This window comes from Mustela erminea, chromosome 1, assembly GCF_009829155.1.
Source record: "Mustela erminea isolate mMusErm1 chromosome 1, mMusErm1.Pri, whole genome shotgun sequence".
NCBI classification, from domain to species: Eukaryota; Metazoa; Chordata; class Mammalia; order Carnivora; family Mustelidae; genus Mustela; species Mustela erminea.
The window spans coordinates 206,472,552-206,529,754 of NC_045614.1; the positions used below are offsets into that span (position 1 = coordinate 206,472,552).

General features: G+C 35.5%; 3 protein-coding genes across 3 annotated transcripts; all 3 read left to right on the forward strand.

Moving 5' to 3' along the window:
* Positions 1 to 15,390: 15,390 nt before the first annotated feature.
* LOC116592346 (keratin-associated protein 6-3-like) lies at positions 15,391 to 28,037 on the forward strand. The gene is made up of 2 exons (XM_032345596.1): positions 15,391 to 15,596; positions 27,442 to 28,037. The coding sequence occupies exons 1-2, from the start codon at positions 15,391 to 15,393 to the stop codon at positions 27,788 to 27,790; spliced, it is 555 nt and encodes a 184-aa protein (XP_032201487.1). The 3' UTR covers positions 27,791 to 28,037.
* LOC116592359 (keratin-associated protein 6-1) lies at positions 27,975 to 43,610 on the forward strand. Its single transcript, XM_032345602.1, has 2 exons — positions 27,975 to 28,033; positions 43,010 to 43,610. The coding sequence occupies exons 1-2, from the start codon at positions 27,975 to 27,977 to the stop codon at positions 43,338 to 43,340; spliced, it is 390 nt and encodes a 129-aa protein (XP_032201493.1). The 3' UTR covers positions 43,341 to 43,610.
* Positions 43,611 to 51,150: 7,540 nt separating this feature from the next.
* On the forward strand, positions 51,151 to 51,683 carry LOC116592371 (keratin-associated protein 6-1-like). Its single transcript, XM_032345611.1, has one exon. The coding sequence runs from the start codon at positions 51,151 to 51,153 to the stop codon at positions 51,520 to 51,522; it is 372 nt and encodes a 123-aa protein (XP_032201502.1). The 3' UTR covers positions 51,523 to 51,683.
* Positions 51,684 to 57,203: the final 5,520 nt, after the last annotated feature.

Here is a 57,203-nt window from a genome sequence, read left to right on the forward strand (position 1 = left end):
AGGTAGAGCTTTGATAACTAGTTGATTGGTTATGAGGGTAATATGTTTCATTTTTGCTTCTGCTCATAATCCAAGGTCAAAAAACAAAAGCAACCTCGTTTACCATTGATGGCACCATTGGAAGTTTCATAGAAGAAACAGTCATTGGTGACCTCTAACATTACTGCTACCTAAATCCTCTCCTATACTCCTCCTGTATTCCAGAAGCTGAGATATTACACAAATAGATAAATAATATGAAAGACAAAATCAACATCCGTTACATAGAAAATACAAAGAAACAAAAATGCTTTCTTACAAGCTCCCAGGTAATAAAATACCTTAACACCAGAAAATCTTAAAATGACTTCAACTTTCTTTGTCTAAGCTACCAAGAACTTGATATATTCTATGGCTATGTTTTCTATAACCAATCTCATAGTCAGATGTCATAGAAGGTCCCAAGCAACAATGATCTACACATCTAAAAAGAGGTCAAGCTCTTCATGAAATAGAAGTGTCATAAAAGAAAAAAATACATTCCATTTATAGTTTGCAGAAAACAAGTGTCTAAAAACAATATGTGGCCATTAGCTTGGAATATGGAGCTAGTATTAACTACAAATGCTAATATATCTTGAGCACTTACTGCATTCCAGGCACTGCTAGGTCTTTTAGACACATAATTGCATTTAATTCTCAAAACAAAACTCAGGATGTGTATCTTTTTTATTTTATGGAAGATAATATTGATAGTAATTTTCCCCAATGTGCACAAGTAGTTGTATTAGAGCATATGAAGCTTAACATCCTGGTTCTGGATTGCCTCTCCATCACTCCACTCTCTCACCTACTAGGACAGAGAGAAATCAATCCAAGAAAGAGGCACTGACTCCAACAATGACATACCATTATTATAATCTTTATACCTTTACCCTGTTAAACTGTGTTGCTTGACATTCCAGTAGTTTTAATTTTGTAAATCTCCTGTGACTGAATTTCATTCTACTAAAACTCATATGTGTATGATTAAATCAGTAAATTCTATGACAGAAACAGGAGGAGATGAGGCTGGAAAAATCAAGCAAAAGGAAAAGGATGGGTGAGTTTGTATGCCCTGCTGGGGCATTTAAGCAATGTCCTACCAGTAAATCTTTCTTGTCCACACTGAAAAGTTTATTGATTGTGTCTGGATTACCCTAGATACAGAACAAAAAAGGAGCAAAAAGAGTATCTACCTGAACACAACTTTTACTCAGATCTTTGAATGAAATTTTAAAATCCTAAGTAATTCAAGATATTTATGTATTTTTAGACTGTACATTGTTGTATACAAATATAAGACAAAAATATGAAACATAAAAAGATGAATATAAAATCTCAAAAATAACTCTAAATATCATGCCTGGCATGAGTTGCTTAAAAGAGGATCCCTGGCACTGCTGTTGTGATTTCAAACCCAATTCAAGTAATTCACTCAAAAATTACTTGTTGAGCCCCCATTATACTGAAACAGTATTATTTTAGAGTTGGTGATATAGCAAAAAGTAAACAAATACCGTGTTATCATGAATCTTACATACTCTGTCCTTAGAAACTCCCTTGTGAAAAAGTTTGAAAAGCTATGGGTGAGGGCAAGACGGGCTTTAGAAAATATTCTGTAGGGAGGGAGCAGGAGTAATGTGAAGAGATAAACAAGGGTCTATGGCAATCGTCCATGTGGGAAATGATGCACTTTTGGACCAGGAACATGACAGTGAAGATAGAGATACTTTTAAGATATATTTTCAAAATACAGTCAATAAATATTGACTTTGGATTCAATTTAGGGGTCAGAAAAACATGTCTTTAACAAACTCCTGGGTTGGGCATGATAAATTTGAAGGATATAGTTCCACTTTCTGAGATCTAAAATATTGAAAGAAGATTAAAGATATTAGAAAAGGATAATGTTTGAAATGTATAAATGTAGCTTTGATAAGGTGGTAATTAGATATGCAAGTCCTGTTGAGAGGTCTGGACCAGCAACTAACAAGGGGAATGGGTCCCATGTAGTCCATATGTAAAGTACTGAGGGTGGCCAATATTACTTAATGGAGAAGATGCTGCTGGTGTATCAGCCAGTCCCCCCCTTACCAGTTGGGGTACCCTTCGATGAGCACTGTGTTGTATACTGAAGGTGTAAGCTGTCTTCTTCCTCAGAGAAATACTTTCAGCTGATAAGAGCTACTCCTCCTTGAGATGCATCCATTCCTCAATGAAGGGTAGCCCATTGCCAGTGGCTAATTGATATGGGAGTACAAAGCCCAGCCCTCATGCCTCAAAGGAAGACAATTTCATTACCCCCTCATATTTTATCAATTTCTGTGGTTTCAGGCAGAGGCTATACTCCAGCTTCAAGAACGTATTTGCTTAGCTTCTTCCATGTGCTATTCTGTCTCCTTGGGTCTTAGAGAATGTCTGTCCTAGAGAATTCTCCTTAGAGAGTACCCCAATAAAGCACTTGTCTACAAATCCCATTCTCAAGTTCCACTTTGGCAGAACCTATTCTAGGTGGATCAAATTTCGCATCATTTAGGGATGCTTCAGTGGTGGTTGGGACAAAGAAAAAGGAAGACTAGAATGAATTGATCTGGGTAGATAGAATTGGCAATAATATGTGCACATGATTATTTTGAGAAACTTGCCTCTGATAGAAATAAAGAAATGAGACTCTAGGAAATGCGATATCTACCGTAGGTATTACTTACTCTTTTCTTTTGGGATTTTGTTAGGTCATAATTTTGTGTTTATTTATTATTGGTGTGTTTGTATGTTACATACTCCACATATTACATTATCCGGATAACACTTGAATTACAGGAGGAAACAGAAGGTAGGGAATGAGAAAGTACTGGAAATTTAACATTAAAGCCATAAGAATAGCAAAGTTCATAGTGAGGTAGGAAGTGATGGTGGAAAGATTAGGTTCTAGTAAGTTTAAGAAGGTATCCTCTTTGGAAAAGGGGTACATATAAAAGACCTACAAGACTGTGAGACAGTCCATTATTCAGTTTTCCCAAGGTTCCGTGCAATTCCTGACAGAGAGCTCATATTCAATAAAAGTTTGACAAATTAAAGCAGAACTAATTAAATATGACAATAAGGAAAGATGTCTAATTCCGCGGCAGTATCATTCACCCCAAGGTGAGTCTGGGAAGTCAATGATTTAATCTATTCACCTGTGGTTAATAGTTGCAACCCTGTTTGCAACAAGAGTGATGTTTGTATTCATACTCTTGAAAAAAAAATGGCTGAGAACACATTACAGTTTAGCTTCACAGTAATTCAAAGGTTTAAAATATGGTCATGTCAGTATTAATTTTGTTCTCTTTCTCTCATTCTCTCTGAGTCTTTTAGAGTCCATTCACATTGAATATCTTCCAGTTATTTTAATTCGTGATGTTTTCTGTTTCTCTCCTGTTACCTCCTTCTAGATCCCACAGTCCTCTTGCCAGCATTTCTTTTGCATGCATATGCATACATACACATGCAGAAGACCCACCTTCTTTATCCACTACTCTTCCCACTCACCTACTTAACTTTCTTCCGGGAAGGCTGCAACTTCCCTGCAATCTATGATCCCAGAATATTTTATGCTATTCTAAGAATTACAAGTATCAAGTTGTAATATCATTGCCTAATAGATAACGGTACCTTCCCATGTAGAAGGTACATCCAAGAGAAGAGAGACTATATCCATCTTGTACATCTCTGTATCTATGGGGTCTGGATGATTAGTTGTACACAACAGGCAACCATTCTACAAATACCTGTATAATTAAGCCAAATTGACTTGAAAGCACCAATAGTATTATTGGTCATGAAAATGCAAAACTGATGCAAGGGGTGCCTGTGTGGCTCAGTCAGTTAAGTCTCCAACTCTGTGTTTCAGATCAGATCATGATCTTAGGATCCTGAGATAGAGCCCTGCATCAGGCTCAGGGAGTAAGGATTTTCTCTCCTTCTCACACTGGCCCTCCCCCAACTCTCTCTCATTTTCTCTCTAGAATAAGTAAATACGTTCTTAATAAAAAAACAAAAGCGGCTCCTGGGTGGTTCATTACATTAAGCATCTGCCCTCAGCTCAGGTCATGATCCCAGCATCCTGGGATCAAGCCCCACAGTGAGGAATCTGCTTCTCCCTCTCCGTCTGCCCCTCCTCCCAACTCGCACTCCCTGTCTCTCTCTGTCTCTCTCTCTCAAATAAATAAAATATTAAAAAACAAACAAAAAATCCCCAAACAAACAAAAATCACTGATGTAAGATTATTGCAACAAACAAAAATAAAACCATCCTTGTAAGATCATATAATATTTAATTAAGAAAAAGAAGAATTTATCACACAAATAATTTTAATTGGAAATATGTGGAGTTGTCAAAATAATGCAATTTCAAAAGAAATGAAAAAACTTACATTTATTGCTGAACCCATATTCTACAAATTTGTTCCAAGGTAATTCAAGTATAGGTCTAGATTAGTTATTTATCTTTTGATAACATTAATGGAATGAGGAACACTAGAAAAAGAGCTAGCACATCACAGGAAGATGAATCCAATAGGCTGAGCAGTTTTGGAGGCTCCCCAGTAAAATCTGTGTCACCAGCATCTGCCACCACAAGAAGGGTGGCAGCATTTATAAAAATACCCCCCAGACTCATCAGTAGCCCTCTTAGCTATGACAGACACAAACCTAAAGTAGCTGCTTTAATAACACATGGTATCAAAAGCAGAGGGTTAATTCAAAGAACAGAGTTAGTCTCCTGAGTCTGAGTGTTCTTATCTACACATGACCTTTTATCTGCTCACATAAAAGAGTATCCACTAATGCTCCTGGTTTCCTAATGATATGGCCTGAATGACCCATCATTTCTAAATTTGTCTGTTTCCCTTCTTCAACTAGTTCAGTAGGTCCACACTGCCTCATGCTGACACCCTAAAATGACAACTCTATTATGACTCCTTTCTTATATTTTTGTCTCACATAAGAAACTATGAGCTTCTTCAGGACACAGACCCTGCGTTACCCATCCCTAAAAACAAAGTGTCTGGCATATTTGTTGAATGAGTTAATGAATGGATGGATGGATGGATGAAATTTCATGAGAAATGCTTTAGTTGTTCTGAATATTGTTAGAGAAAGAAAATTCTTTATGTGAGGTAACTCATATTAACTACTTTTTATAGTAAAATTCTGCCAATTAAATTGTTTGCCCACAATGAGATTTTTTCCCCCCCTCGGTTAAATCCATCACCAGTTCTCAAAGCATCACTTGTCTCCTGCTCACCCTGTTTTGAATGGTTTCTTAATAACATCTGAGATTGCAGAATCAGTTTACAGCTTACAACACCTATTTTATTGGAGGTATGAGGAGAAGCATGTAAGGCATAGTCTGTCAAACCATTTTATTGTCATAGGACCAAAATTTTTCTACACCCAAAAGACCATTCTCTCTTCTTGTATTTTAGCAGATATTGATTAGCTGGCATGAACACCACCTATGAGACCTTAATCTTTCCAGACACTTAAGGATTGATTGAGAATTTAGGCAGCCAACATCCTTTATGAGGTAGGGATATACATATATTTTATATTTAGGAATCGAGGAATGCTGACAACACCATGTCACTCAAAGACATCAATGCTATTGTTATGAATGTGTTACAGCAATTTTGTATCTGGATAATAGCAAATTTAGATAACAATATGACCTTGTGCTCCTGGATCTTAGTACCAGAAGTAAAGCAAAAGGCAAGTATTTAAAAGCTATAATTAAACAGCTTAGGCACCTCAGTAAGCTTTACATATATTTACATTAAAGTAATTATCAGAGAAAGATTGTTTAAAAGTTTAAAGTTTTATACAAAATAAGACAAATTCCTTTAAAAATTAAAAAATATATATATATATACTGCTTAGTACCTTAATGTGACCAATAACAGATACCCTCCCCCAAAAAAGTGCCTAGGATCAAGATAAATAGAACTGTTGTCACATTTCATCCAATCATTTTATTCTAGTCTACATTCTATTAATTTCTTAAAGAAATATTCCTTCAGACTCTGAATTCTGATTAGAGCACAGATTCCTTTCCAACTTAGCTACTACATTTACATCCCCAAATTTGGCTAAGAATAGTTCTTTCTTGCAAACAACTTCCCCTCCAGAGGCATTCACACTATAAGGTTTTGCTGGAATTTATTCATAGAGCTGTTACAGACTGTCATTGTCTTCGACAGTCTCACTGACAAGGCAGCTCCTTCTGGCGAAAAGAAAAATGTTTTAATTTAAGAAGTAGGACGTGTGAGACATCAGACACATATGTGCACTATATTGTTTACAAATATGAAATCTGTATCATAGTTTCTCATGCATCCCACAAAAGTATAGTTCTATCACATTCTCCCACTGGTGATGTATCAAATCCAAACTCATCTATCAGTTGGCACAGAAGTGACGGCGGTAGAGTTCACACGTCAGGTGCAGTGAATCTCACTCCTCTGCTGGTTTTGAACTATTAAAAATCCTTTCTCAATGTCCAGACTATTAGAGAACTAACATTTTTGGGCATTGTTTTGCATCTTATCTCATTAAATGTCACAGAGTCTTAAGAAATAGGCATAAACATATCCCCAATTTGGCATATCAACAATTGAGGCACCACCAAAAGATGGAGTAATTATCCCAAAATCATGCAAGTGGCAAATACAAGAGTGATGGATCAAACCCAAATCTGCCCAGCTCCATGATTCTGGCTTTGCTCTCTCTTGTTCTCTTCTGTATTCCTACTACCATCAATATCACTTCCACTTTCTCAGAAAGACTGAGATGAAATATTTGGGTTTTTTCCCCAAAGAAGCACACTTCTTTGGACCAGACATGACCGTAACATGTCTGGAAACGTATTCCACTCACCAGGTATGAAGACTGAAATTAGAGCAACTTCCAGCTTGTTTTCTAAAGTCATCATGTGGGAGCGCCTGGGTGGCTCAGTCGTTAAGCGTCTGCCTTCAGCTCAGATCATGATCTCAGGGTCCTGGGATCAAGCCCCACATCAGTCTCCCTGCTCAGGGGGGGATACTGGTTCTCCCTCTCTCACTCCCCCTCCTTGTGTTTGCTTTCTCGCTGTCTCTCTCTCTCTGTCAAGTAAATAAATAAATAAATCTTAAAAAAAAATAAAAATAAAGTTATCATGTGAAGGCACACTGAAAGTCACCTTTAAAAAAGTCAGTACCACTCTAAGCATGAGTAAACAAGCAAGCTGACCAGCCATAAAACCATGAGACCCATTGCTTGGTTTTTCAAATCTTCTCCAAATGAGCTGAGGAACAATAGCCAAAGGAAGTGAAGTAGAAAATGTAGATTATGTACAGCAGAGTGCAGACTCACAGAAAAGATCCAAAGGCCAAGAACCCAGGTATGTGAGGGAGAATGGAGCTTCTGTTTTGGACAATAGCATTGGTTTTGCTATGAGATTGGATTTGCTATGAGATGAGATTGAAAGCTCATCATGATTAGAAATAATTAATGTCAATTATTGCAGTGCCATGCAGAACCTGGTTCTTAATGCATCCTCTGTGGAAAACAACTTTGGTGCATTCATTGGTATTTTTAGCTGCATCATCATCATCATCATTTATATATATAAAATAAAAATTATATTTTGTATTTTAAAATATTATGTATAAACTATATATGTAAAATATAATTTTCATGAACTTGTTAATTCACTTATTCATCTGGGAGTCAAATATCTGTTACAGAAACTCAGCTGAGTGCTGAGAACACAGAAATCAAGAAGTCAAGACAAATTAAAGAATTTGTAATTACTTTGCATCTCTTGAAAAACACTGTTGTTTAGTAAATATATGCCTTTTTATATGCTATGCCCTCTACCTGGAATAACCTCCTGCCTTGTTATCTGATGACCATCACTGTCATAGAAAACTCAGTCTGTGTGTTCCTACTTATTAGATGGTTCACCAGCCCATCAGTCTAATGTCTCTTTTTTAATGTCCCATGATAACCCTCATGGCCACCTCTCTCCGAGCACGTCCCTATAGTGCATTCACCTGTCTGTCTAACTCACTTGGCTATAAGCTCCTAAGGGATTATGTCTTATTTTCATGATAGGTATTCAGTTTACATTATGTGTGTGAATGAATGAATGAATTAATTAATTAATTAATCCTTTGAAGTAGACCTAAAATAAGCAACTATAATACAAATGTTAAGTTCTGTAGTAAAGAAAGTTTAGGGTTCTGTGGATTATGACTGAAGAAATTAACTAAGTCAATTATGGGTGAGGCAGACCAAAAAAACTCCCTCAGATGATGTGATGCTCAAGCTGAGACTTACCAGTTGATTCCGATATCAGCTGGCAGACAGATGGGAAGCGGCATTACCCCAGATGGCATGTTATCCATAGACAGGAAGGTCTACGAATGCCGTCACGATCAGCAAATTCTAAGTAGGAAAAACAGGATGAAACAGCTATTGGCATATGAAGGAGTAGCTGGAAATGGCATTAGATACTAAACCAGGGGCTGCAACGTAATGGAATTTACGTCCTGCTTATGAGATTGCATTTTGTATATTTAGTGATGGAACCATGGCCCAGGAGTAGACCTCCAGCTGACAGAGGAAGAACAGCAAGTAAGTAGATTGGTAAGAAATATTATAAAAGCAAGAGAATGCAATTAGAAAAAAAGCATAAAGTAGAAGCCAAGGAAAGAAGTGGCCATCAGCACCAAATGTCAGAAAACAAAGAGGACAAACAATGAGACGAGTCAAGCAGATGGAGTACTTAATAGGCTGTTGGTGACCCAAGGGAGAACAATGCTTGGGTTATAAAGGGCAGGTGACTGGTGAGAGCAGAGTGAGGACACAGAGGCATCGGAGGGAACTATTAAAAACCTTGGATAAAAAAGAAGTTGAGGAAAAGCTAGCCAGGGGTGATCTGGCGTTGAGACGGGCTCTTTACTATCATAAGACTTGAGGATGTTTATAGACTAAAGGGAAGGTGTCAGTGGGAAAAAGGGAGCTGGAAATATAGTAGACAGAGAGGATAATTTATCAAGCAATGCGCTGAAGGAGATGGCATTTAAAGCAAAGTGGAAGAATGATTTTTTGGACAGGAGGGAGGATATGCTTTCCTCTGAGACTAAGATAAAAGGCTAAGAGACAGGTGCAAATGTAGATAAGTGTGTGGGAAGAGAGTTGATAGAGGTTTCCCCTGATAGATTCTCTTTTCTCCATGAAATATGAACCGAGAGTTACAGATGGAGGAGGGTGGAGGCAGAAGTGAGCGTTGAACAAGAGGCTTTAGGGATAATGGTGAAGGGCAGAGTAGCTGCAGGGGAGGAAAGAAAGAAGGAGGCCTGAGACAAGGTGGAGAGACGATCGAGCAGCACTGCGGACTCAGCCAAAAACAAGAATGCTGTGAAGGCACATGGTGTCACTCCGTGTGGTACTGGGGTTACCTCCAGCAGCAGATGGGAGCCCGAGTTTGGAATAGAGAAGACTTGCATTAGTGCACAGATGAAAGTTTATAAGGCAGGGGAACAGAAGGAGGAAAGAGCTTGCTGAAGGAAGTGTAACTGATGAAACAAACTGTAGGTAGAAGACCATATGACTTATTCTCCAGACTAGTACACCTGAATATGAAAGACGGCATTATTAATAATAATCTCAGGATGATAGATGTAAACCATAGCATATATAACACATTATGCGAAAAACATAACATTAAAAAGAGTGATGCAGGAAAACAATGATACTGATTGTGTAGCTACAATGGCATGGCCATAAGCCAGGTGTGAAGAATTGGGAAAATAAGAGATTTAGGAATATTGGCCTCACTTCTAGAAAAGGAGCACCTTGAGATATCGACAAGAGGGGACCTGGGAGTGGTTTGTTAGTAGAGCAAATGTGAGAGGGTATCAAGGAATTTTGAGGCAAGAGTGCTTAAATGGGTGTCTGCATAAACATGTAATTTGATGCATTAAATGTTAAGAAAAGAATTCAGTGCCAAGTGCCACAGTCTTCCAAGCGTTTAAGTTAGAGGTTGTGATGGTGGTGAATGGCACATATCAGAAAGTGTGGTAACATGCTGGATCAAGAAAAGTAAGGAGTCGGGGACCTAGAAGCGAAGTTTGATGGTACCCAACAGGAGAAAATTCGTCTTTATTATTCTCCAGGAGATGCAGGCAGAGATGTCGGCTATAACCATCTGCTAAGCACAGAGAACGCAAAGGCACCCAGCCAGATAAAATCGCTCTATCCTCTTCCTCTCTTCCTTCCCTACCCTTTGATTCAGTATGAGGGGTGAGAAGGCAGCCGGGAGTAAGGGACTAAAGAGATTATCTTAAAATACTATAGAGAACAAAACCATCACGCTCCATCTCCTTTTCCTACCATGGGTTACTCATCTTTTTCAACTGGACTATTGTTTTGTACACTTGCATCTTGGCTTTTTCTTATCTATAAAATGAAAATGACATTTGAAATTGCTTCATAAGGTTATATAAAGTATGAAATGAATTTATGTATTTCAAACACTTAGACAGACTTGCCTAGCACTAGTGGGGGTTAACATTCACCGTCATCATTATCATCACCATGCCATTAGAAGTTGAATGTGGAGTCTAAAAGCCTTTCCCTCTCACTAAACTAAAATTTTGTGTTGCAATTCTGTATGCTACTCACTTAGGGGATTGTATTCAAATGTGCTGTGGAAACTGAAAGTCAATGTAGAAAGGACTAGAAGAAAAGGACAGCCAATGGAGAATACACATTAGAGGGAAAGAAGCAGAGAACAGACTGACGAGCACGAGGGGCTCACCCAACTGGAAGGTTTCTTGTTTAAGCGGACACTGATGAAGGAGCACCTACATAAAAGGCTCAGCACATTGCAGGTGCTTTTGGACAAAACTTTCACCAGACATCTGTAACAGCACATAAAGGTGCGGTGTTGTCAACTGTATTACTGTTCCCATAAAAATCTCCTTATTCTTGGTGAAGTGATTATATGCTCCTAATTCCACTAACACTGGGTTTGACAAGTGATACGTCTGGTTGAGGACCATGAGCCACTATGGTTTGAATCCCATGAACACACCCTTTCAGAAACATCACAAGTTTTGCCAATCACCCCACTTTTCCTCTTTGCAACAGAAGTGTCCTTAAGAGAGCTGTTCCTTCTGCCTAGAACCCAGAAAAAGAAAGCGTGAGGATCAGACCAGTAGCAATTGACCCAAACTTGTAGTATCAATGAGAAACATTCTGTTTTGGTAATCTGCTGTGAAGAAATTGTCACCTCCACAACACTGGCTAAAACAGAACTTGTTCTAAGAAGGGAAATGTTAATGTATAAGAAAAGAAACCACCTGTCAGTGTTTTCAGGTTTAGGTATTGGACAAATGGAAAAGCTCTCAACAGAGGATAGAAAAACTAACCCCTGTTATGTTGTGAAAAATAGTTGGTAAAATTATTATTTATGATCACTTGGAAAACAGAAAATAAATCTTTGGCTTCAGATGAAGATGTCGTGAAACAGAATGCATTATTGTGCCTTGTTTTGTTTCTGTTTTTTTTTTTTTTTTTTCAAATTAATCAATTTCTTTTTAATGTGTCAGAGGTAAATATGCTATAACTGACTTTCTAGAAATGCCATAAGTAAGAATTATTAAGAATTAAATTTTTTAAAACTTCATATAATTTCATTTTTAGCTCATCAAATAAAACTCCTTATTTCTCTAATATTTTCTTATGAAATAGGGAAGGAAAAGGAGTGAATAAAATATATATATATATTAGTATCTAAATATTATAGAACTTAAAATTCCAAAGGAACATGATTTTAAGAAAAATAAATAAGTGAAATCTGACATCCATTTTGCCCAGGTTGTATTATACAGGGTTAGAAACAGATGCAAGATCAATATTACCTTATATAGGTAGTAAGACCATAGTTCTTTCTCACATAGACTGTGTTCTATTTTTAGTTCGAATAAACATTTAAGGTTGATTTACAACTTGTTTTAAATAGATACAGTTTAAAATTAATAGAATACTAGATTTTCTTGTTTTTTAGAAAAATTCTAAACACAAAGTAAGTAAAACCTTTACACATTTACATCACCTTACAAGAATCAATGCTGGCGTTATGACATATATATCCTTCCTATAGTTTTCTATTTTTAACATTTTTTGGAAATTATTTAACATATTTTGAAATATGTTTTGAAAATGTTACACACATTTTTAGGCTGGCTTTCTACTTGGTATTATTTAGGTAATATTTTCTGTTGGCATCAATATTGTCCAAATGTTCCTTTAAATGACTGTATAGGATTTCCAAAATATTTCATGATTTTCAGAACAATTCTATATTGTAGACTATCTTTATGTCTCAGACCATAAGGAATATCCCTCTGGAAACAAAGACCTACTGTCATCACATTGAACCATATTTTTCAGCTTCATTTAAATAAACGAACATCTGTGACTATTTTCTGTTGATTAGCATGCTGCTCCAAGATGGGTATGTCCTTCTCCCAGAAGACAGAAAACTTTGGGAGAGAGGACAAAGTTAACACTTGTCAATTAACTATTTTTTCTACTAGAGAGTATTTAAATGTTGGGGTTTTTTTTGTTTTTGTTTTTGTTTTTGTTTTTAGAATGTCACATGAAACAAAAGTATTGATATTGAATGTCAACAAGGGCACACAACATCTGTTCTGAGAGAAGTTGTACTGAAATGGTCTGACAAATGCCCCTCTACAGGACATGCTCTCGCTTAACTTGCAAAGACTTACCTACAAGTGGATGATAAATCCTGCTTCTGCTCTAGACACATTTGGAAAAGCCAATCTTCATGCAGAGCTCTGGATATAAAGACTAACAGGCTGAATATTGATAAGAAATTACATATTAAAGAAAAACTTTTTTTTGACTTTCCCATTCTGGTTTTAGGACTCACATCTCATTTCCACTGAAGGAATCATTCATATCATATTTATGTCTCAATAAATGCCACATTTTACATATTTTTCTTGATAAAAATGGTATCATTAGATATATTACTACTCAATTTGCTTTTTCACTTAAAGTGTAATGTGATTTTTTTTTCAAAAATATTAGAAGTTTGCATATTCAAATATTATGTAGGAAAAACAGTCTGTTATGTATTTCTCCACTTGGTTTCTTGTTATATTTATGGAAGTTACCCATTTTTGTACCTTCTTAGCTAAAGCAGTTGCCTTTTTGTAATGGCAATTAATTTATATGACAAAACTTTGTACCTACTGTAGTTTATAGTTATTGGTTGCTAATTAACTGCCATCTTGCCCTGTCTTTTTATTAAAAAAAAAAATCTGTATCTATACTTAAAGGGTAACAGATTTATGTGGACAATTGCCAGACAAGAAGAACTTGTATTGTCCGTGATTTATATATGATTTCCCCTATCTTCAAATGAAAATAAACGCTGAGTAGAATTGAAAAAAAAAAATATTAGAAGTTTATCTCACTCTTTTGAAATGTGCATTGAAGAGAAACAATTCCTTTCAGTGATGTCAGAGTAACTAATACTGCACTTGTACTCCCTTCATGTTAAACTGGACAAAATAAATGAAATACATAACTGTTTCCGGAAATTGCCCAACAGGGACCTCAGAACTACAATGCTTTTCCAAAGGGAAACAAACTACTTAAACCCTGCTACCACTTTAGCTTTCTGCCTGTAATTCTCTTGGGCCCACATTTCAAGAAGGGGAACCCAAGAAAAGTATGATGTTAATATTGAAGAAAGATCAAATTTCAGGAGTGATTGTAAGTTTTGAATAATTATTGTAAAGAAATGAGAGCTACACAGAGAAAGGAGTCTAGATATTCACATAGGGACCTCTTCTGCCTGCTCTGCTGAATGCTAAGACACTCAAATGTATGGCTTAATTCCATAAGAAAGGTAAAAAATTAAAAAAAAAAAACACTGCACATCTGTTAGCTAATCCTGAGATCATGCAGAACTAAGAAAGACTTGAGATCCATCAGCCAGAGCAAAGAGACTTTACTAAAAAGTAGATCCAAAAGAGAGATACTTGAGTACTTGGGCAAACTAGCACTAGAGGTTGCATTAGATCCAACAAATTGTGCAGAGTTTAAGGGATGTGCAAGTAACTTGGCTATCTGCCAAAACCATCTTCCAGATTATTAGAGAAAGACAACAATATCCACATTGTAAACAACATATTATTAACATTCTCTGGTATCTTTTTAAAGATTACTAGACAAGCAAAGAAGCAGTAAAAAATTGTCACTATAAAACAAAATCAGTTTGGTTTACAACAAACCAAAGAATCAAAGACGTAATGAAAACCACACATCATGATCTTAAAAGAGGTGTTATAAATGTGCTCAAGAATATTTTAAAAAAATGAAAATGTGAAGGTAAATGACAGATAAAAAAAATTGAAAATATACATCTCAAAATACAATGTTTGAAATAAAAAATTCAATGGATGGTATTCAAATCAAATATAAGGGACACGTGGGTGGCTCACTTGGTTAAGTGTCCAACTCTTGATTTCAGCTGCATTCATGATCTTAGCGTCATGAGACTGAGCTCTGCCTCAGGCTCCATACTCAGCTTGGAGTCAGCTTGCAATTCTCTCTCTGCCCTTCCTTCCACTCTTTCTGGAATAAAAAAAATAAATAAAATATTTTTTAAAAATTAAATCTAACCATGAGAATGAGGGGGAAAGCCACCACTGGGAGAAGATATTTGCAAAAGATACACTTGATGCACTAAATCAGATCTTCTTTGCCTCACCTGACTCTTGCTTCAGCCACCACTACTGTGGCCATTTTACCTGGACTTCATCCAGTCCACCATCTTGCATGTATAACGTAAGAAAGCTTCACCTTATGTCCCTGCTGTTTGCTTCCCCTGCCCAGCCCAGGTGCTTTCTTGTTGATATTGCAACTCCTGGTGCCTACACAGGTGTACCTGATGTACATGAAAATTAATGCTCCCTGGAATGAAAACCTAAATTGGGTTTAATTACATCCTATAATACATGTTCAATGTATAGGCTACGTCTGTTTTCTTATAATTCTCTGGACTAGCTAGGGGAAAATCTTGGGCATGGCCACCTGAAAAAAGTTGTTGTCCTTAGAATGTTGAGGGTTTTCTGTTTTGCTTTGTTTTAATGAAAATTGCTGTGGTCATGAGACCAGTGAGTCTATGCTGTGTGTCTCACCCACACTGGTAGTATATAAAGGTCTCAGGATGGGCTATGACATTCAGACTCCAGAAACCTCTACCTGCTTCACTACTGAAATAATGAACCCCAATTTCTAGACACCATGTGTTACAACTACAACAGAAACTCATGTGTAGCTGTTGCAATGGCTGTGGCTATGACTGTGGCTATGGTTCTAGATATGGCTATGGATATGGCTCTGAATACAGTTCTGGATATCACGGTCTTTGTGGTTATGGTCTGGCTATGGTCTGGCTGTGGTTATAGGTCTGGCTATGGCTGGCTGCTGTGGCTGTCAGCCATTTTTCTGTAGAAGATATTATACTCCTGGGTGAAAGAATTTGACCACAGTGCACCATTTCCTCTAAAGTGATCATTCCAAGATCATTTCTGTTTCAATGTCTCATAATCACATTAAAGCACACTGAAGAAATAGTAGTCAGAACCAGCATCTTCTTAAAAGTCCCATTTGCTATTGATGGGGGCTGGCAGGCAGAAAACCTGATTTTGACCATACTCCAAGTATAAACCCTTTACCCTCTTATTCTGTTTTTCTATGTTGTGACAGTTTCCAAATAACTGTTTTATTGGCCCTAACAAGCTTGCATGCCTTTTATCACTGACATGCTATTGACTTCAGAAATAGACAAGGCTAATGCTCAGCTATTTATTTTAATTGTGTATGTCTGGCTTTCGTGCTAATAGACCAATATTCATGTCATATTAATGTTACATATCTTGAATTTTGTCCCTGAAAAAAAAAAAAGCTTTTTATTGGCTGAGTCTTCTGTTCTTAATTCATTGTGCTGAAGGGTTCGTCTAAAATGTTTGTTTTGTGATCCTATGTCTATCCATTTCTTTCTTTCCATTTTAATAAACGCTTAGCCACTCATCATCAGCACATGCACACATATGCACACACATGCATAAAGGGCACAGAAAAATCTATTTTGGAAAATTCTAATGATGAAAAGCAAGTTGAAAGAAGAGACACAAAGGCTCAATAATTGGTATATAAATGATCTAGAGATTGGCAGGATTTGGATGGTGGCATAGATAATAAAAGGGAATAGATGAGCGTCAGGAACTCTCTGAAAGTGAAACCTATTAAGATTTCAGACATCAACAGTGAAGGAGAAGGAAGAAAAATCTAGAAAAGTTAAGTACTAAAAAAGCATATATTTCTTCTTAGCACTTAGAACTGTGGGGCATTTAGGGTGGTGTACACAGATACATATCTGAAAGACTGGGTATTGCAAAATTATTAGAACTATTGTTACAGATGTGCTCTGTGTCTTTCTAGAGACACTAAACTGGCTAAGGTGATGATCATGATGATCATGACATACAAATTTCTTGACACAAGAGTTTTTTCTAATATGTGATACCATCTGAAACAGGAGTGAATTCTCATTAGGAGCTCTATCACTGGACAGGTCTAAACCCAGGCAGGATCAGCCATTATGACAGTTAATTCAGGAGAAAATTATAAATTTAGGAAGAGGGATGGAATCAGCTGATCTTACATATCCATTTTCTATCCTCATCCTATTCTAAGATACCATAAGTTAGGAGTGAATTTGAACTTTGAAGACTGATTATAAAAATAGTGATGCTGATACCTGGAAAATATAAAAATAAAACCTTTTATGTCATTATATATAAAAGGAGAAACCAATTATAATACAGTCTGGTTTTACAAATCCTATCTTCATTTGGGATGTAGAAAGACTGTCAGAATGGGAGTTTGATGTTCATGTTAAATAAATTCAACCACCCATGTTAATTAAATTCAGTGTTCCTAGTATCCCTTGAAGCCTAAAAGAAATTGCAGGCTTAAGCAGAAGAAAGGCAAAATATGATGAATGGATAGATTGTTGTTCTTGAAAAAATACAAATCTAAATGTTGGAATAAGCTTGTCAATATCTATAAATATATTCTGCTAATATTTTTATTGAGATTGAGTTAGATCTATACATCAATTTTGAGAGGATGGGAATCATAACAATACTGAGCCTTCCAATTCATGAGCATGGTATATCACTGCATATATTTAGGTCTTGTTTGATTTCTTTTGTGGTGAATGATAATGTAATATTGATCAATAATGATTACCTTTGTACTCACAGAAGGCATATTCTAGTAAGATAGACAAAAATTTAAAGAACAACCAGCCATCTAAATGACTGAATAAAATTATTAAATTATAGAAGTATAAACAGTTTTTATAGCTATTAGTAAAATAAATAGTGACTTGCTATAAAAATTATCATATGGCCTGCCAAAACTCATACAAGAAAAAATAGACAATCTTAATAGGCCTATATCTATGAAATAAATTGCATCAATAATTATCAGTCTTCTAAAAGAGAAACACTAGACCCAAATGGGTCACTGGAAAATTCTACAAAACATTTAAAGAATAATATATACCAGTTCTCTACAATCACTTCCAGAAGACACAGAGGGAATAGTTGATAACTCATTCTATGGGGCTAATATTATTACCTTAATATCAAAACCAAATAAATACATTATAAGAAAAGAAAACAAAAGAAAACTACAGATCAACACTTGAACATAGATGCAAATATTTTTAATGAAATATTAGTTTATGAATCTAGCATTGTATAAAAAGAATTATACCCCATGACCAAGTTGGATTATCTCAATTATGCAAGGGTTCAGTACTCAAAAATGAATTAATATAACTCATCACATCAACTGCCCAGAGAAGTGAAATCACATGATTACATCAAAAGATTTAGGAAAAAAACATGTGACAAAATCCAATAACCATTCATTTTTAATAACCAGGGATAGAGGAGAACTTCCTTGACTTGATAAAGAATGTCTGAAAATACATATATATATGCAATAAGCAAGAAAAGAAGATTTACATTGATAAGGAAAGAAAAATATGAATGTGTCTTTTCCACAGATGACATGTTTGTTTAGAAATAATATAGAAAATCTAAATAAAACTATTTTTAAAAACAAAATACAAAAAAACTTCCTGGAACTAATACATAGTAAGCTTGAGGTATACAAGGTTAACATACAAAAGTCAATTATATTTTACAGATCAACAATGAACAAGTGAAATTTGAAATTAAAAATGTAATACCACTGACATTAGCAGTTTATATATATATATATATGTACAAAACTCTGATGAAAGAAATCAAGGCGCAACCACATTAAAAGAAGAGATATTCCATGTTCATGGATAAAATGTTGCTATTGTCAAGATGTCAGTTCTTCCCAACTTGATCTACAGATTCAGTGAAACCTCAGCCAAGATCCTAGCATGTTCTTTTGTGGATATCAACAAACTGATTATAAAGTTTATATGGAGAGGCAAAAGACCCAGAAGAGCCAACACATTACTGAAGGAAAAGAACAAAGTTAGAGGATGGACACCCTCTAACTTTGAGGCTTACTATAAAGCTTCATCAAAACAGTGCAGTATTGGTGAAATAATAGACAAATGAAATAGATCAATGAAAAAGAATAGAGAGACAATAAATAGGCTCACATAAATATAGTCAACTGATCTTTAAGAAAAGGAACAGAGGAAATAGAATGAAGAAAAGATGGTCTTTTCAACAAGCAATAGTGGAACATCCATCAGACACACATACACACACAAAAATCTAGTAACAGACCTTGTACTACTCAAAATAACTAATTTAAAATGATCATAAAACTAAACGTAAAATGCAATATGAAACTTCTAAAAGATAACATAAGAGAAAACCTAGATAAACTTCGTATGGTCATGATTTAGATATAACACCAATGACAAAATCCATGAAAGAATTGATAAGCTGGACTACATTAATATTAAAATTAATATTAAAAATTTTTGTTCTATGAAAGACAATGTCAAGAGAATGAGATGACAAAGCTACAAACTGGGAAAATATATGCAAACAACATAACTGATAAAGAACAATTGTTCAAAATATACAAATAATTCTTTTTTTTTAAAGATTTTATTTATTTATTTGACAGAGAGAGAGATCACAAGTAGAGAGAGGCAGGCATAGAGAGAAAGGAGGAAGCAGTCTCCCCACTTGAGCAGAGAGCCCTATGTGGGGCTCGATCCCAGGACCCTGAGATCATGACCTGAGCCGAAGGCAGAGGCTTTAACCCACTGAGCTACCCAGGCGCCCCTATACAAAGAATTCTTAAAACTCAGTGATAAAAACAATAACCCAACAAAAGATGGGCCAAAGATCTTATCAAAAGCCTCACTTAAAATGACATATAAATGACAAATTGGCATAGGAAAGATGCTTCACAACGTATGTCCTCAGGGAAATACAAATCAAATAACAATGTGTCACCACTATACACCTATTAGAATGGCCAAAATCTGGAACACTGACAACACCAATGGCTGACAAGGATGTAAGGCAGTACAAACACTCATTCATGGCTGGTAGAAATACAAAATGGTACAGCCAGTTGGGAAGACATTTTGGTGGTTTCTTACAAAGCTAAACATACTCTTACATGATTTAATGTATCCACTTATGTACACACAAAAGGCTGCACAGGGATTTTTGCAGCAGCTTTATTCATAACTGCCAAAACTTAGAAACAAACAAGATGTTTTTTAGTAAAAGAATGGGTAAATAAACTGTGGTGCACCTAGACAGTGCAATATTATTCCATGACAAAATGAAATGAGCTACCACGTCACTAGAAGACATGGAGGAATCTTAAACAGACATTGCTAAGTGAAAGAAGGCAATCTGAAAAAGTCACTTTCTGTATGATCCCCAAAATATGGCGTTCTGAAAAAGGCAAAACTGAGCACAGTAAAAATATCAGTGGCTGCCAAGAGTTAGTGGTAGCCAAGGGATGGAGGAGGAATGAATAGGCAAAGCACAGAGGAGTTTATAATGATATAATGAAGGCTATATGTCATTATACATCTGTCTAAACCCATAGAGTAGACAATAGCAAGAGTGCACCCTAATGTGACCCCAATGTAAACTATGGGCTTTGGATGATTATGGTATGTCCATGTAGCTTCCTTAATTGTAACAAATGGTAGAGACTATTGGTAATGGGGGAGGCAATATATGTCAGGGGACAGAGTATATGGGAAATATTTATTCACTCCTTTTAAATTTCTATGTGAACTTAAAACTTCTCCAAAAAATTAAGTCTTAAAAAATCAAATATTTCCAAGAAAAGATAAGTGAGTTTGAAGATAGAACAACAGCAATTACTAAAACCTAAATACAAAGGAAAAAAAATAAAACTTAAAAAAGATGAGCAAACGCTTTGTTATCTGTGGTACAGTACTGAGTGATCTGATATACATATACATACACATGTAGAAATGCACACAGTCCGGATATTTCTATATCCAGAGAGGGCTCAGAAAAAGCATTTGAATAATGAATGGATAAAATATTTCTAAAATTGGGGCACCTGGGTGGCTCAGTGGGTTAAGCCTCTGCCTTTGGCACAGGTCATGATCCCAGGGTTCTGGGATCAAGCCCCACATTGGGCTCTCTGCTCAACAGGGAACCTGCTTCCTCCCTCTCTATCTGCCTACCTCTCTGCCTACTTGTGATCTCTCTCTCTCTGTCAAATAAATAAAATATTTTTTTAAAAAAGAAATATTTCTGAAATTAATTTTTAAGACAAGACAATTTAAACCAAGACTGAAGAACTCAACAAGCACCACGTAATAAGAACAAAAAGACAATGATGACAGGTATTATCATAATCAATATTTCGATAAACAGAAATATTTTTCATTTTTTTTAATGATGATTAACCTTCAAGTAAACATAATAAACATGATCAGTGAGTTTATGACATATATAAAATTAAAATTTATAACAAAAGGTGGGAGGAAGGAAGTAAACCGCTATAAGGTCAGTATATATGCATAAAACGGTATAATATAACTTTAGCACAGGGCACCTGGGTGACTCAGTTAAGCACCTGCATTTGGCTCAGGTCATGAACCCAGGGTCCTGGGATCCATTCCAGCACTGGGCTCCCTGCTTAGCAGAGAGTCTGCTTCTCCCTCTTCCCCTCCACCTGCTACTTGTAGTCATCCTCTCCCTCTCTCACTCTCTCTTTCTCTCGCTCTCTTCCTCACACACAAAAACAAATAAATAAAATCTTTTTAAAAATATATTACTTCCGGTACAGTGTGGCAAATTAAGATACATACTGTAATCCTTAGAACAGCCATTAAAATCATAAATATGTCAAGTAAATCTATGAAGGAATAAAATGGACACTAAAAAAGTGCAAAAGAAGGCAAGAAAATAAGGTAAGAACAGGAAATAACAGCTGTCACAAGCAGAAAACAAATAACAAGATATAGACTCTTGTACAACTGTGATAGCAATTACATTAATTGAAATGCTCTGAACACTGTCATTAAAAATAAGACCCACATTGAGGTCTTTTATCCATTTTGAGTTTATCTTTGTGTATAGTGTAAGAAAATGGTCAAGTTTTATTCTTCTACATATAGCTGTCCAGTTTTCCCAGCACCATTTATTGAAGAGACTGTCTTTTTTCCACTGTATATTTTTTCCTGTTTTGTCGAAGATTAATTGACCATAGAGTTGAGGGTCCATATCTGGGCTCTCTACTCTGTTCCACTGGTCTATGTGTCTGTTTTTATGCCAGTACCATGCGGTCTTGGGGACCACAGCTTTGTAATAAAGCTTGAAATCAGGTAACGTGATGCCCCCAGTTTTATTTTTGTTTTTCAACATTTCCTTAGCAATTCAGGGTCTCTACAAAGACCATACAAATTTCTGGATTATTTGCTCCAGCTCTTTGAAGAATACTGGTGGAATTTTGATTGGAATGACATTAAAAGTATAGATTGCTCTAGGCAGTATAGACATTTTAACAATGTATATTTTTCCGATCCAAGAGCATGGAAAGGTCTTCCATCTTTTTGTGTCTTCTTCAATTTCCTTCATGAGTGTTCTGTAGTTCCTCAAGGACAGATCCTTTACCTCTTTGGTTAGGTTTATTCCCAGGTATCTTATGGTTCTTGGGGCTATAGTAAATGGAATCGATTCTCTAATTTCCCGTTCTGTATTTTCATCGTTAGTGTATAAGAAAGCCACTGATTTCTGCACATTGTCTTTGTATCCTGCCATGTTGCTGAATTGCTGTATGAGTTCTAGTAGTTTGGGGGTGGAGTCTTTTGGGTTTTCCATATAAAGAATCATGTCATCTGCGAAGAGAAAGAGTTTGACTTCTTCATTGCCAATTTGGATACCTTTTATTCTCTTTGTTGTCTGATTGCTGTTGCTAGCACTTCTAATACTATGTTGAACAAGAGTGGTGAAAGTGGGCATCCTTGTCTTGTTCCTGATCTCAATGGGAAGGCTGCAAGCTTTTTCCCATTGAGGATGATACTTGCTGTGGGTCTTTCCTAGGTAGATTTGATGAAGTAAAAGAAACCTACAACAAATATACAAATGCAGAGGAGTTAAAAATAAAAGAATAAATAAATATATACTATGCACACAAATTATTAATATATAATAAACATTAGTTGAAGAAAGGTAGAATGGTGATATTAATATCAAAGTAAGCCTCATAACAAGAAATAATATGAAAACTAAATTCTTAAATTAAACATAAATCTCTAAAAAGCCTGCCAATAGCATTAAGAATGGGATGAAAGAAAAATGTATGCTGCTCTCAGTTGAAATTATGTGAAGTGGTATAATATTATTTGAAAAAACTGATAAATTAAGATTGTAATATTTGTAGCAACCAATAAATAACATTATATCTAACAAGCCAAAAGAGAAGATAAAATGGAATTTTAAAAAATAAAATAAACCAATAAAAAATAAAAATATGGGGAAAAAGAACAGGTTAGGAAATGGAAAACAAATAATAAGATGATATAGAATTAAATAAAACTGTGTCAAAAGGACATTGAACATGAAAGTCAAAATATATTAATTATAAATAAGAATATTTATTTATTGGGGCTTATCCATAATAAATCTACATTAAAGGTAAAGACACAGAAAGACTAAATAATAATAATGCTGGAGTGGATATATCATTATCAATCAAGCAAACCTCAGATTATGGCATAATACTAAAGCTGAAGAGCAATATTTCATAATGATAGAAAGATCAATTCCTTAATAACAGTTCTAAATGTGTCTGCATTTAATGACAGAGTTTCAAAATGAGGTGAAGCATAAACTAAAAAATGCCAAAAGGAAAAATGGAAAAATCCATAATTTTAACTAGAGATTTCATAACAATTATCTTGACAGTTGATAGAACTAAATAGACAGAAAATCACTGTATTTATGGAACCAAGAACAGATCAACCCAACTGACTTAACTGGCACAGACAGGGTATTATACCAAATAGTGATACAATGTACATAGTTTCCACATGCTTCTGGGATCCTCCAAGATCTATCATAAGCTGGTCTATAAAATAAGATCTGATAAATTAAATTCAATAAATTAAAAGGAATAAATTCTACTGACATTAAATGAAACATCAGGAACACAGAAATCTCTGGAAAACCTCCAAAACAACACAATCTAAATCTCATGGATCAAATATGAAACACAATGGAAATTAAAATAAAATTTTGAAAGAATTAAAATGACAATAAAAAAGATAGTATAAATTGTGGGATTATATGTCAGCAGCAACTACAGAGTAATTGATGGCTTTAAATGCTTATGTTAGAAGAGAAGAAAGTTTTAAAATCAACAATTAAGCTTTTACCTTAAAAAGCTAGAAAAAAAGAACAAACTATCCAACTATGTAGAAAACAATAAAACAGATAAAATCAGAAATCAATGAAATGGAGAAAAAGAATATGAGCAGTGAAACTAACATGTGCTGTTTCCAAAAGTCTTAATCTAAATTGACAATTTAAAAGGATTAAAAATTTACATCATCAATAACTGGAATAAAAGAGATGACATCACCACAGTTCTGACAGACATGATCAACATATACAGGGATGGGTGAATAATTTTAATAAAAAATAAATTTAATAACCCAGATGAAATAGAAAAATTTCTTGAAAGACTCACATCAAAAAGAGTACAAAACAAATATAATATCTGAATAGCCTTATATCTTTAAAATATACATGTATTTTTGAGTGTTCACACACACACACACACACACACACACTCCAAATATTCAGAACAAGATGGCTTAAATGATATATTATAATCAAACACTGAATTTAGAAATATATATTTCATACTGAAGGAAGGGGAACATTTTTCCATGAGAAATCCTGAGACCAATATTACCAGAGAAGTAAGAAATATTGGTGTAATAAATCTTTGTCAAATTAAAGTTAAACTAGGAAAGCAAAATTTGTTTACCATTTGACAATATAGTTCACCATACAAACAGAGTAAACAAGGCAAAAGCTATCAACAATCATCCCAACAGAAGCAGTTGATACTCATGTTCCCCAGAGATAATCACTATTCTTTTTTCTATCACCAATAATTAGTTTTGCCTGTTCTTTAATTCCTATAATTTGATACAAATAATATAGGTCTGTATATTTGGTATCATCATCCTAAATATTTTTTTCACTAAATTAAATATTTTTAATCCTAAATATTTTTTTCACTAACTTAAAGTCCCTATGTTCCAAGCTGTCAGAATAAATACCTTGACACCCATTTTCTCAATAAGTTAATAATTAAGAACTATTACATAAAACTACACTGGTTTCTATCACATTCTAGATCACCAACTTGTATCAGGAACCAGATAAGTGGGCAGGAATAAATACATATGATGTTCAGTTCTGCACAATTTAAACAAAAAATCCTTCAAACTTACCTTTCTGAAAATTGGTTTAATTTCACATAGCTAAAATAGAAATTAAAATGATTAACCTATAAATGTGTTGATCCCTTAGATGGGATAATTTATGCAAATACCAAGCAGAGGCTCAACATACATTTTAGTAAGAAGAAATCATTTCCTTTTGGTCTTCATATTTCCTCAAAGGAATGATCACCAACTTTACCCAATCACTGGTTGGGAAAGTAAAGTTAGACCTTCATAATAGACGGACTTTTTCACTTTGTGGAAGTAGGATAGAAACCAACACAAGACGAAGAAGTTCTTGCCTCTGTTTGCTTTTAGAAAGCCCACAGTTAGGGACCAGGGAAGAGAAAACCAGTAGGTCATGTTGATCTACTAAGGATAATCTCTACATAGACACTTTATCATTGATAGACCTGCTACATTCAAGAGTAGTAAATGAAAAAAAAAAATAGTAACTATTGTTTCTTTATATGTTATTGCCAGTTCTTTATATTATTGGTGACTAATTAAAGCTATCAATAAGTAAAGGAAATAAAAGTAAGAATTCATCACCAGGAGTGTCACTGAAAGCCAGTTAAACTACCAAGATTGAGGCCATATTATTCAACATACACTTGGGCCACACATGTGTTTTGTATGATGTTATTCTATGCTAGCTACCACCTTCTGGTAGCAGGAACCCTGCCAGGAGATGACCAGCGTCTGACACACTCAGAAGACTCACTGAGATACACCTCACAATGAGGTGATGTTTGCTGTGGCAATATCAGATTATCAGGCATATCAAGTAGCTACATATACAGTCTTATCTGTGAGTGAAAATAAGAAGTATAGACACATGAGGCAGGGGTGGAATTATATCTGTACAGAGACACATGTTTAAATGTAGACTCCCAATACAGAAGAAACTGCAGTAGAAAATACAATATTTGATGGTGGTGCTACTATTTTTACCCAATGACCTGGATCAAACACTGAATTTTTCTCAAATGAAACTTACATTAGATTAATGCAGAGCAGAGCATAATAGCTCTTAGAGTTGCACATGGAAATACTTTTACACAGACATTCATTGGAAAAATCATCAGCCATGATTTACCTGCTTTGCAACATCAGTTCAATTATTAGAAGGGCAAAAGTATCTCTCTCTGTTTCTCTCTCTTTCCCCTCTCTCTCCCCCCTCCAATACATATGTACACATACACTCACAAGAAGATGCAAATGATGGAGAGAAATGAATATTTATGGTAAGCACTACATATTGTGAATGTGATTAGCTTTATTGAAAAACAAAACTAGAAATTTTCCCACACAAAATTTTTAATATTATATGTAAACAATTGAGAGTAACAAAATATCAAAGAATAGTTCCTCCCAGTTGATAGGAAATTCCACCAATCAGTGCAATTATGACCCCTAAAGATTGGATTTGGTCCAATTTGGGCAGACAATAACCATATTGGTATAACAATAACCATATTGGTATAACATTTCCAGAGTGAAAATTCTATTTTATGTAGAGCAAAAATTGTACTGATATAACCAAAACCTGTCTGCTAATAATGTTTCTACCAAGAAAGACATTAAGTAACATTTTGTCATAATAATTGTTTATATACTTTGCTTACAAAAATATACTCACAAAGACACATACTTAGGAAACATTTTGAATGAATAAAAAAATTATTTCATTTATAAGTTTGATTGTATTAAAATCTAATTCCCTTATTTGAATTTCCTATCAAGGCAGATGAAATCAGTAGCATAAAGATTTTGTGGCTTCACCCCTCTGATGGTTAGTACAGAACTGAATGAGATACAGAGGGTCTCCCAAATTACCTTTATACTGTATTTTAATCTTTATTCTATATTTTAATCTCATCACTGTTACACAAGGCACACAACATTATTTGACTGTGGGCCGGAACTAGAGTTAAAACTATACTATGGAGGGCAGTATAATTTTGGGAGGTCAAAGAGAAAAAAGAATTATGATCAAAAGCAAGTCAGTTGAAACCATTGAAAATGTCCCCTGCATTATATGGTATCTGGTTACAGAATATTAAAGTGAAGATTTGTTATGAAAGATAGCTTTGTGTGACTCCACCATCTTATTAAAGGTCTTCAGTTGGCTGAAGCAAGCCTCCTTAATGCCTTCAGGCATTAGGCTCTGGCCTTAAAACAACACGCTAATTAGATGAGTCATAAAAATAGCCACTAACATGAGCACATGTGGTGGGGCCCCCTCATTCTGAGGCATATAAAAGGCCCTCTGCAAGGAGAAATCCACAGTGAAGTAACACCTCTCTCTTTCTCTACCCAAGCACAACCTCAACAACCAACACCATGTGTGGCAGCTACTATGGAGGCTGTGGCTACGGACGCTGTGGCTATGGAGGCTGTGGCTACGGACGCTGTGGCTATGGAGGCTGTGGCTACGGAGGCTGTGGCTATGGAGGCTGTGGCTATGGAGGCTATGGCTATGGAAGCCTGGGTTGTGGCTATGGCTCCAGCTATGGCTGTGGCTTCCGCACCCTGGGCTGTGGCTCTGGCTGTGGCTCTGGCTGTGGCTACGGATATCACTCCAACTCTCTCTGTGGCTATGGATGTGGCTCTGGCTACGGCTCTGGCTTTGGATGCTACTAATTGAGGTCACCATGGGAGACTCTCACCCTCCACACCTGGACATGGGATTCACCAGTTCTGAGACCCACAGCTTCTGAGCCTTTTCCCTTGGGTGATAATATCCTCCACGATGAAAGTCTAGCATGGTCTGTTGTTGCCTACAACCTAACCTACAGATACCCTGACTTTATGCAGGAAGTGGGATATGGTGAAATTCACCTGTGACCCCCACAGTTCTGCTTTTGTCGGGATGATGGTGTCAGAGCAAGTGCCTCTATGATATTCATGCTGGATCCTGTTTCTGTGTTGACCCAATAAACTTGTTCAATCCAAACAGCAACCCTGGTTCTATGTCAGTGTTTGATGTCCCAAGTGTCTTACTGAAATTTTGGGGTTTCAGTTTATAAGAAAGTTAACAATGATCTCCTTAGGGAGCTAGTTCCTTAATATTTCTAGGTCAGCTTCTTGACCAATTCCTTTGTCAGTTGTCTTAGGAAGGGAATTTATTTTTGGTAAACTTCAGTTTTCTCCTCTGGTACTGAGGGAACAATATTTGATATGTTGGGTAATTCTTAAAGCCAAATGCAATATTATTTTATGAATTAGAAATTAAGGTTTGTGAGGTCTATGGTAAATAATTAAGAAAAATATTAAACTCCCCAATTTCATATTCATGTATCTCTTAAAACAAATGGATGTTGTAATATTCTTCTCTACTTCTAATCTTTAAAAAAAAATTTTTAATGAAAGAAACAACTGAAGGAATATAGGTAGTAGACTGTAAAACCATTTGATATGTATGGTGGGCCATAATAACTAGATAAAAATAGCATTTCACAAAAATTTTCAGATCTCACAATGCAGTGACCAAGGTGTTTGCCTGGTGTTTGGGCTCATCTTGGTCTCAACTGAGAAAGGGATGCCTTCAAGCTCACATACTTAGCAGAAATCTGTTCCATATATTTACGTGAGAAGCTCAACATTGACTGTCACATAGAGGCCTTTGCAGGGTATCTGCTGGAGACTATCTCAGCTCCAAAAGCTGCTCATAGCCCCTTGACATGTGGATTCCCTTATGCAGTTGCTAGCTTTGTCAAAGGCAGGCAAGAAGGTGAGAGGTACTCCAAAAAGAAAGATGCTACAATTCCATACAATTTTATGCAATATAATCACATAGATGTGATGATATATATTTTACTATCCTTGTTATATTTTATTTATTAGAGGTGAATTACAAGTTTTGCTCACACTCAAGAGGAGATCATACAAGGCATTGACATCAAGAGGCAGAAATCATAATTGTCTGTCCAATTCTATACATCCTTGCTAATAGGATGTAGGAAGTTTGCCTTCACCTGTGATGCTCTGGAACCATTTATAGCACACCCATAATATTCTGTCTCTAAGTAGAATTTCATGGAGAAAAATATCTGGACCTGGAATTTTTTTGTTGGTCATTTGCTTAATTTTTTGTTTGTTCTACAAAAACTAATCTCTTCATAATTTCTAAATGTAATGGTATTGGTTTTGGTCATCTGTATTTCCCTAAGAATGTAAGTTTTCAAATCTATGTCCATAAAAATCAGCAAAGTAAAGTTTCCCAATTTTAAAACTTCTTGTTTCCATATTTATTTCTTTGTTGCTATTTATTTTGTATATGCCTTCTCCCTTTTATCCTCGATGAAATTAGCAAGTAATTTAGAAATGTTAATCTATTCAAATAATAGAATTTTGAGCTATTTAATTTTTTGTTGTTGTTTTTTCTCCACTTCATTAATTTCTGCTTATCTGCTTACTCTGGTTTCTCTTCAGATCATATAAATCTAACACCTTTTACTCTTCCTTATTTAAAGTTTTTCCTTGTACTTTCTTTGGTTTACTTATTCTTTATGAAATTTATCTTAACTGGGATGTCAAGTTATTTATGCTATTTCTTTCATTTTCACTGACAGAAGTGCTTAGTACTATGATTTTTTCTCTAATTACTGCTTAAAACTTTTTCATTCTCTTAACTATTATTTTTGTTACTGTTATTTATTTTTTAATGTTATAGCCTGGGGTTCCTAGGTGGCTCAGTCAGTTGAGCATTCAACTCTTGGTTTCACCTCAGGTCATGATCTCAGCATCAGGAGATCAAGCCTGCCTCAGGCTCCATGCTCAGTGGGGAGTCTGCTGGAGATTCTTTCTCTTCCTTTACCTCTGTCCCTCCCCCTGTGCATGCATTCTCTCTCTCTCTCTGTCTCAAATAAATAAATCTTTTTTTAAAAATGAAATACTACAACTTCATATTATATTTTCTTTTTCACTTGAGAGTTGTTTAACCAAAGATCTACTTTCCAGGTGAAGGGAATTTTCTGTTCTTTGTTTTCATTAACAATTTTTATCTTTATTGGATAGAAATCAGAGAGTGTTTGTGCAGTATTTTTACTTCAGAAGTTTGCTAATTTCTTTCTTTGTGATTTAATATATGATTTTTTTTGTGTATTTTCAGTAGAAGCTTGAGAAGGTTTATCCTCTACTATCAGTGTAGAGGTGGATATATATCCATAATATCTACCTTTTATTAATTATATTGCTTCAGCGTTTTCTCTGCTTACTTATTTTTTCTACTTGATCCTGTTTTGTGAGAGTGGTATCTTAAAGTCTTCCATTTTTAGTGTGCTTCCATCTACATCTCCTCGATAGGTAGATGATATAGATAAAGTTAGAGATGGACATATGTATTCTTCATAAGAACAGTTTCTGTGTTCTGGGTATGAAAATAAAATACTAAAAAAAAAAAAGAAAGAAAGAAAAAGAGAAAAGAAAATACAAATGTAATATAACTCTGCTCCGTATGACTCCTGGCAGAAAAAAAATTAGGGTTCAAGTACCAAAGTTTCTGCCATTTTCTTAAGTTACACGTAAGAATGTGATATAAGGGGACCTGAGTGACTCTGACAGTTAAGCATCTGCCTTCAGCTCAGGTCATGATCCCAGGGTCCTAGGATCAAGCGCCACGCCACATTGAGCCCCACGTTGGGCTCCCAGCTCAGCGGGAAACCTGCTTCTCCCTCTCCCACTCACCCTGCTTGTGTTCCCTATCTTGCTGTGTCTCTCTCTGTCAAATAAATAAGTAAAATCTTTTAAAAAATTAAAAAATTAAAAATAAAAGAATGTGATATAAATATTTAATAGAGTTTTCCAGTGAAGACACTTGGCCTTAGAATTTTCTTTTAGGAAAAGTGTTTTTAATACCTTTACTTTATTAGATATAGTGCTACTCAGATGGGAGTCAATTTTAGTAATTTGTATATTTAAAGGAAATTTTTCATTTCATCTGTATTGTGGAATTTATTGGCATAACAACCTTTGTAATAATGGCATCCTTTTTGATGACTGTCGAGTCTTAAAAGACATTAACTCTTTTATTCTTCTTATTGGTAATTTGTAGTCCCTCTCTTACATTCTTGACCAATCTCTCTGGAATTTATCTATTTGGTTGATTTGTTCAAAGTACCAACTTTGGATATTATCCATATTCCTTTCTTCTTAAGTTTTTATTTAAATTCCAGTTAGTTAATATAGAGTGTATCATTAGTTTCAGGTGTACAATATAGTGATTCAACTCTTCCATACAACACGCAGAATTCATCACAACAAGTGTACTCCCTAATCTCCATCACTTATTTCACCCATCTCTTCACCCACTTTCAGCAATTGTGTTATTAGGTATTTACCCAAAGAATACAAAAATATTAATTCAGAGGGTTACATGCACCTTTATGTTTATAGCAACATTACTTCTAAAAACCAAATTATGGAAACAACCCAAGTATCCATTGACTGATGAATGGGATAAAGAAGATGAATGAATAAAGAAGATATATATATATAATGAAATGTTACTTAACCATAAAAAAGAATGAAATCTTGCCCTTTGCAGTGACATGGATGGAGCTAGAGAGGATTGATAATGCTAAGCAAAGTAAGTCAAAGGAAGAAAAATACCATATTATTAATTTTCATTATAGTTTGTTCATTTTCCATTAAATTGATTACATTCCTGTCTTTATTTTTCTATCATCCTTCTTACTATATATTTAATCTTTCCTTCATTTCTAGCTTTTTAAGGTAGCTTAGAGCACTGATCTTTAACATGTCCTTTTTTCTAACATAAATAGTTAAAGCTATAAATTTCCTTCTGATCACTTCTTCAGTGGTAAGTCATACATTTGCAATGTTGTATTTCTTTTTTAATCAATTCAAAATATCTTCTAGCTTCCCATGTGGTTTCTTTTTTCATCTATATGTTTTTTAATTGGAGTTGTTTCCTGATCCAGGAAGACCATGTCCTCATATCTGAGACTCTCCCATCTCCAATAAGAGACCTCTTGGCGGTGAAGGAGGTAGGTGGGGAATCCCATCATGCACTATTACACCAAAAGATACACAGCAGATGGGCTGGCCAAACTCCTCCCGCAATTCAGGTTGCAATGGCAGGGACCAGTGGGACAGTGAGTGGTGCAGGTTAAACCAAACAGACCAAAATAACACAATAACTCTGAAAATTATGAATCATAATCCATAAGACCCATGTGGTAAGGCCAAGCAGGGTGACTACGTGCTTTTGAAAAAAAAAAATTTTAATGAGATCAAGATGCTTCAAATACACAAAATTACTATCATAGCCATCATACCAAAAAACAAGAAAATTATAACTGAATGAGAAAAGATAATTAGCTGACCCTAACCTTAATCACGTTTTCCATTCACATGATACAAATTTTAAAGTAACTGTCATAAAAATGTTTCTGCGATCAAGTGTGTAAACCTGGCAATTCATAGACTTGTACCCCTGGGGCTAATAATACATTGTATGTTAATACAATGTAATAAAATGTTAAAAATTTTTAAAAATGTTTCAACAATCAAATTCTCTTGAAACAAATGACTTGGAAGTAAAAGACTGGAAATACATATACATATTATGCAAATAGCAACTATTAAGAAAGCTGGAGTAGCTATAACAGTATCAGAATAAATATACTTTAAAAACAAAAACACTTAATAGAAATAAAGGTGAACATTTTGTGATGATAAGTAGGGTAATCTTTCAGGAAGATATAAGGTATGTACTGGTGTTAAATACACTTGGTGCAAACAACAGACCACCAAAGTAAACAAATTTAAAAAAAAAATGACAGAATTGAAAGAAAAAAAGGACTGGAATAATAATAATTGAAGATGTCAAAATCTCACTTTGATTAATGGATATAGCAACTACATAAAAGATTATAATATACATAAATTTGAGAAAAAAACAAAACACTATAAGCCAACTAGAACTAACACTCTTCTAGACAGCATTTTGTCCAAATGCAAGAAAACACACATTTCTTTCAAGTTCACATATAGAATGTTCTCCAAGATAGATCATATATTAGGACAAAAACAAGAGTCAGTGAATCTATAATAATTGAAATTGCATATAGTCTTATGTGCTATCTTCAGCTTATAGAAGAAAGCTCATCTACCTATTTCTCTCCTCGAGATGCTTTTAGAACATGCACTTGGGGGCAGCCTGATAATTTGATCTCTGTTCAAATTTTGGCTGATTTTGGCCAGCCTCATAATTTGATCTCTATTCAGAAAGTAATTTTGATGGATACATTGTCAGTCTTAATTTTGCCAAATTCCAACATTACTTTCTAAAATACTAAATCTAAAATACTAATAGATACAATTGATTTATATTTTATAATTGCTAAGATTATTGTTATTTAGTAGAAATAAATCAGGTGAATTAAGAGAGGTTATTATAAACAGCTTTAATGAATAGACTACCAAGATCAAGGTTACATTCACTGCCTCTATTTTGGATCAGACTAAAATTTACATAATTTTTGTCTGTACAAGCCACTGCCTTATTATAAAACAAGTCTCTATCCAAGATGCAAGCAGAAATTGACCCTTTGAAAATTTCACTGAAATAAACTTCAAATTCTTTATCTTCTAAGTATTTTTCACAAGGCTAGAACAAATAATCCTAAAATTTGTATGAACAATGAAAGACCCCGAATAACCAAAGCAAACTTGAAAAAGAGAAACAAACTGGAGATATCACAATTCCTGACTTCAAGTTATATACGAAGCTATAATAATCAAAACGGTATGGTAATGGCACAGAAGTAGGCACCTAAATCAATGGCACAGTTGAAAAGCCCAGAAATAAACCCATAGTTATATGGTCAATTAATATTTGACAGAAGAGGAAAGAATATGCAATGAGAAAAAGTCTCTCTAACAAAAGGTCTTAGGAAAACTGATTAGCCACATTCCAAAGAATGAAACTGGACCCTTCCTTACATCATACACAAAAATAAACTCAAAATGGATTAAGGGCCTAAATATGAGACCTGAAATGATGAAAATCCTAGAAGAGAGCAAAGTAGAGGCAGTAATGCCTTTGACATTAGTCATACAAACATTTTTCTAGATACGTCTTTTGAAGCAAAGGAAATAGAAGCAAAAATAGGACTACATTTAAAAAAAATCTTTTTTGCACAGCAAGGGAAACAATCAAAAAAGTTAAAAAAAAAACCTACTGAATGGGAGAAGATATTTGCAAATGATATATCCAATAAAAGACTAGTGAACAAAAATAAGTCAAAAATTTATACAAATCAACCAAAAGAACAGATAATTCAGTTTAAAAATGGGCAGAAGACATGAACAGACATTTCTCCAAAGAGAAATGGCCAAAAGACACATGAAAAGATGCTCAACATCACCCATCGTCAGAAAAATGAAAATCCATACCACAATGAGGTACCACCTCACACCTAACAGAATGGCTAAAATCCAAAACAGAAGAGTGCAATGGCAGGGTCATAGGGAAGTTCTATTTTTAATTTCTTGAGGAATCTCCACACTGTTCTCCAAAGAGGCTGCACCAATTTGCATTCCCACCAACAGTGGAAGAAGGTTCCCCTTTCTCCACATCCCCTTCAACACATGTTGTTTCCTGTCTTGTTAATATTGGCCATTCTAACTGGTGTAAGGTGATATCTCAATGTGGTTTTAATTTGAATCTCCCTGAGGGCTAGTGATGATGAACATTTTTTCATGTGTCTGACAGCCATTTGTATGTCTTCACTGGAGAAGTGTCTGTTCATATCTTCTGCCCATTTTTTTATATGATTGTTTTGTGTGTGTTGAGTTTGAGGAGTTCATTATAGATCCTGGATATCAAACTGTCATTTGAAAATATCTTCTCCCATTCTGTGCGTTGCCTCTTTGTTTTTTTGACTGTTTCCTTGGCTGTGCAGAAGCTTTTGATTTTGATGAAGTCCCAAAAGTTCATCTTCGCTTTTGTTTCCTTTGCCTTTGGAGACATATCTTGAAAGAAGTTGCTGTGGCTGATATCGAAGAGATTACTGCCTATGTTCTCCTCTAGGATTCTGATGGATTCCTCTCTCACATTGAGGTCTTTTATCCATTTTGAGTTTATCTTTGTGTACGGTGTAAGTGAGTGGTCGAGTTTCATTCTTCTACATACAGCTGTCCAGTTTTCCCAGCACCATTTATTGAAGAGACTGTCTTTTTTCCACTGTATTTTTTCCTGTTTTGTCGAAGATTATTTGACCATAGAGTTGAGGGTCCATATCTGGGCTCTCTACTCTGTTCCACTGGTCTATGTGTCTGTTTTTATTCCAGTACCATGCTGTCTTGGGGACCACAGCTTTGTAATAAAGCTTGAAATCAGGTAACGTGATGCCCCCAGTTTTATTTTTGTTTTTCAACATTTCCTTAGCGATTCGGGGTCTCTTCTGATTCCATACAAATTTCTGGATTATTTGCTCCAGCTCTTTGAAGAATACTAATGGAATTTTTATTGGAATGACATTAAAAGTATAGATTGCTCTAGGCAGTATAGACATTTTAACAATGTTTATTCTTCTGATCCAAGAGCATGGAATGGTCTTCCATCTTTTTGTGTCTTCTTCAATTTCCTTCATGAGTGTTCTGTAGTTCCTCAAGTACAGATCCTTTACCTCTTTGGTTAGGTTTATTCCCAGGTATCTTATGGTTCTTGGGGCTATAGTAAATGGAATCGATGACCCTGCCATTGCACTCCTGGGTATTTACCCCAAAGATACAGATATAGTGAAAAGAAGGGCCATCTGTAACCCAATGTTTATAGCAGCAATGGCCACAGTAGCCAAACTATGGAAAGAACCAAGATGCCCTTCAACAGACGAATGGATAAGGAAGATGTGGTCCGTATACACTATGGAGTATTATGCCTCCATCAGAAATGATGAATACCCAACTTTTGTAGCAACATGGACAGGACTGGAAGAGATTATGCTGAGTGAAATAAGTCAAGCAAAGAGAATCAATTATCATATGGTTTCACTTATTTGTGGAGCATAACAAATAGCATGAAGGACATGGGGAGTTAGAGAGGAGAAGTGAGTTGGGGGAAATTGGAAGGGGAGGTGAACCAAGAGAGACTATGGACTCTGAAAAACAATCTGAGGGGTTTGAAGTGGCGGGGGTGTGCGAGGTTGGGGTACCAGGTGGTAGGTATTATAGAGGGCATGGATTGCATGGAGCACTGGGTGTGATGAAAAAATAATGAATACAGTTATTCTGAAAATAAATAAATTAAAAAAAATCCAAAACAGAAGAAACCACAAGTATTGTATAAAAATGCGGAGAAAAAGGAACACTCATGCACTGTTGGTGGGAATGTAAACCAATGCAGCCACTCTAGAATATAGTATTGAGGTTCCTGAAAAAGTCAACAATTGAACTACCATATGATCCAGTAATTTTACTGAACATTCATCCAAAGAATATGAAAACACTAATTCAAAAAGATAAAAGCACCCCTGTGTTTATTGCCTCATTACTTACATTAGCCAAATCATGGAAGCACCTCAAGTGTTCATGGATAGATGAATGGATAAAAGAGGTGTGGTACAAATATACAGTGGGATATTACTCAGTCATTAAAAAAGAATGGAATCTTTCCATTTGCAGACATGGATGGAGCTAGAGAATATAATGATAAGTGATTTAAGTCGGTCAAAGACAAACACCATATGATTTCACTCATACATGGAATTTAAGAAACAAATAAAGAAAAAAAAGAGAGACATAAACCAAGAAACAGACTTTTAATTATTGAGAACAAACTGGTGGTTACCACAATGGAGGGGACGGATGAAATATGTGTAGGGAATTAAGGAGTACACTTGTGATGAGCGCTGAGTGGTATGAAATTGTTAATTCACTGTATTGTTCACCTAAAACTAATATGACACTGTATGTTAACTATACTGGAATTAAAATAAAATTTAAAAAAAAATAAAGCACTGTAAGATTGACCATATTCAGCCAGTCATCTGACTTATGAACTATGGATAACCGAAAAGGTCAAAACCACACACACACACACACACACACATGCATACACAAACACACATGGCCACATACACACGTGAAACCTGGATAAATAAATATACACCAAATGTTATAGGTATGCAAACACTACTTATTTTTGTAATTAAAAGATAGTTATTTGTTTGAGAGAGAAAGCGTATGCATGAGAGAGAAAATGAGCAGAGTGGGGGCAGGCAGAGGGAGAGAGAGAAGCAAAGTCTCCACTGAGCAGGGCCCCAATGTGGGACTCCATCCCAGGACACTGGGATCACTACCTGAGCTAAAGGCAGATGCTTAACTGACTGAGCCACGCAGGTGCCCTGCAAGCACTACTATTTTTTTTTTTTTTAAGATTTTCTTTACTTATTTGACAGAGAGATGTCACAAATACGCAGAGAGGCAGGCTAAGAGAGAGGGGGAAGCAGGCTCCCCACTGAGCAGAGAGCCCAATGTGGGGCTTGATTCCAGGACCCTGAGATCATGACCTGAGCCGGAAGCAGAGGCTTAACCAACTGAGCCACCCACGTGCCCTGCAAGCATTACTTTTAATGAAAAATGAATTTAGACATTTTTATCAAATGGAAATGGTGGATATTGTTTGTGTTCAATCATGTAACAATAAAGATCAAATGGATATTTTTCTCAATTGTTGAAAACTCAGGTGATGTCAATCAAAAGCTTTCCGATGTTACATGGTAGTCTAAGATTTGACAGTCATTATTTGAACAGACAATAACATAGTTTATTATAAATAATACATGGAATACATATAGGATCTCATAGAAAATTTTCCTAAACAAATCCATACTTTAGAACTTCTCAGAAGAAGCTGGAAGACCAATATCCTCCATAGCAGCATGGACAGTAAGAAGCATATTCGTAGCCACCATAGCCACATCCATAGCCATGATAGCCATAGCCCAGGCCACCAGAGTAATTGTTGTAGAAGCTCATAGTGTAAGAAGAAGTCTCAGTTGAAAAGCAGGATCAGCTTCTAGGGTTTTAAGTTTCTAATCAACACAAGTCCTTCTACACCAACTGAGTGGTATATAGGGCAAACCACAAGCTCTATTGGATTCGTGCTTCAAACTAATTGGCATTATAACCATCTTAAGAATTCCTCATTACCAAAATATCCAAGACAATTTTGCTGTGTGTCAGGATGCCTGTAATGAAATCATGTGCCTTTAATGAAAGGGTTTTCTCCTACTTTGGTGACTTGTTTATTCCAGATGTGAGATCTAAACTCTATTACTGGCTACCATGAGATTACATAACCCATACATGTTCCACTTCTTCAAAATCCTTTTTTCCTTTAATAAGATCCTCCTTCCTAGCTGCATATATGCACCCTTGGGAGTAAAAGTATGGTTTCAAAGATGTAGGAAAGGTGGGAAAATTTGTGGAGAAGATAGGGCAGAAGTCACGTAGACTACATAGAGAAAACATGGCAAGGTTCAGTTGTAAATATCTGAATAATTAATGTGTTTTATTGTGTTTCTGGTGGTTTTTGTATGTGTGTGAAGCAGTATTTTCCACTTCGGTTTATACTTCACATGTGTATGCATCTATCATTTTGTATATGATCAAAAACCACAGTAGAATCCCTAAAGTTTAAATCCATGGACCAGGGGCACCTGGGTGGCTCAGTCAGTTAAGTGTCTGCCTTTGGCTCAGGTCAGGGTCTCAGAGTCCTGGGATCAAGCCAAGTTCAAATAGGGCTCCCTGCTCAGTGGGGAGTCTGTTTCTCCCTCTTCCTCTGGCCCTGCATTGGTCCTGCTCTCTCTATCTCTCTCAAATGAATAAATAAAATCTTTAAACCAATCAATCAATCAACCAACCAATCCATGGACTATGGCTATATAGAAATGGAAGGATTTACTGTATTAGTAATTTGAGCTTAAAAATCTACTCCAGAAAATTTTAAAGATTTACTAACAACATGTACTCCCTGCTATGACACAAGAGATAGGTATACCTCCTTTGATATTCCTGCCCAAAACGTATAACCTCAACTTCCTTATAAGAAAACAAACTCAAATTTTGCAACATACTATAGAACATTTGACTTTTTTAAATTGTTAATGCCATAAAAGTTAAAAAAATACAGAAAATGTCACCAGTTTGGGGGAGACTAAAGACATAAGACAATCAAATGCCATGTAGGACCTTGAATTGGGTCCTGGACCAGAAAAAGGACACTAAAGAAAAAAAAAAAAAAGGCAAAACCCAAATAAAATATTGAAGTTAGTTAAGAATATGGTCAAGGTTAATTTCTTAGTTTTGATAATTGTACTTGATCATGAAAGTAGTAACATAGTTGTTTGTGTAACTGGATAAAGAATAAATGGGAAAATTCTATATATTTTGCAACTTTTGGTAACTCAAATTATTTCAAAATAAAAGAATATTAAAATTATACTTGATTGCATTGATTTGGTCATTTATTAACCTTTTCATGCGTCAAAATTTTAAGAATCAATCATCTATCAGGCACTACTATGAGCATTGGAAATGGAGGAATGAACAGGACAGACAAGATCCCTATTGTTATGGAATTTAAATTCTAGATTGAGCAAGGGCAGGAAATGCAGGTAGATATTTGAAAGCAAATGACAAGTGAAGGAGATCATTTCTGATAGGGATAAATCTATTTACATTACAAATCAAGGCAAGGTAAGGTCAATTTTAAAAGAGCACTAGTGAGAGATTACTTCAGACTGGATGGTCAGGGGAAAGGAAGAAAAGGTCTTAGCTATTTTTGCTATTACTTTCAAGGGTTCAGCAACTCCCAAGCAGAAGTTTTAAGTTGGAAATAGGTTTGCTACATCTGAAGAACAATAAAACTACTGATTTCTGTATATTATAAAGAGAGGAAGAGTGTTCCAAGAGACGCTCATAGATCTAGTCAAGGCTATAACAGGGCAGCCCATAAAGGCTATGTTTCTAAGCTTCCAGTTACTAGGTATAGGAAATAAGAATTTGATTTTCAGATAAATAATTTATATATATAAGCGTATCCCATGTAATATTTGGGAAATTCAATATTCTGAATTTTGAATTTTGAAATTCAAATTTAACTGGGTGTCATATATAATCTAGCAACCTTAATGTGGAAATGCAGTAAAGAATAAACCAGGGGGAGGATCCCCAAGTGATTTATGTCTTGTACGCTTTAAGAGGCAGAAGGAAAGAGGGGAGGAAGGAAGGGAGGTAGGAAGGAAGGAAAAGAGGAAGGAAGGAAACTGAGTCTATGAAGAATCTAGAACTTAGCTTCATTTTATTAAATTTTTTATGACATTTAACACTGTGAGGAGATGTCAAGTGAACATTTGGATATATATCAGAATTGGAAATGTGAATGGAAATTAATTGGATAAAATAATGTATCCAGAGTAATCCTGAAAGTTTAAATATTATATTGAATACTACAAAACTAATATAACACAGACTGTGTGTTATCTACACCAAAGTAAAAAGAAAAAAAAAAAAAAACACTTAATTAAAAAAAAAGTGTTTAAATGTAAACTATAGGCAGGGCAAGCACCTAGCTGGGCACCTTCACATTTGAAAATAAGATCTGAAGAGGAGAAAAAAAAAGGGCTACTATACCAGAAGCACCTGGTGATACTACAATTAAATCTAATGTGTGCAGTAGGATATAGATAAGTGTCAGGGAGTTTTCCAGGAATAAGAGGAGCTGGTGAATCTGTATGCTACTCAGAGTCTTAGTGAAATGAAGAGTGGCTCTCTAGTTTTGAGAAGGTTGGGGTGTTGGTGGCCCCTGCAGGAGCGGTTTTGGTGGAGTGGTGAAGACAAAAGACCAAAGGTGTGAGGAAAGACGTAAAGAGAAAGCTACCATGGAAAAAAACACGAAATTTTGCAATGAAACAGAAGAAAATGCGAGAGCAGCTGGAAAGGACCAAGGACACAAGGAGGGGTTGTTTTGTTCTGCTTTTGATCATGGAATGTACTTCAGAACTAAATGTGGTTCAGAAAATCACAGCAGAAAACAAATTGTTAATGGAAACTTCTCGGGTGCAAGCTCTCGGTTATGATCAGAGAGAAACTTTGTTGTTCAAAAGAAACAAATTAGCCCCAGGAAGCAAATTCTATAGAGATATAACCCCTTTAATAATATTATTAGGGGTATTGTATTACACAGAATAATAATGTCTTTTATGGCTATATTAATCAAATACCAAAAAAAAAATTAACTATAGTTTTGTGTTTTTTTCTTTAACTGACTAATATCAATTTCAGGTGACGTTCTAAGAACTTGACCTAGAGGAAGACTGATCAGCATGTTATTCAAATTAGTTTTTACTGAAAACTTATTCTAACTTATTACTTAATTGACCCTGATAGTTGAAACTACTTTTAATTTCTTTATGGAAATCTGAAAATGATATAGTGAAGATGTCCTCTCCTTCTAAGATGTCAGTCCACTAAATGGTGAATAAAATGATACAATAATATGCCCATTTTACAAAAATGAAGCTACCAAAAGACACACATGGAAAGAACATTCAAAAACACACACTAGATGAAAGGTTGAATGTGTTTGATCAGATCCTCAGTATGAAAACATTTATTTTATTAAGAGGCATTGTTGACTCCTTAGATATACTTAAAAGATGAATTGGAAAATTTTTAAAATTTTGCACCTTCATTCTTATAATCTATGGAGAAGAGTTAACTAAAATACAGAGAGTATCCATCATCTTTTACTCCCTGTCTCCACATATGGTTATGAGGGGATACATAAAAATAGTTTGACTCAGAAATATCACTAGAAAAACAAAAACACTAATAGATTCCACATGATGTGTGGATGACAGCTCCCCACACACATTCTTGTAAAGATACAAAGGTACATTTTTTTAACTGCTACATGAAACTATTCTCACTTTTCCAGTGCCTTCCAATGGAAAGAATTACCACATTAATTTAAATAAAGACTAATAATGGTAGGGCTCTGCAAGAGAATGCAGTATGATCAGTTACATAGAGAATAATGACTAAGCATTTCGATAAAGGAACTGACCTCTGTGTAATACATTGTAAATGCAAATATGCAATGTTAAACCTATTGGACAGTTCCTTAGATTATTATTCTAATATTAATGAGAATACTTATTTGTATAATTGTATGCTCAATGTAGAAAGAGAAAAGCAGAACAATTGGATTCCAAGAAATAACTTGTGTTGTAGTTCTTCAGTAGAAATTGAATATAAATGGGAATTAAACTCATTGGTACACATAGAAAAGGATAATGCATCTTGCTCAGACTTGGTATTTTGGAAAATTTAATTGAATTATTATCAACATCATGGGGATGAAAGATACATGATGGTTTTAGTATGAAAAGGAACTGAATCCCTGCAGAAAACAATTGACTCAGCTCAAAAGAAGAGAGTCAAAAGTAGTAGTATTGTTATGAAATGTTAAAAACGTTAGTGAAACTAACTAGTGCCAGGAGCAAATAAGATTGAGACTGATAAATGTATCTTTCCTGATAAAAAGTATGGTTATAGGAGGCTAAAATGAAATTCTAATTTGAGGCTGGGCTGCATAGGTGTGAGTGTGTATCTTCTTTCCTTGAAGCCCTTGATTGGACTAGAGTCCAAATGGAGAGCCAAACACAGTGAGTCTCCCAAATACCTCTAAGAGTTATTTTATGGTTGAGAAACAACAAACTAATTAGATTAGTCATAAGATTAGCCAGTGGCATGACTTCTGTGGTGGATCCCACCCACATCGAGGGTATATAAAAGGTCTCTGCAGGGGAACTGTCCACACTGAAGTGACACTTCTCCTCTCCTCCTCTACTCAAGGACAACCTCAACAACCAGCACCATGTGTGGCAGCTACTACGGAGGCTGTGGCTACGGACGCTGTGGCTATGGAGGCTGTGGCTACGGAGGCTGTGGCTACGGAGGCTGTGGCTATGGAGGCTATGGCTACGGAGGCCTGGGCTGTGGCTATGGCTCCAGCTATGGCTGTGGCTTCCGCAGACTGGGCTGTGGCTATGGCTGTGGCTCTGGCTGTGGCTATGGCTATGGCTCCCGCTCCCTCTGTGGCTGTGGCTATGGATACGGCTCTGGCTATGGCTCTGGCTTTGGCTGCTACTATTGAGGTCGCCATGGGAGACTCTCACCTTCCACACCTGGACATGGGATTCACCAGTTCTGAGCCCCACAGCTTCTGAACTTTGCTGAAGAGCTGCCTTCAGGAGCCCTTTGGGTCGAATACAGCAATCTTTTTCCTTCCTGTACTTACCTCATGAGAAGTGGGAGCTTGTGAAACTCATCCTGAGAACTGTATGGTCTCTCACTGGAATGTGCTGCCATAGGTCCTCCCTTTTGATGTTCATGCAGGAACCATTTCTCTAATTTCCTAATAAACTCTTTCAGTGTGGAATAATAAACCTGGCTTTCTTGTCATTTAAAGTCCAGTGTTTGTCATTTTAGCTTTTTTTTTTTTTTCCTGGATAAATTAAAGGAAACAGGGGTGCCTGGGTGGCTCAGTGGGTTAAAGCCTCTGCCTTCGGCTCAGGTCATGATCCCAGGGTCCTGGGATCGAGCCCCACATCAGGCTCTCTGCTCAGCAGGGAGCCTGCTTCCTCCTCTATGTCTGCCTCTCTGACTACTTATGATCTCTGTCTGTCAAATAAATAAATAAAATCTTAAAAAAAATTAAAGGAAACAACTGCCTTATTGGGGAGACATCTTGTTTTAATGTTTCTACTTCAGTTATTTTACCAAATCCTTGATTTGCAACACTAAAGAAGTATCAAACTTGAAGCCTTCATTTTTCTGCTTTGGTAAGGTACTGATAACCATGTGCTACTCAGGTGCGTTGTGAGGATGAAAACAGGTAATTTGTCAGTTTAGTTAAGCATTGCCTGGAAACACTATATATTCAAAGTACTTTTATACCAAACCTTAATAGTGAAATCCTTTAGAAGATGCAGAAGTTGGCCCAGAATTCTCCAACTCTAGTCTGCTTGGAGGCTTATTTACTTATTTATCTATTAGGGAGAGAGACCAGGAGCAGGAGAGGGGCAGAGACAGGCAAAGAGAAAACCCCAAGCAGCCCCTGTGCTGATCTCAGGACACTAAGATCATGACTGAGCTGAAATCAAGAGTCAGAGACTTAACCAACCTGAGGTGCCACCCAGGCACCTCAATATTTTGGGGAATATTCAAAGAAGAAGCATTTCCAGGGTGCCTATGTGGCTCAGTAGGTTAAGCCTCCGCCCTCGGCCCACATCATGATCTCAGGATCCTGGGATTGAGTCCTGCATAGGGCTCTCTCCTCAGCGGGGAGCCTTCTCTCCCCCAACCCCCCGCCTGCCTCTCTGCTTGCATATGATCTCTCTCTCTCTCCCAAATAAATAAATAGAATCTTTAAAAAAAAAAAAAAAAAAAGAAGAAGAAGAAGTAGTATTTCCTATGCTTGCTCAATGCAAAAGGTAGAGAAGTTTAAACATACTGTTGTACCTAACTTCTATGTGTCTGGAAATATATAGCTTTTTTTAAGTGATACCTTTTCTACCAACTAGTATGTATTTAAGCTTAGAGCCACTTGGTGGTTTTCTTGAGATTTCTTGTTCCTGTGATACATGTGATTTCATGGTTGTAGCTATAATCATTTCTTTCTCCACTAATTTTCTGTGACTAATGTATCTGTAAACTTGGCAATTATCTTCTCTTGATAGAGTATTTCAAGCTTTTGTGTTAGACATGAATGAGTTTAAGTAGCGTTTTAGTGTAAGATAATGGATCTGTCCCAATTCATTTTGACTGGTCCAAGATAGTAAAAAATGTTGAAGCCATGGAATCAAGATCTCTGGAAAAATCGTTACCCAGAAGAGAGTCCTTTTTTCCTTTAAAACCATTATTTATGAAGACTTGTCTTTCCTATTTATTCTGGAAGCTTAGAATTTTCTTTTAATACTATGCAGAATTTAGATGGTTTATGCTTGTCCATCTCAAGCAATGGCAGATTTTTAAAAACTCCTTTGGCCTACCTGGTAGGTCATAACGATGAAACACAAAGAAATCAGATATTGACTTAAGTTAGAGAACAGATCCTAAATTAGAGACTCATGAGATGAGTTACTGATTATAGCTTTCCAAGATCTGCCGCTTAGCCTGTCTTAGCATGAACATATTTGGTTGACATGTTAGCTTCTCTAAGTATTTCGCATCAAGTGAAATGCCACCACTAACAGCCCCAAACAAGCATCTGCTTTGTATTCATATTGGCTGGTTCACTTCTTTAAAAGCTTCAAATGATGAATAATTCCAACTAAAACTGAAAAACATAAGATTCTTTTACATTTTACCCCATGCCACAGTTGCTTCTTTCTTACACTGAAAACTCCCGATCCCAACAGAATCACTGTATTAACTCTATTCAAACCTGTGTGCAATATTCACTCTCAATTGCATACTGAAAGCAATACCCTGAGAAACCTGCTAAAATTTCATTGCAGCGTTCTTAGCGTTAGAAGGGATCCCACTAAGAATGGACAGAATATTGTGCTCAACATTGCTATGAATTAATTTTATTCCTGAGTAGTTATGCTATTTATATTACGGAAAGAGTTCTTTTGTTTCCATTTATATTTGATTTCAAGTGTATTTATTCTGTTTTTAAAATATAGGGAGTGTTTCCATGGTTCAGAGATCAAAACTATATATAAAGATACACTCAGTAATAAATAGTCTCACTCCTGTATTTATTCCTTCTACCCATTCCTGCTCACCCAATTTGTATTTTCATTTTCTTCTGCTTTCTTAGTACAGAAGCAAGCATACATCTCATAATTATGTGTCCTTATTTTCCCTCTGTGTTACCTAGAGGTCGTATGCTTTTTCCTAGACGTGGCACTCTTTCATTTTTATTTTTTATGTTTTTTTTCCCTTTTACTTTTTTTATACTCATATTCAAGCTTTCAAACAGAAGTCACTTACATTTAGGCATTCAAAAAATGATTCACTGCAGATTTCAGTACAGCAAAAAATAATGTTTTTCTCTATATCGATTCATTTCTCCCAGCATTTACTTTTGAAAATTTTCAAACCTTTAGTTAAGTTGGGAAAGCGGTATAATGAACAGCTAAGTACTCTTCATCTAGATTTGGCAGTTGGTTTCCTCTTTCTCCCTGTCTGGTCTCTCTCTCTGTCTCTCTGTCTGTCTCTTCATAGCTTTTATTTTTGATAGAGAATCCAATGAGTGAAAACTGCCATACTTTGCAATTTGTTGCCTGTCATAATCTAGAGCACTTCCCAACCTCTTATTATTTCATGAGATTAACACATTAGTACATTTTTAACATTGCAAGATAATCATTTACTAAAATACATCACAATCTATTTTTTCTGACTCTAGCAATTAAAATAATCATATATTTCCAAAACCAATATTTTTAAGACAGAGATTAAGATCATTGGGTGCTAAAAATAAGGAAATTTGTGCCAAAATTAGGTCAATCAAGCATTGAGTGAATATAAGACAGTTTTGTGTTCTTTTTGGGGGGGGCAACTTGGTATTCTATGATAAATTCTGAGAACAAAATCCAAGTATTAAGTGTCAAAATTATATCAGTGAGCATCCTGGGTAATAGGTGAATTACTTAAGAACTTTATATTAATTTTTTTTATATTTATAACTGGATCACCCCTAACATATGTAAGTTTAAGTGTCGTGTTATCACCTTTAGTCCAAATCTTCTGGGATCACTTGGTACAACAACACTCTATTCCTCTTCAGCAATGAAGAAATGACTGTGCGGTTGCTGGTGGTGTTACAGAATACCTTCAGGTGAAGAGCACTGTCAACACAAGACAGCACCCACTTCCTGCAGCCAGACTCCCATGATTGATCACTTGGAGGGTATAAGGACACACCTTCTTGCCCCAACCTCCAACAATTCTTCTGGGAAATCCCAGCTTTCGAATCTTCCATATTGTTTCCTGAGCCTTCCAATGAGCTGACTGCCAACTCAGCTTTCCTCCCTACCCCAAGCTGCCTCCTCCTCTTCCTTTCTACAATATTCTTTCCAAGAATTTAATTGTCATAATAATGCTCTGATAGAAAAATAATCTAATCTAGGGTCACAAATGTGCCCAGTTGTCACACCGTCTTAAAGTCTCTTCCCTGACTTTAATGTCTCTACAGATTATAGGAGATATTTTCTTTTAGAATATTCATTCCCCAGTTCTGATTTTCCTAATGTTTCCTTGTGATTAGAACAAGGTTATGCATTTTGTCAAGCGAATAAAGAAAGGGTTGGTGTTTGCTTTTTGTTGGACTCCATTGAGTGGCACTTGAGGTTGATGAGTTCCATTACCAATGGGGATAATTTTACACTTCATCAATATGATGAGTACCAGATTCCTCTACCTGAAAGTTACTTTTATTATTCTTTTAGCCATTAAGAAATATTTTGGCAGAGATATTTTGTGACTACATGAATATTCCATTCAAATTCCCAAATTTATCATTAATCTTAGCACTTATTTTTCTTTCTTGCCTGAATTATTTATTATGATGATGGATTGCAAATGTTGATTTTTCTCATTTTCATCTTTTGTTTTTTCAAATATATTAGTTGGCATTCTTCAAGGAAGTTTTTCCACTTCATTGTTCAGTTATTTACATCAGTCTAAATTCATGGATTTCTATTATAAATAATCCATTATTATAACAGGGATAGCAACTCTTAGGCTTTCTCATGAGGCAAAATGTATGAATAAATATATTGCATTGTGTGAGATTTAGATTCTTCCACTGAGCTGCCTATAACATTGGTTAAATTATGTAAATTCTTAGGCCTTGTTATTCTTACATAAAAATCACCACCTACAGTTTGGTGTTTTTATGAGAATTAAATGTGTCAAGATATGTAAAGCATTTAAACCATGCCTGGAATTTAATAAATGCTATGTATGTGTTATCAGACACTATTATACACATGGGTTTTTTTTTTCTGCTTCTTCCTATATATAAGAATATTCTCTGTTTATCTTGCCTGGTGCTCTTCGTGGAATTCTTGTGTTAGAACTCTGTAACAATTTATAATTATTATTTTAATAATAATAACAATTAGATAGCATTTACAAGCTGTTTACCACAGAGCAGTTACTGTGTGAAATCCCACATGTGCATTATCTCACATCATTCTCAGAACAAGTCTGGTATGTGCTAAAACTATGAACATTTTACAACTGCAAATAAGTAGTGACGAAGAAATGTACTCAAGTGGCAGTTCTCATAACTACAGGATTTTTTTCTCTTTGTGTATAAATGTAAAATATTTTATTCTTTCTAGGTAATATTTTTCCCAGAGAAAGCAAAGAAACTCTCAGGACATTTAAATATTAGTATCCTTTAATTGTTAATGTCTGATATGACACTAAATATATGTTTATGTTTTAGGAATCTTCTATCTAAAAACGTCTTTCTCTAAATGTTTCTCTGCTCCTTTTTTCTGTTTGTCACTTTTTTTTTTAAGATTTCTTTATTTATTTGACAGAGAGAGATCCCAAGTAGGCAGAGAGGCAGACAGAGAAAGGAGGGGGAAGCAGGCTCCCTGCTGAGCAAGAGCCCAATGCAGGGCTCAATCCCAGGACCCTGAGATCATGACCTGAGCTGAAGGCAGAGGCTTTAACCCTCTGAGCCACCCAGGTGCCCTTGTCACTTTTTATATGTGTGATCCTTACTCTACAATATTAGATACCTGGAATATGTTCTACACATTTCTTCTATTTTTGTATTTTTTTTCTTATTATGCTTTTACTCTAAATTTTAGAAGAATTTCTGAATTTGTCCCCTGTCTTACCTCATATTAGTATTTGTCTGACTTTAATGAATCTTTACATTTGGAAGTCAACTCTTTCATGACAAATTATATATTTTCTCTTTCCAGATTTCGCCATTTGCTTGTATGCTTATTCTAGTTTTCTAAATTATGTGGCTTTTAAACATTACTAAGTTTAAAAAAAAATGTCTGAGATTGTTGTTCTTGTCTTATAATAGAACTATTTCAAAATCTGGAGTCATTCTGAGTCCTCAGATTGACGTTCTGATTTGGAATAGCTAGTTCTTTTCATATAGTTCTATCCTTAAAAAGATTTATTTATACCTACTCAGTACTGAGACTAGAAATTTATTCTATCAGAACTTACATGTGTTCATATATAAACCTCTCAAACACCGATAACTTAAAGAAAAATATTGAGATTTCCCTCATTTTAGTTTGCCCAATTAGAAATATCCATTATTATCAAGGGAGACAATGCAATAGGCAAAGCTAGTTATTTCTAATACCATGTAATGCACATGGTTACTGACATTGTACTTCAGGTTCCTCTGTCATCCTCTTAAGTGGGATTTTCTTTCTTATACAAAGAATTCTAAGCTACTGCAATGTTCTTTCATCCTAACTTTTTGTAGATAGGTCAGCAAACAACACTCTTCAGATTCTTGTTGGAGATACTTCAACCCTATCCCTTTGCATTAATCAATACATTCACACAAAGAAATGGTGGAGATAAATGAATATACATTTCAAAATATGCTTCCAAAGGAGCTTATATTTAACACAAAAACAAATGAGAATTTTTTCCTGAAGAAAAATTGGGAGAATATGTGCAAACAGAGAGTAACATACATTTTATACTTATCAGATGTGTTCCACTGACTCTTAGGAGTCGATTTTTCTAGGAACACAGAGGTTCAGAGTGGTTATTTGACTTTATCATTGAATTCAACAGTGAACTTCATTGTAGTAAAAGTTATAACATAATAATAATAATGATGATAGCAATGTATTTCTCATATTTTTCAGAGTATGAAATATTTTATCAAAAGCCAGTTTGGTGGGATTATGGACATTGGGGAGGGTATGTGCTTTGGTGAGTGCTGTGAAGTGTGTAAACCTGGTGATTCACAGACCTGTACCCCTGGGGATAAAAATATATGTTTATAAAAAATAAAAAATTAATTAAAAAAAAAGAGTCAAAAAAAAAAAGAAATATTTTCGTAAGTTTAGGAAATATTTTACATGTTTAAAAAACACCTCTTCAGATGTACGCATCTTATTTTTTTCTTCCCTATCCTAAAGACTCTTTATTTATTAAAGTGATTGGGCAGTTTTCAGTGAAAAAAAAAAAGCCAGTTTGTTAGGGAAAATCTAGTAGATTCCACAAAAAGTTATCTTTGGCAGTATTATTGTTTTAAATTAAAAACACCATACTCCAGTCAGATCACAGAGTTCAAATTTTTAAAAAATTTCATAAAAATGTCATTTCATGAATCCAGTAAAACCTCATCATTTCTTCTTTTTTTTTCTGACTCTGAATTCAGGGTATAAATTTGAAACCATGGGGGAAATAGTTCGTGCTTAAAATAGAGTGTTAAAAGTTTAAGAAATATTAGTGTAAATGAGAAAGTCTGGTTTTCTTAGACCTGGTATTTCAGAATTTTAAACTATTTGCTTTTTATCAAAAACATCATGAAACTAAGTAATCAATTCTTGGCTTTTAGTGGTAAAGCATCTCTTGCATGAAAATGAGAAGACTCTCTCATGGAAAATAATAGGTTTGCAGCAGGAGGTAATAATGGAGAATTCAAGGTCAAGAGAGAATACTATGATCTGCTGAATGTCAATACAAAGAAAGCAAAATTATTTATCTGGAGCAGGTCAGAGTTTGTCAATAAAAATGTTATTTCTTTCCATAGAGATTGATTACAAAGGGTAATTAAAGATTTCATGAGTACAGCTTTGAGGATGAGACAACTGATTCTCCTTAATGTCCCAAAGAATGGTTCAGATGTGGTGAAACAAAGCAGATCTCTTCATTGCCTCTGAAGCCATGTTTAAAACCAGAAGTCAACAAATTACTCACAGTGGTCCTGCAAATTAGCCAATGACATGACACGTGTTGTGGTGACACCCACTCTGAGAGCATATAAAAGACCTCCACAGGGGGAAAATGTCCACAGTGAAGAGACACTTCTCACCTTCTCTACCCAAGGACAACCTCAACAACCAACAACCAACACCATGTGTGGCAGCTACTATGGAGGCTGTGGCTACGGACGCTGTGGCTATGGAGGCTGTGGCTACGGAGGCTGTGGCTATGGAGGCTATGGCTACGGAGGCCTGGGCTGTGGCTATGGCTCCAACTATGGCTGTGGCTTCCGCAGACTGGGCTGTGGCTACGGCTATGGCTCCCGTTCCCTCTGTGGCTGTGGCTATGGATACGGCTCTGGCTACAGCTCTGGCTTTGGGGGCTACTATTGAGGTTACCATGGGAGACTCTCACCCTCCACACCTTCACTTAATGACTCAGAAGTTCTGAACCACACAAATTTTTGTCTTACCCCCCAGTGATGTTTAATCTATCTTGCACTGCAAACTTCTGATAAGATTCGGTAAATGTCTGATATCTGGAACTGATACCACTTGATACCTGAAAGACTCAACTTGTGAACTCATGTTCCAACAAAATGATACTGGTATAGCTCTTATTTTTGTAATTTTATGCTAAATTTGCTTATCTGTTTTCCTAATAAATTTGAATTTCCTTATAAATTTGAAAAAGAAAACTTGTTTAATTAATTTATTATGTAGAGTTTGATTTTCTGGGTTATTAATAGAATAACAATTTTCTTCCGGAAATAATTTTCCTCGGTATTCATCTCTTCTTTGCTGTACTGATTCTAATATTTGTGATTACAGAAAAATCCCTGACCTTTGTAAATCTTAGTTTCTTGTCTGGTAAAGAGAGGGGAACACATTTTTTTCTTATAATGATTTTAGCTCTATATTTCTTGCCTATAGATTTCTACAGTTTCTTAATTAGTACTTCAGGCTCCTTCCAATCTCAATAGGGACCTGGCATGTTGGGGAGAAGTTGACTTCCCTTAGGTGGCCAGGGATCTGTGAGTGCTGATATTATCAATAATTTTCATTTATACTGCTTAGATAAGACATATGGGATCTTGTCAGGTGCGTGCCAAACCTACAATGCAGAAAGCCCTAGATCAATTCTCTCCACTGGAATCCACACAGAGCCCTAGCTTGACTTATTCCTAGTTGCTCACAGCCCTATCAACCATTCAGATCAGGCAAAGAAAATTGTATTTAGGAATGGAGGGGAAAATAATATGGTTCATGTTGCCCCGTTGCTCTGTTCAAAATAGAATCTGCCATAGATATGGGTTAGTATCAGTATTTCATCAAGTTATTTGACACTAATTTTTATAGGTTCATAATAGACAGGAGATATTGCAGCCTGAGAACATATTACATGAACATAGCTGAATGTATAAAATCTTACCTTCTGCCTTCAGGTTTCTTTTTTAACTTTTATATATAACATATTCACTCATGACTTTGAGAGAGAAGTTGTAGTGGGTTGAAGCTTACCAGGCTAATCTGCTGCTAACAGAAAACAACAATAACAACAAATAACAATATCTCAAGGTTTTTAACATACCACAACATTCAAAATGTCCAGGATAAAATATAAAATCATATGATGTACAAAGGCCTAGTAATTGTGATCAGTTCTTAAAGAGGAAGAAAACTGAGACATACCCCACTCTCGAAAATATACTAAAATGGCCCACATTTTCCCCACCTACTGATATTCACATCCTTGTGTTACCCCTCTCACTTCTGTATGACAACACCTGTGGCATCTTCTAATCAATAAAGTGTGAATGGGTAATATGATATTACTTTCATGATTATGTTGCATAAGACCATAATGTCCATCCTTCTTACATATTTTCTTCTTTGCAGGTTATGATTAAGAATATAGCTATGTTGTGTGCTGCCTAATGGAGGTTCATTTGGGAAGGAATTAAAAGTGACCTCTGGCCAATAGCTGGCAAGAAACTGAGACCCTAGACCCTATGGGTGACTCAGCCATTTAAGCATCCAACTCTTGACTTCGGCTGAGGTCGTATTTCAGGGTTGTGAGATCAAGCCTCGTGTCAGGCTCTGCACTGAGTATGGAGCCTGCTTAAGATTTTCTCTCTCCTTCTTCTTCTGTCCCTCCCCTCTTCATGTTCACTCTCTGTCAAAAAAAAAAAAAGGAAAGAAACTGAGGCTCTCAGACCCACAATCCAGGACTCACTGAACTGTGCCAACAACCACGAGGACTTAGAAATGTGATCCCTCCAAAGTCAATCTTTGAGTCAATCCTGGGTTTCAGACCTAGCTGACATCTTGACTATAGCCTTGTGAGAAATCCTTAAGCAGCAGAGCCAGCTATGTTATCTTGAGCAGAGACTAACAAAAAATGTGAAATAATAAACATGTGGTTTTTAAGTTGTTAAGTTTGTGGTAACAACAATAGGTAGACTACTATAGATGCAGGGCTCAATCTCACAACCCTGAGATCATGACCTGAACTGAAATCAAGAGTTGGACATTTAAGCATCTAAACCACCCAGGTGCTCCTAATCAACTTTGTAAGTATGATTCATAGGGTACAGATAAACACTGAATGAAAAGAAAAGGAAAAAAAGAAGAGATCTTCAACAGAGAAATAGAATGTAAAAAGGGCCAAATGAAAAGTTTATAACTAAAAAATACAATATGTGAAATGTTTTAAAAAAAGATCCTTTGGATGGGTTCACTACCAGAACTGAGATCTCAGAGGAAAGAGCCAGAAAATCCGATGATAAATCAAGAGAAATTACAGAATGCAAAAACAAAAACAAAAACCAAGGGAATCCAACCATACACTACGAATAAAAAGTCTCAGGAATTTGTAGGACATATCAAAATTTCTAACATTCATAGCACTAGAATCTCAAATGCAGGGGAATACAGATTGACACAGAAATCATATTTAAAGAAATAACGGTTGAAATTTTCTCAAATTTGGTAAAATTCACACATTTAGACAGTCAAAAAGTTGTAAATCCCAATTAGAATAAACTGAAAAACTTATGTCCATAATTTTCAACCCTGTCCAAAGTGAGTTTGCTCCTTGATGAGTCAGAAACTGCACGAGGTCGAGTTGTCACACAAAGAAATTTATTTGCAGTAAATAAGGGAATCATGGGGAATGGCTTCCAAAGCCATGATGCCCCAAGAGAAGGTAAACCGATTCTTTTTGTTTAGGTTTATGATGAATATTTAGATAGTGAAGCCTTATTGTGTATGTAAAGGCAGGCATGAGATTGCTCATACACCTTAAGGAAACATGCCTAAACATACATCGTATGCTATGTAAATTAGCATGAGTCTTCTCACTGGGCAGAGATATAAGTATTATAATGAGATAAAGGTGATTGTAGGTCATTCCAGAGGTCATCCATGGTTCATCTGCACAGGTACAAATCAGGTTTAGCTCAAAGAGTCTGGATGTTCTCGACAGATGGGAGATTTTGTCAGGGCAGTTGCCTTCACCTGGGGTGGTTTGGGGTCGCATTTGTCTGAATAAAGGAGAAACACTGAAAGAAGAGTTTAGTGAAAACTGTTTAAGACAAATGTTAGTGAGTACAAGAAGGTGGGCAATAAAGGCCAGGTCTTAGGGTCTCTAGCTGGTGACACACAGACATCATAAACAAAAAAAAGAGAAATTCTTGAAAGCAACTAGAGATAAATAATAGTTAAATATAGGAAATGATGGATATTTTTGGTCAGAAACAGAGTCCAAAAGACAGTGGAAAATATTCCTAATGTGCTGATAGAAAAGAATCCCACAGTCTATTCTTAACAGTATGCTTTAGGAGTGAAAGTGAACTAAACACTTTCTCTGTTAAAGGAATACTGAGAGAATTTGTGTCCAGGAGATTTTTTCTAAAAGCTACGTTAAAAGAAATTTTTCACTCTAAAGGAAAATAATAATAAAAAGATAGTTGGAACTTCAGAAATAAAGGAAAAGCAATAGAAATCTTTATACATTTGGGTAAATAGATTATTCTTTCCCTCTTAAATTCTTCAAAATATATGCAACTATTAAAAGCAAGTGTTAAAATATTGAATGAGGGGGTTTCAAGGTATGTTTACATTATACACACACACACAATAAATGTATTATAAGTAGGCAATGGTAAAGAGATATTTAGGCTTGTAAGGCTTATGCCTTTTACTTAAAGTAGCAAAATATGAGCTCTGAGAACACTGTGAAATGTTAGTTGTGTATACTTCAATCCCAAGATTAACCACTAAAAAATATAGAGATATAACAAAAAGTCACTAGATAAATTAAAAATCTAATTTAAAAGACACTCAAATAATACAAAGTAGACAGTGAAATGGAACTGAGAAATGGAGAACAGAAACAAATAATAAATTGGTAGAATTAATTCCAACCATATCAATAATTAAATAGTATGTGACTATTCAAATAATCAATGAAAAAAGAGATTATCAAATTTGCTAAAATTAGACCCATCTATATATTGTTTATAAGAGAATCATATCAAATATAAGTGTGTATGTGTTTGTGTCTATGAGAAAAACTAAAGGGATGCTAGAAATATTTTGAATTGAATGAAAATTAAAAGAGAAATTGCCAAAATTTGTGAGATGTAAATCAAACAGTACTTGAAGGGAAATTGAATAGGTAGTGTCAGAAAGTTCTCAAATCAATATTCCTAGATTTCTACAAAATAATTAACAGAGAAGTACAAAAAGAGGAAAGGGTAAATAATACGGCTAATAGCTGGAATCAATATAATTTAAAACAGAGGGTAGAGGAGGAAAAAGTGAAGCCAAAAACTGATTCTATGAAAATTTCAATTAAATCGATAAATCTGTAAGAAGACTCACAAAGAAACAAAAGAAGACACATTTACCAACAGTAATAATAAAATAGGGATATCACTACAGACCTTATAATCAATAAGGGAACATAGGGAACAATATGTTCATAAATTTGACCACTGAGATGAAATAGACCTGTTCCTTAAAGGGCAGGACATAGCCAGAAACTTGATCAAAAGGAAACATATCATCTGAATAGCCACATAACTCATTGGAAAATACATTTTGTGATTAAAATCTTTCCAAAAAAAAAAAAAAAAGAAAACTCCAAGTTCATATAATTTCACTGATTAATTCCACCAAACATGAAAGGAAGAAGTAATACTAGTTATATGGAATCTCTCCAGAAAAGAGAGAGAGTAAGAAAAAGAGGAGGGAATGTATCTCCATCTATTTTATGAAATCAACATTACCCTTATCCCAGATCTAGGAATTTGGATGTCAGAAGCGTTCCCACCATTCTCTAACTGATAAGCAGGACTCACAGTACCTAGATTGTATAAACAATGTATTTTTAGCCAGACACATGTTTTCATTCTGGAAGAATGAGGTTTTGCTGGTGCCTTTCTTCACCTGTCCCCAGTTAAAATTTTGGGCATTGAGTCTCTAATCGGTTTCCTTGAGCAGAAGTATCACCCATAGAAAACATTATTTCTGTTGCTGGGGGAAGAGCGAGCTCTGTGTAGCCCCTCCTGGAGGGAGAGAACATCACATCTTCACATGGATACCTCCAGAATCTGTTTCTTTTTCCCTTATCTAGCTATGTATCATTACTACCTTGCTATAATAAATCTTAGCCAAAAGCATAAGTGTATGCTGAGTCCCATTAGTCCTTCTAGCAAATTTCCAAAACTGTGAACAGTCTCCAACACAATATGGCCTTTTGGAAAAGGCAAAAGTATAGGTTGATTGAAGAATCAGTTATTTATAAGTTTTAGGAGTAAGAGGAAGGCTTGATTGGGAAGGGGTTGGGGAAAAGCATGGGGAATTTCTATAGTGTTTTCCAGAGTGGCTGCACCAGTTGAATTCCCACCAACTGTGTAAGAGGGTTCCCCTTTCTCCTCATCCTCATCAATATCTGTTATTTCCTGGGTTGTTAATTTTAGCCGTTCTGACAGGTGTGAGGTGATACCTCCTTGTAGTTTTTATTTGTATTTCCCTGATGTGAGCAAGTTGAGCATCTTTTCTTGCCA

Coding starts and splice junctions, on each gene's coding strand:
- LOC116592346 (XM_032345596.1), top strand. CDS start 15,391: ATGTGTTACAACTACAACAGAAACTCATGTGTAGCTGTTGCAATGGCT. Junction 15,597..27,441: donor TGGCTGTCAGCCATTTTTCT/GTAGAAGATATT, acceptor TCCACAGTGAAG/TAACACCTCTCTCTTTCTCT.
- LOC116592359 (XM_032345602.1), top strand. CDS start 27,975: ATGGTGAAATTCACCTGTGACCCCCACAGTTCTGCTTTTGTCGGGATG. Junction 28,034..43,009: donor GTCGGGATGATGGTGTCAGA/GCAAGTGCCTCT, acceptor TCCACACTGAAG/TGACACTTCTCCTCTCCTCC.
- LOC116592371 (XM_032345611.1), top strand. CDS start 51,151: ATGACACGTGTTGTGGTGACACCCACTCTGAGAGCATATAAAAGACCT.